The following is a 72,089-nucleotide window of genomic DNA, read 5'->3' on the forward strand; positions in this document are numbered from 1 at the left end:
GCTGTCCACTTAATTCAAGACAGAGTTCAGTCTGCATGACTCCAATCAATTCTAAATACACTAAGGAACAATTTGCCAGCAAATGAACCCATTTTATTTACCATGAAATATGATCTGAAACTGCTAGAATCTAATTAAGGTTGATAAGGACTGAACATTCAATATATTAACTATCATTTCTGTGCCTCCTTAATCTAGTCAGAAACCGTACAACCGAGTATATAAAACTCAGTATGCACATTGAAAAGCGTGACCAGGAACTTCTAATGAGGATAAAAATGTGTACAGTTTAATTGCATTTTGTCATCTTAAATTGACTCAGTGTGTCATACTATAGATTATGAGAATGTTGTTATGTAGGAAACCGTTCTTTGCCACTGATATCCATGAAGAATTAAAGACCAGTTAGTCTGCTTTCCTGGTGGTATTGAGTAAAATCCCAATGGTAGAGAGCTTTGGGAACCATAGGTTTAGGAGCTTAACCCTATGACCTCTGATTCAAAGCCAAGAGTGGAAAGCAAACTGGAAAGTTCATAGCACTGATCTGTCACCACACAACAAAAATAGCTCTCATTTTATGAATTCTTGGTATTTTAAATAATCAGTTCCTGAAGTAGCCTTGTGAAACAAATTTCTTGGACCAATGTAAGATAAACTCTGGAAAATACATGTGAATCAAGCAAGCTTCAGACAACCTCAGTTACTCATGGTATAATCATTTGACTAAACTTCCCCCATTCTTCCAGTTTTCACCCAACCTTCTGAAATGTCCCATTGTCTTCAGGAACATAGAACTGCAAGGGACTGGAAAAGACCAGTTCCATCCATTGGGTAGGGTCCCAAAGGTCACAGACCTGCTTCATCTCTCCTAATCTTTAATAAACCTGCCTTCCAAAACCTCATTGTCCTCTTGAAATTTACAAGGGAGCTCTTGGTGATCTAAGTTGGGGTAGTAATTGGTATGGTACAACTGACCCTGTGTCAGGAAACAGCAAAGAACAATCACCCAGTACTTCCTGCTTCTGATCACTATCCAGTAACTACTGCTGAAGAGAGTGTCTGCATGTGTGCCTGTATCTGTATGCATGTGTGCATGCCTGCACATGGGTGGTTCCATGGCATGTGTTAAATCAACAATAACTGAAGTAATGATTAGGAATGCCAAGTTAGGGTTTAAGAGACTGATTAAAGAGTTCCTTCCATGATGACAGTGAGTACACTTCAAAAAGAACTTAATTGGCTGTAAAGCACTTTGGGACGTTTTGAGGTGGTGAAAGGCACTATATAAATTCAAGTTTTTTTCACAAGTTTGAGCTTCTGGGAAAGAATGAATTGGAGAACACAAGCAGACCAGTTTTAATATATTGTAGAGTAGGATGAACCGGTAGGATCCACGATGTGAAATAATGTTCTGAAAACAATTTGCAGTTGCTGAAGTTTAGAGCTGGAAAGTAGAGGAATGGGGGCCAGGTGTGTAGACAGTTCAAGCAGAAAAACAGAAACAGCCTAGATAAATACACTAAGAACTGAGCAGAGTATGTGGGAGAGATCAGAGGTAAATTCCAGTGAAAAGTACAAAAGATAATCGGATGAAACAAACATTATAAAACTCAATCAAATCAAAATCGATCAAAGTACAGAGATTCAATGAGCTATTTGCTTGTACATGTGGATTGGAATTGGTAATCATGTGTGGGAAAACATTTCACCTCAATAGATTACTACGAATACATACATAACCTTTCATTTGATTCAAGCCCTGCAGAATAACATGGGTAACACAATAAAGAACTTGACCCTTACTCTGCCACAGAAACAGGAGCTCAATCGGAGTTAGTGTAACAAGTCCTATAACCACGACTGACATGAGTAGTGTACAAACCCATGGTGCAAATCTTCTGCGATCCTCTTGGGAATGCCACCATTTTTGATGCAGCTAACACGTGCATTGGGGACATTGCCTATGATATAATCCATGTGATCGATCAGAGGGGAAAAATACTGCATTCGATTAGGTTTGAGAAGGATTGGTAGAGAAGTGAATGTGGTTCTGGATTAGTAACTCAATGATTGTGAGATCATTTAAAGACCTTTAACAGATCACCTGTCAGCCTTCTCTTTTTTCAAGAGAAAAGATTATTCAACTTTTAAGGTTATTAAAGGGTTTAATAGGTTAGACATAGAGAATAGCTTCCACTTTCCACTGACCAGTGCACCAGCTTGGTTCAACTGGTACCACCATTGGCTTTGGATCATAATTTGTTTTATCCTTTCATAGAATGTGGGTGTCACTGGCAAGGCCAGCATTTGTTTCTCATCTCTAATTGCCCTTGAACTGATTGGCTTGCAAGACCATTTCAGAGGGCATTTAAGAGTCAACCACATTGCTGTGGGTTTGGAGTCACAGGTAGGCCAGACCAGGTAAGGACGGCAGATTTCCTTCCCTAAAGGGCATTAGTGAACCAGATGGGTTTTTGCAACAATGAGTGATAGTTGGCATGGTCATCATCACTAAGACTAGCCTGATTTTCCAGACTTTATTAATTGAATTCAGATTTCACCAGCTGCCATGGTGGGATTGGAACCTGTAGCCTTGGCCTCCTCTCATCCAGAGACATTACAGCTGTATGACCACCTCCACATTGGGTTGTGAGCTGGAGCTCCTAATCTTATAGTTCTCAAACTCTCTACAGTTGGGATTTTCCTTGCCTCATTTTTGTGACTACCAGGATGGACCCTGGTCTATTTTCATCCAGTAATTCTCATGTTCCTATCCAAAACTAGCGGACATGAATATAAGATGGCATGGTGGTGGGTTACAGATCACTCAGGGAGTTTGAGTTGCCATAACAACATGCACTTTTACTTGCATGTTGCAGACTGGAGCTATGGATAGTGATGGCAGAGGCTTTTACTTTCTTTCCATGCCACTGACCAGGAATCTCTCCCACTCTTACCGCTTGCCATTGACAAGTATTGGAAGGATTTGCAAGTTGATAATCAACCTGGTTGACCGTGTTACAAATGCACCTTCCTTGACCATCAAGTCCTGGGGTGGGACTCAAACCTGGAGCTTCTCCTCAAAGACAGGGACACTACTCACTGCACCACAAGACCTCTTATAATATAAGATAGTCACTAATAAATCCAATAGGGAACTCAGAAACCCAGAGTGGTAAGAATTGGAACTCACTATCACATGGAGTAGTTGAGTCGAATAGCAGAGATACATTTAAAGGGAAGCTGATAAACACGAGAGGAAGAAAGGAATAAAAGGTAACACTGCTAGCATTGATGAAGAGGGGTGGGAGGAGGAATGCACGGAGCATAAACACCAGCATAGACCAGTTAGGATGAATGGCCTCTTTCTGTGCTGTGGATCGTATGTACATGTATACATGATGTCTCATCATGGCAGATTGTGAAAGTAAATTTAATGGTTGGTTATCTTGAGCTAGCTGCAAGAAATAAAGGATCATGAAGTCTGCTGGGTGGTCGTAAAAACCAGCCAGAAGGGAACTCATTACCCATATCATTTTCTAGCCTATAGGTGACTCGAGTCGCAATCTTACCTGAGCAATTCAAATGTGACTCCAGTTCCACGTAATTTGGTTGATTGCTATTGCCCTCTGAACTGGCCCGGAAAGCCACTTTTGAACACAACTGCAACCAGAAGGCAGCTCATTACCATCTTCACAGGGTCAACTAGGGATGGGCAATAAATGCAGACTTACCAATGTTGCAGTCAATCTTGAGAACAAAAAAGTAATAGCTGCATATCGTGGATACTTTTCTGTAAAACTACTTGCCTTTAACAACAAAGACTTACATGATTACTTCTGCTAAAAAGCATTTGTAACTAAGTGATGTTTTGGTGTAATAACAGATATTTATGTAGCTTGTTGGAAGCCTAAAGCAAAAAGCCAATGAAACATATGTTGCCTTTGTGGTATAAGAAAATGATCACACTCCTTACCAAATGTCAATCGTTTGAGATGAATAAAATATTTCACTATTTGATGGCTGCTACTCTTACAGCGGTCCCTCCATTATTTAATATGATATTCATGTATTAATAACAACCCTACTTAAATATTTAATGGGTCAGGGGCCTGTAATGCCAACTTGAAAATAAGTAAGTTATAATGAGGGCAACATGTGGCTCCCCTGCTGCTTCTGACACCCATGGGCTAGGGAGGTGATAAATTGGCCAGTGTTCTCATTACAGGCTGAATACACAGGTGTGGGAATGATGGGTGCTGAGAGAAGCTTGGCTCAAAAGTCTTGCAACCAACCCTTTTCGTGGCTGTGCATTGTGCACCTAGACTTGGTACATGAAGAATGGGGTACTGAAGAGCATGCTGTAAAACTGGCCTAGGCTCACAGTCGGCGTGGCCTCCCTCTGTGCTAAATGATTCTCTGAGGATCTTCAGAGCAGAAGGCAGAAAGCCATTGAAAGAAAATTGAAAGTCCCTTGCCCCATCACTTTCCACTGCAGAAACCACCCCCCTCCCCCAGCTTAAAGAAACACAGTTCTTTGAAGACTGTGGAGTCCACGAGAGATTAGCCTAGCCAAAGAGCTCTAAATAAGTAAGAGGGAAGGGAGGGACAACAGAAAATAATTACTATTATATCACAAATAGCCATTTCAAATTTTCCCTTTCACTTGCAGCTGGGAACAATCAAGCTAAAATTCTTGAGTTTAACATCTGCAGGGAATCATTGAAAAGAATAGAGATCCCAAAAGATCTTATTACTGCCAAAACAAGCTATTATCAAAGCCTGATCTGCTGCTTTAACTGCTGAACATTGATGCTACTGCTCCTTCTATTCCCGCACTCTGCCATGACAACATTGAGGCTAAGGCTGTGGCAATTAGCTTTATTAAGCATTCTGTGTCAAATTAACGAGTCAGAGACAAAGAAAGAAAATAAGTCAGTGAGATAAAAGAATCAGACTGTGGTTGTACAAATCCCACTGCAGGAATTAGAACATTTACTGATCTGTAAGTTAACTGATTATAATTGCTGGTCTTTGCAAATTTAGTTCTGTGCAGCTGACATTTAATGGAAAATGGAGTGAAATTGTGGGAATTATTGTTTCATTATTGCCTTTCATTTTCTACAGTTACTGTGTCACTGGAAGCATTATTCTCAAGGCAATAAATTTAGATCTCCAAATCACATTGTCACTAAAGGTTGAATTCCTCTCTCAAGCCAAAGAACTGATTGCTATCAACTCTCAAGTGTGATTTAAGATTTTGTTTATAATGGCCCTGCATTGTTTGGAGGTAGATGTTTCAGACACAGCAATAAAAACCTGTTTCAGAGGGTTTAACAAAGGTGTTCAGAATCTTATGGCATCTCTGCTCCTTATTGCACATTTAACCACTGTCACTGGATACTGTTCAAGTTTACACGGTCAGGCTGCTGATGTTTGCAATTCACTTGACCATTGGAGATGTGTCTTCCCTCAGTGCTACCATACAAACTGGCTCAGATTGAGAGCTGGTAAGTGGAGTCTCTCACCCTCTCTCTCTCACACTGATGCACTAATGTTTAATATCATCACACTGCTCATAAACATGCATATATTAACACCCCACTACAGTAGGGTGACTGAAATACTGATTCACTTGAAGTTATTTATTTTCCAGGTATAAATCACACAATCACTTTCCTATCACCAAAATCACAAGTAACTTCACAACTTTCACCAACTTTCATGATGCCCATTTTGGAAATTCTGTAGTTAATGGTATATATAAAAAGAAACATTTTTAATTCTGTTTTTGGTAAATTTATTCCTCATTAGGTGTAAGTTTCCTCACTCAAATGTTCTTATGTTAGCCTCAAACTGTCCATTTTCAAACAAAGGTGCAACTAACATATTCTGCCTTCTGGGAGAGAATGAGTTGACTAGATGATTGTGTGGTGAATCCAATTCAATTTATCGAGGAAGCACAGGGAGGACTAAATATTTGGAGTTTAGATGGAACAAAAGAGAAAAGTTCAAATGAGGCATGGCAATACCAGAATTGATGAAATAGAAATGGACACAATATTAAATTATTGGATTGGCTGTTAAGGCTGATGTATTTTGTAAAGAATCATCTAACTATTTGGTTGAGAAAACCAAGAGCTATATGTAACTGAGAGTACCCACTGTGTAGCTAACATGGAAGGTGTGTGTTGTAGTTCATTCAGGGTGTTTAAGTTGCACAACATGCACTTTTACACACATGTTGTATTCTGGAGCTATAGTAATGGTAGAGGCTCCTACATTCTATCCATCACATGGCAGGGCAGGAATTTTTTCCCACTCTTACCCCCACAAGTTGGAAGGATTTGCAGGTTAATACTCAATCTGGTTGGCTGCATTATGAATGCACCTTCCTTAACCATCAAGTACCTAGAGCAGGACTTGAACTCAGAGCTCCTGGCTCAAAGGTAGGAACTCTATCCACTGTGCCACAAGAGCTTCACAACATGGAAGGAGTCACCATTGAATGTTGTTAAGTATTCAATCAACAGTTTTCTTGCTTAGTAGGGAACAGATGACTTGGCATTGGGACATCGGGAAACATGCTCTTCTAAAGCATCCAGCACACAAAGCTTAGCTATGGGTGAATTGAATAAGTTAAATGGCCTTTTTCCATTTGACTTCCACCACTGGAAACATGTCTATCCAGTGTCAGTACCAAAAGGTGAGATGTTAGATGTGAGAGTACAACTCCTACTACACAAGCCACCCTCATAACAAAAGTGTTGCACCATTGTGTCATTCTTTAACTAAACCATCCTTAATTCTCCCCAAGTGACACTGCCAGCTTAGGTCTGTGTTCCCCACAATAAGATGGGTGATGTTGTCAACATTCCTTTTGATTATAATATTTGAGTATGACCTGAAATATGTCCCAGAGGTGAAATGTCAGAAATCTAACACTGCTTATTGCTGCCCCTGGCTGAACAAAATGGGCCATGTTAATTTCTCCTCTGATAAACAAAAATTCATAATTGTAATAAACATACAGGGAAGTACAATGGGTAAAGAGTACTCAGCTCATTCTATTCATCCCAGGATGGCATACTGGATGCCATACAACAACAAAAATGTATTTATATAGCACCTTGAATAGAGTGAAACATGGCAAGGCACTTGACAGAGGCATAGTCAGTTAAATATTGGCATTGAACCAAAGGAGACATCTGAGCAGTTGACCAAAAGCTTGGTCAATGAGACAATTTTAAAGGGCTTCATAAATGGAAGGGGAACGGGCTGGTGGGGGTGGGTAGAGAGATAGAGAGGTGAAGGGGTTTGGAGAGGAAATCCAGAGCTTAGGACCTAGACTGCCAGTGACTGCCAATAATGGGGCTAAGGAAGTCAGGGATACAAAAGTGAATTACAGACATAATGAGGAGATTAAAAAGATAAGTCCCTCCCATATTTCCATAATAAGTAACTAGAAAAGGAGGATAAGAAACACAAATGGAGAAAATAAAGGAGAAAAAAATATGAAAGGAGGACTTTAGAAGTAACGGTCTGATAAACGAATGATGAAACCGATTTTGATTAAAAATGTGTATAAGCGCCTGAGATCCCCCATTTTGTTTACGTTCCTCTTGTTAACTGAGGAATTTTCAGCAGAAATGCTTCGATTGTCTTCACCCTTTTCCTTGTAATAACCCAACAATATTCATTTCAGTAATCAAAGGGTAAACTCAGTCCACCAATGACTTTTCTCACCTTCACAAGTTGGAACCACTGACTGAAATCCTTCCCTGAACATCTTATAATTGTAAAAAGTGTGAGGGGAAACACGAAGGGTGATATGTTTCACAAGGTACAGACAGGATTTCATCCACAGTACCACTAAAATTAAATTGACCTTTAAATAAAGCAAAGCTAATTTCTAAAAAAAAGTTAAATTACATAGCTGTTTTTCCAATAATGATACAAACAATGACAGTTTGGAGTGAACGATAGCATGTCCCCTACTTAAAGAGTGAAATGTCACTATTTTGTTTAAATCGTTCAGATTGCTAGTCTTATTTCAAGCTAAGAGGTTAATTTTGGAATGGTTTTCAGTCCGGGATTCAATTCATTTCAATGACAGTAATTTATGAAAGCATTGACACCCTAATTGTGATTAATCTCACCATGTATAGTTTAATGAATAAAGGAGAAACTGAAGGATCTCCATGTATTTCCACAACGCCCATTGTTTGACATGAATTGCCAAAATAAAGAGTCAAAGTTTCATTGACTGCACCCAGCACGAAGGTTCCTTTGGCAACCGCCACCACGTTTGGAGAGAAGTCGCGAAATCTGTTGGGATGCTGCCACGAAAGGGTGTGTAACATAGCCCTCGTACTTATTAGCAATGTATGTGGGCAAGTTCGTGACTATAAAAGGGGGAGGGAGCGCTGTTTCTTTATAGAGAAGATCAGTGAGAGAGCCCACTCCAAAGTCGAAGAGCACCGGTCGCTTCAGCACCATGGAGAGCTCCGGCATGTTCCTGCTTCTTTTGTGTGCAGCCCTCCTGCTCCTGCACTGTCAGGGCCAGTCAAGAGAAGCCATCTCAGCAGAAGACTACCCAAGTACAAAACACAGCGACTCCGCCGAAAAGGAACTGGTCAGTCACCTTTATCTCCATTTTCCCCCCATTGCATTAACTTGCCTCCAGCCCTCTCCTTCCCCCCCCCATCCTGTTTTCCCCAACTCTGTCTCTCTCCTGTGCTGCACCGACAATGCTTCTGATACCTTCACCTCCCCAATGTGCACTGTGCCGCAGTTATTTAACAGTTCAGCTGTTTTTCAACCATTTTCAAACTAACTTGGTCAATTTCCAAATCCAGTTCATTTTCCTTTTCCCTGTCTTATTTTCCCAAGCAAGTTATTTTGTTCACTACATTTCCAAACAGGTTACCCTTTCGAACCCAGTCTTTTTAATTCGCGGTTTCTCATCTCTCCAATTCCGTTTGCTTTTGGGACGTGATGCTCCAGCCTCTTTACTTAGCAGTTTTGGCTTGTCTGGGCTGTGAGTTTTAATCGATTGATAATCTGAAAGGAAGAGGAATGCCGAATAGCTCCGTGATTTTATTGGAATATGAGTTTTGGATTTCTCTGATAATAATCGACACATTAATTGATTGGAATAAGGACGCCGAGCCCAATGTTTCAACAGAGTCGAACTTGAACTATTGGGAACAAAGCTCTTTTGACTTACAAGAACACGCTTTGGCAAAATAAAGATGCCAAACATTTAATTAAAGCAGTTGTACAAATTTAGACTAGAGTTCAGACATCTCTGAATGGCCTCAGCGTCTTAATATTTCAGACACTTTGGAATAAACCAGATATGGAAATGTTGTCAGTTCCATTCTAGAGAACGGCAACATCTTCCTGAGGTACAATGGAAAACGCCAATAAAAATTCTTGCTTGTTTAAAATTATTGTAAACATCCCTATTATGTCTCTGGCATTTACCAGTTCTGATGCAAGGTAACAGACCCGAAACGTTAACTCTGTTTCTCTCTCCACAGATGCTGCCAGACCTGCTGAGTATTTCCAATATTTTCTGTTTGTATTTCAGATTTCCAGAATCCACAATATTTTACTTTTGCAAAATGTTTGAATTGGTAGACTGTAGATTTGAATATGAAAGATTGTGATTTGTGTAATTAATTTATATAATACTTTTATTATGATGTAAATTATATTTATTTATACTTTGAAAGTGGAATTCACAGAATGGTTGCAGCACAGAAGGAGGCCATTTGGCCCTTTGTCTGTGCTGGCTCCCCAAAGGGGCAAGTCACCTAGTGCCACTCCCTGCCTTCTCCACGTAACCCAGGACATTCTTCCTTTTTCAGATAATAATCCAATTCCCTAATAAATGCCTCAATTGAACCTGCCTCCACCACACTCTCAGGCAGCGTATTCCAGATCCTAACCACTCGCTGCGTGAAAATGTGTCTCCTCATGTCACCATTGCTTCTTTTGTCAATTAGCTTAAATCTTTAACTCTGTTTCTCTCTCTGTCAGATCTGAGTTTTTCCAGCCCTTTCTGTTTTCACACCTTATATTTGTGCCCTCTGGTTCTCAGTCCATTCACCAATAGGAACAGCCTTTCCCTATCTACTCTGTCCAGGCAATTTTTTTCTAATGGGGGATTGAAAGAATATAATTGTTAGTTTGCCATTACATATTTGGAAGAATATGCTTGGATCAATTAATAGCAGTTTTGTTACTATGACAGGAGTTTGTCTGGGATCGAGCGATACTCTAGGACATGAGCTAGTCTAACGTGTGATCATTCATCATATTATTGTTTGTGAAATCTTGGTGTGTGCTTTGATGTTAACCTACATAACAGCAGTAAATGGCCAGCTTAAATCTTTATAATATAATTCAATCTATGTGAAGTACTTAAGATCCATTCTGAAATGTAATAAGGTGTCAGGTAAAAGCAAGCCTTTCTCTGGGTCCCTGTGTCTAATTTTAGGATTAAAAGGATTTTTAAAAATCTACTGAGCATTGAAGTTTTATTGAGCACATAACCTAGGCTGACTCCTCCATGTAATACTGAGGGACTGCTGCACTGCTGGAGGTGATCTCCAGCTGAGACATTAAACCAGCACTCTATGTCCCTGTTCTGGTGGTTTTGATTGACATTAAATATTCCATGATGCTAGCTGAGAAAAGTAGGGAGTTCTCCTTGTACCCTGTCAAACATTCATGCCTCAGTTAACCACCAAAAACAAGAGTAACTGATTATACATTCCAATATTGTTTGTGAGATCTTGCTGTGCGCAAAATAGCTTCTGTGCGAACTTGCAAGATTGCACAGTGTAACTCAGTTTCTGGGTAATAGGATTTAAATGCTGTGGGTGCTTGAGGGACCATTATGAAAGATAATAAGGCATTGCAAGCTCTTTAATTGCAAAAATCTGCCAGGCTGCAAGAGAATTTATTTAAAAAATATTATTTTTCAACAGTTTGAAGCCATGGAAGATATACTAGGGAAAATCCAGAACACCAGGTTTTCTTCCTATGAGAAGAAAGCTGGACAAATCCCTACGGTGAGTTTCAGATCAAACCATTTTATTGGCTTTCTGTGGCAGAGATGAGAAAACATGAAAAGCTGAAATGAGAAATGACCATTCAGCCCATCAAGCCCATTCCTTCTGCAGTTCCCACCTCAATCGTTGACTACATCAAACAGATTTCTCCTAACTTCATGGCAATCTAATTAATGCATTAATACATCTCGCCCCCTTTGTGAACAGGTTAAACTTAGTTCCTTTTTAAAGGCATACAAAGTAGCTGCTTCATAATCACTTAATATTCCAACATTAATGAGTGAAATTATTTCATAGCTATGGGGAAAATTAATTGTTTGGTTTTCCAATTTGTTTTGTTATATTAAAATGTGCACCCAAAAGTTTAAATTTACACCAGCTTCCAGACACGGGCTATTAAAGTGTTAACTTGCCATCACTTCTCTCTATTATTAAAGATTTACAATCTAATATAGGGGGAGGGTTACCATAGTGATGCCTTTCTCCATACATGAGTTTAGACAGTGAATCCCGGCAGATTATTCTATTCTGGGGATATCGCAGCCAAGCACAACATCAGCACAAATGTACAAAACCCAAAGACCAGCTGGTCAGTTGAGCAGTCAATGCAATCAAGGCACAACTTCAGCATCATGTCTCCTACCCAACAGCTCAAATGCTTTCTCCTTGCAGAGGTGAAAAAACAAGATTCAATTTAGGAAATTAAAAGTTGCCATGAGGTACTAAAGGCTTATTTGTGCATACTCTACATTGACAACAGCTCAATTACATCTTCTATTTTTGTCTGCCAGTTGGAACTAAGCCCTCGAGGCCTTCTCAGGTGGATGCAAAAGATCCCGTACCAAGGGCGGGAGAATTCTTCCCACTGTCCTGGCCAATATCTTCCCCTCAACCAACATGACTAAAACAGATTATCTGATCGTTATCTCATTGCTGTTTGTGGGAGTTTGCTATATGTAAACGGGCTGCTGTATTTCTTACATTACAATAGTAACAACACTCCAAAAGTTACTCCATTGGTTGTAAAGCGCTTTGAGATTTAAAAGACACTATAAAACTGTCAGCCCAAGTGGATTGCTCTTTTAAGCGGCGTTCGAATATTTGAGTGTTGGAAACCTGGCTGGTAATTGGTTCTGTTTCTGTTCCTCAGTGTGACATCGGTGATAGATGTGCAGTCAAGCAAGGGCCCAGGATTGGTAAACTGTGTGACTGTGCCAGGGGCACCACCTGCAATTCCTTCCTCCTCAAATGCATCTGATGCTGAGTGGAAAGAAAAAGGCAACATCTGGAGGAGATCTGGAGGAGGGAAAATGTAATCAGTCCATGAGCCACCCCTGAGCAAAAGTCAGGTGGATCGGTGTTGAAATTTCAGCTGATAATTTTGCTAATTTGTGATCCATGAATTCCAAAAAAGAATTGTAACTTTCATTAAAACTGATTATTGTACTAGTCATTCATAATGTTCTCTCACTGAAGATGGTTGGTTGACACTATGTAAAATGTGAAATATGTTACTTGTCTCACTGAGGGAAACTCTTTTGCCATTGTTATCCAAATAAATTATTACCTGTAGTTATCTTACATTGTTTAACTTGATTATTGCCCAATGGTCAGATGCTGATCATACACCAGTTTTAGTCATTGCCATGGGAACCAGCAGTCAGGAGTTGTTCAAGAGAAGCGTGAAAGGGTAATGAATTAGAACTGGATAGTGCCCTGGTCAGATCTCACCTTGAATTTTGGGTTAAGGGAAACATTCAAGTTATGGAGACTGTGAAGATGATTTCTCTATAAATCGAAGATTAACGAGTGGTGTTCTCATGAACTGCACCTCCCATTCCCATTTGGGAAGGGAAGCCTTTATTCCCAGGCACCTAGACATTATTGAACTCAGGTCCGAGAGATGCTCAGCCAGTTTCCTGACACATAGCATCAACCAGGCCCATCAGAGAATGGGTGGCTTTCACCCTAATGTCTGGGGTCAATGATCCCAAGTTCTGCAGTGGAAAGAACAGTTGTATTACAGGGAGGGGGGCCATCACCCAGTTCCTATATGAAAGGGTAGAACTTCATCTCTTCTAGCCACTGCTGAACCAAGCTCATAAGTTGCAGGAGAATCCTCACCACAAGTACTATAGTTGTTCACGAAGAAGAGCAGCCAACACCTTTTCAGGTGAAACAGTCACATTTAAGCACAGTTTATCAGTAAGGGTAGACAACAGCTTCCCAAACTCCAAACAAAATAGTTAATGAAGAATGCAATGGGTTCTGGTTTAAAAATTAAACCTCACTCTTTCAAAATTCGCTCCTCAGCATTTCTCTTGTCATTGTGCTCATATACACCAGTAATTGGTGCTGATATACACTCAGGAACTCTTCACTTTCTGAATACACACTCAAACAGAAATTCACACAGGCATGGTTGTTTCTTATAGCCTTAATCCAGTAATCTGTTAGAGATTAAACATAGACAATGAAGGCCTGTTAGAAAAGAGCTCAGCTGCATGCAATTCAGTTGAAGAAACCATTTAAATTTGATTAACCTTTGCACTAAAGATGGATTGGAAATTTAACAGATTATGTGGAAGGTGAACCTCCTCACATTGAATTTCTCTGTCACAATCTTTATTATCTTTCTATTTAATGGATTGTATGATGAGTGCTGCTTCTCAAATGTTTCTCCCTTGTTCCTTCTAAGCTCCAAATACACATTTACATTCTTTCTGCATCCTCACTACATTGAAACAAAGATTTATTGAGCTGTCCTCTACTCCATCTCATTCTTTCAAATTCCTCACCTTCTCAGTTTGTGTTATATGTTCCACAGGCTCTTAAGCCCAATGCTTAACGTTGCTCAATGACTTCTCTTTGATTTTCTTAATGTATTCTCAAGGTCTGGGTTGATGCCCATCTCTGGTCACCATGACGAGGTGGTGCTGAGCCTTGTCCTCAAACCCCAGCAGTCTGTGTGGTGTTGGTGCTCCCACAATCTAGCACACCTAAGGAATTGGTGCAAGCCAGTTGGTCAATGCAATTGAAATCACACATAGAGAAAGATTAACCTACTTCTTCTGATGACAAGTGACTACCAAAAACTAACAACTTTTCTCTTTCCAATATTGATCGATCTGCTGTATATTTCTGGCATTAGCATTGCAATTTCTGTTTCTTTCCTGTTTTTTTCTTGTTTCATGTCTGTGCCTTACTTTGATATAAAGGCTTTCCTTCTAAGAAGTCCCTCCTTTCTTGTATCACTCAACGAAATTTCCTCAGCATGCTCTCTAAAATTTTGACATCCTTATATTGTGGTCCAGAATTGGACACAATACCTCAGTGGAGGCCTTATGAGTTATTTGTAAGGGTTTAGCATAACTTACTGCTTTTCTGAGGTCTTGCAGCACAGTGGGTAGCATCTCAACCTCTGGGCTAGAAGTTCTAGGTTCAAGTCTCACTCCAAGGAAGGTGCATTCATAACATGGCCAAACAGCTTGATTATCAGTCTGTAAATCCTTCCAATATGCCTGGTGGCAGGCGGTAAGAGCGAGAGAGTTTCCTGGTCAGCCATAATGCAGAAGGTAACGACAAACCACTGCAGTGCTTTGCCAAGCATAATGCAAACCAATGGAAGTCCATGGTCGCCAACACCCTCTTAGGGCATGGTACCTGGAGGAGGAGGGTCACTTTTGCACTCTTTTTATAATGCCAAGGTTCCTGTAGGATTTTTTTTCACAGCCTCATCAACCTGACCTGCGATCTGCAAAGATTTCAGTGTAAACACCTCCAGGTCTCATTGTACCTGCACGTAATCAATATTTACAATGGCTTCATAAAATATATGTGAATGCATGTTAGATGCTATAAAAATGAGAAATTTTGTAATACGGAGGGTAGGAAAGCAATAATCTTTCTCCAGATTGAAAAATGTTGCTGAATTTCATTTAAGGGTGAGCAAAGGAGATAATTTGCCGTGGAAGTGGCCAGTCCAGAGCAAGTGGTGAGCCAGACAGATTCACTGTTTCAGGAGGCAATGCCTCTGAAAACAGATGTTAAGCAGTCTTCATTGCAAAAATGGAAGGGTTAAAGCGGATAAGCTGGTGGTGTAATATGCCTTTAAAGGATTGCAGCATGACATCACTGGAAAGAAGTTTGCCATGTGACCCAGTTTTAGTTTCACTATTGTTTAGAGCAGAGTGATGTCATGCTGCAATTCCTTAAAGGCATATTACAATAATTGGTCGCACCTCACACTCAGAACTGCCACAGTCCAAACTCAAAGGTTTGATTGGCTGAGAAGAGAGAGGTCAAAGTAAAATAGCCAATTATACTGGGAATGGACAATCCCAAGGGAAAGGGAGTGGTGGGTGGGAAGCTAATCTATCCAATGATGTAACAAGGACAGTAGCTCTTTGAAAGTTGGAGGTTTCCAACCCCTTGACCCCACAGAAACTGTTAAAATGACAAGCCCCAACATAAACGCAGCAAGGGGCTAACAGGAGCCATATAAGAGGTATGATGACTGGCGGCCCATAGGGAAAGACGCCAGCAAAGAGTAGGAGTGAAGGGATGACATAACAAGAAGTAGAAGTTAGGTGATGCCAGATGAGCCTCTAAGAGTCTTTAGATTGTAGGAAGGATGGAAGAGTGAGGAAGGCGATGAGTTCTGGAGTCCCGTGAAAGAACGAATTAGAGTCGGAGATGATACAACACAGTGGAGATGCAGAAGGTAAGCGTGTGAGGGACAGGGAATTTGGATGTAGATGGAATGAAATGAAGGGACAAAGTAGCTAAGACTGTAACTGGCGTCCAGTCCCTCTAGTGAACTGACATGAATGAAGTTCACTTGTTTAAACTGGTCCAAAGTTAAGAAAGGAGCAAGATGTAAGTTGCAAGAAGGATACCAGACCAACTATTGACCTGAGGGTGTGAGAAAGAAATGTCTAATTTGCAGTACAAGAAAAAGGCCAAACAGCAGCTCCCAGTCTAAAGCACCAGGCATTAGTTCACACTAATCAAAATTGGAGTTTCTAAAATATTTGTTCCTGGGATGTGAGTGATGCTGGCATGGCCTGGTTTATTGCCCATTACAGGTTACTCTGAAAGGCAGTGGTGGGCCTTCCATGGAAATCCTTATGGTGGTGAGACACCCAAGATAGTGCCATGTAGGGATTCCAAGGTATACAGCCAGCAACAACGAAAGAATGGTTCTGAGAGTGAAAATCAAGGGTGGTGTATAATTTGGAGCTGAGTCTTTGAATGTTTTTAAGGCAGAGCTGGATAGATTCTTGGGAGGGAAGGGGGTGATGGGTTATCAGGGGTAGGTGGGATGCAGATTTGAGGTTACTATCAGATCAGCCATGGCAGAGCAGGCTCGAGGGACCAAATGGCCTACTCCTGCTCTTATTCATACGTTCGTACATTCATAAGTTTTGTAACATCTGCAAATTTTGAAATTGTACTCTGTACACCAAGGTCTAGGTCATTAATATATATTAGGAAGAGCAGTGGAGCTAACTCATACCACTGAGTAACTCCATTATAAACCTTCCTCGAGTCCGAACAACTGTTAGCCACTACTCTCTGTTCCCTGTCACTCAGTCAATTCCCTATCCATGTTGCTACTGTCCCTATTATTCCATGAGCTATAACTTTGCTCACAAGTCCGTTGTGTGGGACTTTATAACAAAAATGCCTTTTGGAAGTCCATGTACATCACATCAACAGCATTGCCCTCATCATTCCTCTCTGTTACCTCTTCAAAAATCTCCAGCATGTTAGTTAAACACAATTTTCCCTTAACAAATCCATACTGGCTCTCCTTGATTAGCCCACAGTTGCTCAAGTGAGTATCAATGTTTGGTTAGGTTTCGATAGGTTGGAGAAGTTGGGACTGTTTTCCTTGGAGGTTAGAAAGTTGAGAGGAGATTTGATAGAGGTATTCAAAATCACGAGGGGTCTGGACAGGGTGGTTTGGGGAAGACTGTTCCCATCACTGGGAGGATTTAAAACACAGTGGCTCAGAATAAGGTAATTGGCAAAAGAAGCAACGGCGACATGAGGAGAAACCTTTTCATTCAGCAAGGGTTTAGAAATCTGGAATGCACTGCCTAAGAGTGCGGCGGAGGCAGGATCAATCGAGGCATCGAATGGGGAAATGACTTATCTGAAAAGGAAGAATGTGCAGGGTTGTGGGGAGAAGGCTGGGGAGTGGCATTCGATGAACTGCTGCTTCAGAGAGACATCACAGAAACAATGGGCTGAATGGCCTCCTTCTGTGCTGTAACCATTCTATAATTCTACTTAATTACAGCCTGTAAGTTATTTAATCATTTAGCTGGCATTGTGTTGTTCAGAGTTTGGCTTGTTGAAATTGCTCTGTAAACAGTAATAATGCTTTTATTGCTGGAGATGCCAGGCCTCCATCTGTTTTGTGCTAATCCAGCCCACTGTGTATGTCTTTCAGTTGGAAACTTGCATTACAATGCTTTTATTAAACTAAGCATCTGTCTGTGAGATCACCATAGCACTGAGGGGGGGAGGCTAGAAAGAAAAACATAGCAGCAGGTCAGGCAACATCTGTGGAGAGAGAAACAGAGTTAATGTTTTCAGCTCTTTGACCATTTGTAAGAACTGGAAAAGTTAGAGCTATAATGGTCTTTAAACAAGTACAGGTGCAGGGAAAGGGAGGGGTGGGGTGTGTTGGGCGGAGGGGGGGAGGGGGGCTAGTGACGGTGATGTGGGGGTGCGGGGGGAGGGGAGGAAGGAACAAAAAGGAAGGTCTATGAAAGGGTGGTAGGTAGGAGAGATTAAATGAGGGCAAGGCAAATGAGGTGGGGGCGGGGAAAAGAAACAAAAGATGGATTTAGTTTAGTTATAAATCATAGATATTTTTAATTCTTTCATGGGACGTGGGTGTCACTGGCAAAGCCACCAATTGTTGCCCACCCTTAATTGCCCTTGAACTGAATGCCTTGCTAGGCCATTTCAGGGGGCAGTTAAGAATCAACCACATTGCTGTGGGTCCCGACTCACATGTAGGCCAGACCGGGTAAGGATGGCAGGTTTCCTTCCCTAAAGGGCATTAGTGAACCAGTTGGGTGTTTAAAACAATCAATGATTTGTTGTCATGGTCACCATTACTGAGACTAGGTTTCAATTCCCATGGTGGGATTTGAGCCCATGTCTTCTGGGCATTTGTCTGGGCTTCTGGATTACTAGTTCATGCACTATGCCACCCTCTCCCAGACAGCAGAGGCCATTTGGCCTATATTAACTCATTAGTAGAGCTATCCAATTAATTCCACATTCCTACTCTTTTCCCCATAGCCCTGCACTTTTTCTCCCTCAGGCATTTATCTAATTCTCAGTTGATTGCTGCTACTTCCATTGCTCTTTCAGACAGCACCTTGTAGATCACAGCAAATGGCATCCACAGAGCCATTAGCAGAACACACTGTCTAAAAACATTGGGAGCGGTGGTTATCATTTGAAGTTGTGGAACTCAGCCTTGAGTCCAGATGGTTGGAAAGTGCTGAATGGGAAGATGAGATGCTGTTCCTTGATCATCCGTTGAGTTTCATTGGAACAGGATAGGATTCAGATGCTGCCTGGCCTGCTGAGTATTTCCAGCATTTTCCATTTTTACTGTAGCCTTTGCAGTAGTAAGGTGGTTTTCCACAGGTCTATGGCCATGGGAGGAAGGAGAGGGAGAAACACGTGGTACAAATGTTGTAGTTTGCAGCCAAAATGTTACCCAAGGCCCAATTTTAACTATCTCAACCCTGGCAGCTTATGGTCTGGGAGATGTTAGCTTCCACCAACAACAACTAGCATTGATATAGTGTCTTTAACATGGTAACCTCTGAGATTCCTCCCTAAGGCCTCTGCTTCTCTATTTCTTTCCCCCTTTAAGATGCTCCTGCAAATGTACCCCTCACTTCCCCTAATATCTCTTCATGGTGCCACCTGTGTTAGTTCTTGGTGTGAAGCGCCTTGGGATGCCTAACTATGTTAAAGATGCTATATAAATGCAACTTGTTCTCGTAGTTTAACGCGTGACCTGTGCTGAACATGATTACTGGGAAGGGGCTCCTGCACCCTCTGCTCGTTTTGGTGTCGGCGAGAATAACAGAGGAATTTTATTAACTCCCAAACTTGAAAGGAGGACGCGAGTAGAATTAACTTAGGGTAAAGGCCAGGGATTGGGTTAAAAATTTCAATCCTATACAATGTGATTGGACAAGCGTGGGCCAGGTGTTTGGACGCATAGCAATCCTCTGTGTTGAATTTTCTTAAAAAGCTGCACTTGATAAAACACAACGCTGGGTTTCTCCCACAGACGATTGCGTCTGATTGTAGGTTTAGGGTGCAGTTCAAATTGGATGGCTGGGTGGGGGAGGCAGGGGTGGGGGCTGGTTTGTATCTAACTAAAATCACACATAACCGCTTCTGTAAACAGTTTTTTGTTATGTTACGGTCCTATTTGCAATAACGTTTAGAGCCATCCATGTATTTGATATTCTGTTTAACAATTTCGACGAAACAAAGGTTAAAACCCAAGAGCCCAGCATAGGCCTGGTATTGATGAGGGCAACGTAAAATGCTGTGGTGGAACAAGAATCTCACAAAAGGACCTTTGTGAGCTGAATATAACCTGGCCTTGAGGATATTGAAAACAAAAACAGAAACAGAATTACCTGGAAAAACTCAGCAGGTCTGGCAGCGTCGGCGGAGAAGAAAAGAGTCGACGTTTCGAGTCCTCATGACCCTTCAACAGAACTAAGTAAAATTAGGAAAGGGGTGAAATATAAGCTGGTTTAAAGGGGGTGGGGGGGGTTTGTTGGGACAAGCAGCCAGTGATAGGTGGAGATAACCAAAAGCTGTCACAGACAAAAGAACAAAGAGGTGTTGAAGTTTGTCTCGCGAGGAGCCTTCACACGACAGCCAATGCTCCACTTGGGGGCAGCATTTCCCGCTCGGCGTGCAAGTGCACGCCCAACGTGCTCGAGTGTGAAACAGCGCGTGACAGCATCCGGGCGAGCGTCCTGACATCATCGCGCTCTCGTGCGATATTTCAGTTGGCGGATGTGTGCGAGAGTCAGCAGCACACCTGCCAACAATGACGAGGCCTGTTAAGGCCATTAACGTATTAACCAACAGTGATTTTTTTTTGTCCCCGGTTGGTGGGCGGGCAAATCGGCCCAGGCGGCCTTTGCCTTTTTGAGGAAACCTCATCCACGGGCGGGATGATGTTTCCGATATTGATTTTTTTAAAAATTAAAATGTTTGCACAGAATTTTCATATGTTCACAGAATCACACAGTGCAGAAGAGGCCCTTCGGCCCATCGAGTCTGCACCGACACGTGAGAAACACCTGACCTACCTACCTAATCCCATTTACCAGCTCTTGGCCCCATAGCCTTGAATGTTATGACGTGCCAAGTGCTCATCCAGGTACTTTTTAAAGGATGTGAGGCTAACCCGCCCCCACCACCCTCCCAGGCAGCGCATTCCAGACCGTTAGCACCCTCTGGGTAAAAAATTTTTTCCTCACATCCCCCCTAAACCTCCTGACCCTCACCCTGAACTTAAGTCCTCTTCTGACTGACCCTTCAACTAAGGGGAACAGCTGCTCCCTATCCATCCTGTCCATGCCCCTCATAATCTTGTACACCTCGATCAGGTCACCCCTCAGTCTTCTCTGCTCCAACGAAAACAACCCAAGTCTTTCCAACCTCTCTTCATAACTTAAATGTTTCATCCCAGGCAACATCCTGGTGAATCTCCTCTGCACCCCCTCCAGTGCAATCAGTTCAGGTGACTGTTTCTGATGCGTGGCCATTTTATTCCGGATTTTAAAATCTGTTTTCATTGGATTTGAATTCTTCAGCTCCCCGAGGCATCTCTCTGCCTTCAGGGAGCTTTCTGTGAGCGCTCTCCCATGCCTGTGCTGACTTCAGTGCTCGCCCTCCTTCAGCAGCGCTGAGCATTTCAGCGCAGCCCGTTAATTGGTCAGCCAGCGCGAGATCGCGGTCGAGGACCAATCGCGGTCAGCGGTCCGTTCCCTGACCGCTCCTGGGCCCACCGATTGCGCCAGCCCGCCGGGCTGAAAATTCAGGCCTTGGTTTCTACCGTCCATCCCCTCCTTATATCCATCTCCAGTTACAATCAAAACTACATGCGCAAATCTCTAGAGTGAGTCTTGAACCTGGAATCTCACAATCGGACCAAGAATGTTATCCACTGAACTATCGAATAGGTAGTGAGTTACTGAATCACACAGAATCAGGTCTTCAGTCTGTGCTGGATTTGGGTGTCACAATGAGGGCAATTTCAACCAGGTTTCTGGCTACTTTATCATCCATGTTTCCCGCTGGTACTGACATCTAAACTGCCTGTAGCTTTTTAACACTCAGCAGTCCGAATTACAAATACGAAAAGCCATTTCTTGAGAGTCACCTGCAGCTTGTGACACCAGTTGCTAAATTCACAATTCACACAATGACCTAGTTCATCACTTTGACAGCTGCTGCTTCCATTGGAGTTAACTCAATTGAAACTGAGCTGGTTTACTGAACAAATATCGAACACAAACATTTCTGGCTAAGAAGAAATTGATTTTTACCACAAGCATTTGAATCTTAAAAGTATTTTTTTCAAGTAGTTGCAGTATTCAATCAGCGCTCCAGTCGTGAGTGAGAGGACAGGCGCAATTGACAGCGGCTCAGCTGGTCAGACACAAGAATTTTCTTTCTGGGATTTGGGTCTAAATGTATTCCAGACTAATGGAACATAACCTCCTCAACGGATACCAGATACCCGACACGCTCGAGTAGGAATTCCCAAAAATTGGGAATCTCTTGGGGCTGAATGGTATAGAACTCACCAATCCATGCAGTACAGCTGTGTTGCTCAACATATTCACCACTAGCCACATGTGGATAATTGGAAATCCAGGTGTGGATTTTGATCAGTAAATAAAACAAAATGAGTGCAGTGAAATCACGATGATCAAACTCAGATGACACGAAATTCCGGTAATGTCAAAGGCGCCAACCATTCCTGTCAGCGGAATCCCATAGAGCGATGCGCATGATAAGCCAAAATTCCGCACTGGTAACTCTGGATTAGCTGAACTTGTCATATGAGTGCGCTGACCAATCAGAGCAGAGTTACGCCCCCCAAGAGTGCAAAATCCTGGAGCGCTGGGCAAGTCATCACTTGACGTTGAGATCTCCCTGTGAAAGGATGGGCAAAGCCTGCAACTATGGCTACACCTGTGAGCAAGTTAAAAGCGTTGTCGATCTGAGAGAAGGTGAAGTTGATGCTGCAAGTGGCAAACCGTGGCATGGTCCATTTGGCATTTGGATCTATTGGTTTTGACATGGACCGCATTTGTAGGCATATTCGTGTGGGAATGGGTCCTCCTTGGCTATCACAAAGCTCTGCTTAAATTTGTGGGTGGATCTCCTGGGTTCCCACTCACCAGGAAGTTACTACATGTAGCGTCTTTTACAAACTCAGCGCATCCCACAGAACTTTAAACCCAATGAGCTACTTTTGAAACAAAAAACTACTGCAGATGCTGGAAATCCAAAACAAAAACAGAATTACCTGGAAAAACTCAGCAGGTCTGGCAGCATCGGCGGAGAAGAAAAGAGTTGACGTTTCGAGTGCTCATGAGGACTCGAAATGTCAACTCTTTTCTTCTCCGCCGATGCTGCCAGACCTGCTGAGTTTTTCCAGGAATTCTGTTTTTGAGCTACTTTTGAAGTTCTATAGCATTCAGTCCTAAGAGATTGTGAACACTGCAAGCATTCCAACACTGTTGTAACTAGAGGGTATGACAGCCAATTTGCACAAACATTTGTTTTAGTGAAGTTAGCCTCTTAGGTGTTATAAAGGATCACACGACACTATTTCAAACAAGAGCAAGGCCTGTTCTCCCTGGTCCAATCTTTATCCTCCAACCAATGGATACTGAGGGAAGCGAGAAAATTGCGGAGACACTGGCCATCATTTTCCAGTCTTCCTTAGACTCAGGGTGGTGCCAGAGGACTGGAGAATTGCAAAACGTTACACCCTCCTTCAAAAAAGGGTGCAAGGATAAGAGGTTACAGATATACGGAAGGGTGAGGCAACAGAGGGATTTGAAAACAAGGATGAATATTTCAATCAAGACTTTATCAAATAAGGCGATGCACGAAAGCAAGTTTGGGGTCAGGGGCTCGCAACTATCATGTCCCGCAAAATGCAAGAAACAGGCATTAATAGCCATTTGGTAGCACAGCGCTTGAGTATTGCTGAAAAAAGAGACATTTTTTGTTGAAGATTTTCGTCTTGCACTCATCAGGACAATTTGTAATAAAATACCAATGTTAGGGGAAACAACATATTTGTACTGTATGAGAAGAGAGTGCAGATTGGTTGGCAAGTGGACCCTGACTGGTAGAGGCGTTGCTAGGCACGGTTGATGGTGGCTGATGGTTCATGGCTATGCATTGTTTGAAATTTAAACCAGGCAGCTTGACTCTGATTGGTCAAGACGTTGCCCTGGGGAATAAACCAGCGAATGGCTGTCACTTATTTTGTTTAGCTGAAACAGGCGCAAAAGAGAATTGGATAAATTCTTGAAGAGGAAAATTTGCAGGGCAGTGGGGAGAGAGTGGGGCTAATTGGATAGCTCTTTCAAAGGGCCAGCCCGAGCAGGATGGGTTGAATGGCCTCCTTCTGTGCTATGTGATTCTATGAAAGCATGCAGTCAGCTGGATTTTACAAAGTTGTTCATGGAAGATAATATTAGGATGGTAAATATTTTTGTTGGCTTTCTGTAGACAAGAGCAGGTGGATCCCAGGTACAAAACTGTTGTTGAGCATTACCAGAAATAGCTGTAATAGCTAATGATACAACCATCAAGTGTAATCACCATGAAATGAGGCTGCTAAATGTTATAATAGTCACACATTAATTCATACTGTCTACCTTTAAACCTTTAACTATTTCTTGGGACAGCATCAAATTGAGATGTGTAGCAATTGATTGAGGTACTGGAGGAGGCTCACTAAACAGGGAAACTTATGCAGGAGGTGCTGCCTTCAGGGAGCGCAGGGGAAGAAAGGTAAGTGGAGAGGGAAAATCAAAATGGAAAAGTAAGCTCTGAAGAAGAGTCATACGGACTCAAAACGCTCCTCGGACTGCTGTTCCCGTCGCATCCCGAGATCCGCACTCAGTGCCGTGCGCCGCCATATGAACACACTCGACCTCTCCCTCCAGCAGCACCGACTCACCCCTATCTCAAAGCTGTCCTTGCCCCAAGTTTCATTTTATTCATCGCCTCATCGGAAAAGCTCTGATGAAGAGTCATACGGACTCAAAACGTTAACCCTGTCTTTCTCTCCGCAGACGCTGTCAGACCTGCTGCGTGGTTCCAGTATTTTCGGTTTTCGTTTCAGATTTCCAGCATCCGCAGTATTTTGCCTTTATGGAAAAGAAGGATGCCTCTTTAACGTAATATTTAATATTGTCTCAAATGAGGATTTTTTTTTTTGCCTGCGGTGGTAGAATTAAAATGAGCTGCTGTGACTGATCTCCTGGGTATGTCCAGGGTTTGGACAAGCAAAAAAAAATACAATCCTTTAAAGTTTTACAAGCGGAGCGAGGGGAGTGGTTTTCAATGAATTCTTCTGGCCTCCTGATGAAGAGTCATATTTGACTCGAAACTTTAACATTGTTTCTCTCTCCGTGCCAGATGCATCACAGAATGTTGTATGGAAGAATGGTTACAGCGCAGAAGGAGGCCATTCAGCCCGTCGTGTCTGTGCCAGCTCTCTGCAAGAGAAATTCCCCTACCCTCATTCCCCAGCCTTTTCCCCCCGTAGCCCTGCAGGTTTTTCTTCTTCAGATAACGACCCAACTCTCTTCCGAAAGCCTCGATTGAATCTGCCTCCGCCGCGCTCTCTGGCAGTGCATTCCAGATTCTAACAACTCGCTCAGTAAAGGAGCTTTTCCTCGTGTCACTGTTATCACCTTCAATCAGTCAGCGGAAGACTGTGGGTGCTGGAAACCTGGAATAAAAAAGAAAGTGCTGGAAGTACGCAGCAGCTCAGGCAGCGTCCGCGGAGAAAGAAACAGAGTCAATGACCTTGCATCAGAACACGAGTGTTTCCAGAACCTTCTGTTTTTATTTCAGATTTCCAGCATCCACAGTATTATGCTTTTCATTTATTGAAGGGGTGCTACGTAGTTGGAGGTGCTGTCTTTCAGATGAGATGTGAAACCAAGGCCTGAGTATTGCCGTCAGCCTGCGGGGGTGGGCCCGACACACCGACGCGCAAAATGACGCGCGATAACATTGAGCGTGGGTCCCGACGTCGTCGCGCATCATTTAGACATTTCGTTCGACGAGCGCACACTGAACGGTCAACGGCCTATTAAGGCCATTAAAAAACCAATTAAAGTAGCTATCAACACCGCCTGTCCAACCTTAAAGTTGGCGGCAGGTGAAGAGCCCAAGCGGCCTTCACGCTTTTCAGGAAACCTCATCCACGGGCGGGATGGGGTTTCCTGAAGGTTTTATAAAACTATTAATTAATTTTTGAGCAATTTACAAACATGTCCCAGCTCATGTCACATGAGGGGACATGCTTAAATAATTTTTTACTTTATGATATAAAAACTTTTATTATGTACTTAATCTCTCTGAGGCAGCTCCGTGCCTCAGGGAGATTCCTGCGATCTTTCGGCACAGGCCCCGACTCTCCCTCCTCCCCCAGCCGTGCATCATGCTGGGCGGGCCTTAATTGGTCCGCCCACATTAAATGGCGGCGCACAGTTGATCGCGGGCGGCGATTGGCTCCACGCCCGCCCCCACTCGTTCCCGCCCAGCCCGTCCGACATTGGTAAGTTTCTGGTCCAAGGCCCAGTCTGCCCCCTCAGGTAGCCATGAAAGATCCCATGGCAATTTCTGAAGAGAAGGAGAGGGGTTCTTCCTGGTGGCTTGGACAAAATATATCTCTCAACCAACATCACTGAGACAACAGACTATCTGGTCATTGGGAGCTTGCTGTGTGTAAATTGGTTGCTGCATTCTCAACAATACAACAGCGACTACAATTCCAAGTACTTCATTGGCTGCAAAGTATGTTGGAAGATCCTGAGATGCTTAAATCCCTCTATAAATGCAAATTCTTTCTTCTTTCACTGCACTTTGAAGAAATTTTCATGTGCAGAAGCTTGAAATGGTGCCTGGACCTCAAGAAATATTTGTTGCTTGCAATTGAAATATTCTACAATAACAAGGCCATTATTTAACTAAAGATATCGACTTGTCGGGCGTGGCATTGTTGCACCCGCTACCTTATAGTTGATTCAAAATCTGAAGTGAAAAAATGATGTCAAATGGACAAGCAAGATAGAAACAATTTTTCTGTTTACTTTAGCAAACAGCATCAAATGTCAGGAAATTTGGTATCAGTTGGATCCAATCTGAGTATATTTTAGCATGGCTATCAGGTGCAATTGTGTCAGGGTTTACTGGGCAGCAATGATCCGCACACTCCCATATGCGTTGGAGATTTGGACATCCTACAGCAGGCACTCAAAGCACTGGAGAAGGGCGGCCAGCAGTGTCTTCGCAAGATCCTCCAAATCCAGTGGAAAGAAAAGCTGTTCAACAGCAGCACCCTCTGCCAAGACAAGATGCCCAGCATCAAGGTGCCAATCGCTCTAATGCAGTTCCGCTGGGCGGGACATGTTGTCCATATGCCTGAGACCAGGCTCCTAAAGCAACTGTTCTACTTGGAAACCGGCCACAGTAGGACACTCCCAGGCGGACAACGGAAATGCTTTAGGGATGTCCTCAAAGCATCCCTGAAGATGTCAAACATCCCTGTCGACTCACGGGAGATCCTGGCTTGTGGCCGACCAAAATGGAGAAGGCTCATTCGAGAAGGCGCCGAACACGTCGAGAGACTTCATTGGGAATGTGCAAAGGCAAAGTAAAGACGTTGGAGGGGGACACACAAGCCTCCAAACAGCCTATCAACCCCAATCCTTCCAGCACCACCTGCCCAGCATGTGGCAGAGTCTGCAGATCATTCACTGGACTGACCAGCCATCTCAATAACTGGAGTGGAAGCAAGTCATCCTCGATCCTACTTAAAAAGAGAATGAAGAGCTAAAGGAGGCAATTCCTTGTCAACACCGCGGCAAGTTAATAGACTTTTTTTTATTAATGGCACAAATCATAATTTGGACAAGTTGATTGTTCAACTTTGTACCCTTAACTGTTCAGTTAAAAAAAAGTTACCCATTAATTGACAAGTGCATGAATTAGATCTGTAGCTAAGGAGGGTGAAAGATAACCAACCAGATTTCCCATTCCTCTGGTGGCTCCCTTAGTCCAAAGAATACTTGTACTAATGTTAGGTGAGGGCGTGGTCAGGCTTAGGTGCGATGCTTTCTGTGGCCAAATAGTCTGCTGACTCGGTGAGTGGGGGGGAGGGAATTCATTTTAACCTAACTTGGCTCAGACAGGCTGTAGAGGAAAATCCCGAGGCCATGGTTTTAAGAATAAGAGCATCAAAACTTGGCATCAATTCTGCAGTAGCAGCTTACTTCAAGATTCAACTTTCTCCCATGAATATAAGAAACCTTTAAAAAAAGACATTCATTCAGCAAGTGTGGGATTTATTTGTACAATTAATTTCCTCTGACACTTTTCAGAGGATTAAGCCACAGGATCAATATATTGCACAATGTCTGTAAGGAATCAAACTATATTTTTGGCTCATTGCCTCTGCCTGTTGTTCATAAATGTTCCTGAGATTCTGGGTGTAATTAATCCCTAAATTTGGATGGCAAAGAAACTTTTAGGCTATTGTGTTTTTACACTAACGCAGTGAACGAGGATCCATCAGTGGAACTTTCTAGAACTGCAATTTAGACTGCAGGTGTCAGTTTCCCGCAGATTGAAACATGCCATGGGCAGAATAATGCATACCAGAAAGGGGTCTCTCTCCCGTCTCTGCCGACGTATTACGAGCATAGAAGCCTAAGTAGGCCATTCGGCCCCTCCGAGCCTGCTCTGCCATTCAATAAAGCCAAGGCTGATATGCCTGTGTTTCGACTTCTACATTCCCATCTACCACCTTTGATTCCCTTGTCCAGCAAGAAGCTATCTACCTCCACCTTAAAAATACCCAATGATCCCGCCTCCACTGCCTTCTGAGGCAGGGATTTCTAAAGTCACATAATCCTCTAAGAGAAAATATTTCTCCTCATCTCTGTCCCAAAAGGGTGACTCCTAATTTTAAAGCAGTTCCCCCTCGTTCTGGACTCATCCACAGGAGCAAACATCCTTTCCACATCTACCTTGTCAAGACCGTTCAGGATCTTATATACTTCAATCAAGTCACCCTCTGTCTTCTAAACACCAGTGGAAACAAGCCCAGCCTGCCCAACCTATCCTCATAAGAAAGCCCGCTCATTCCAGGTATCAATCTAGTAAACCTCCTCTGAACCACCTCCAATGCATTAAACATCCTTCTTTAAATAAGGAGACCAAAACTGCACACACTACTCAAGGTGTGGTCTCATCAATGCCTTGTATAATGGAGGCATAATATTCTTATTTTTATGTTCAATTCCTCTCGTCGTAAAGGATAGCATTCCATTAGCTTTCTTAATTACTTGCTGTACCTGCATACTAACTTTTTGTGACTCATGCACTAGAACACCTAGATCCCTCTGCACCTTGGAATTCTGCAGCCATTCTGCGTTTAAGTAAAACTCTGCTTTTTTAATTCTTCCTGCCAAAGAGAACGACTTCTCATTTTCCCACATTATTGCTCCATCTGCCAGATTTTTGCCCACACTCTCCACCTATCGATATCTGTCTGCAACTTCCTTATGTCTTTTTCACAACATACTTTCCAACCTATCTTTGTGTCATCTGCAAATTTAGCTACCATGTCTTTGCCCCTCATTCAAGCCATTGATATAAATTGTTAAGAAGTTAAGGCCCCAGCACAGACCCCTGCAGGACTCCACTTGTCACATCCTGACAATCAGAAAAAGACCCATTTATGCATACTCTCTGTCTACTGCCAGCCAGCCAATCTTCTACCCACACTAATATGTTACCCCTACACCATGGACTTTTATTTGTTTTTTTTATTCATTAGTGGGAATCACTGGCTAGGCCAGCAATTATTGCCCATCCCTGTTCAGAGGGCTTTTAAGAGTCAACCACATTGCTGTGGGTCTGGAGTCACATGTAGGCCAGAACCAGCAGACATTAATGAACCAGATGGATTTTTACAACAATCAGCAATGGTTTTGTGGTCATCATCAGACTTTTAATTCCAGATTTTTATTGAATTCAAATTTCACCATCTGCCGTGGTGGGATTCCAACCCATGTCCCCAGAAATTACCCTTGATCTTCTGGAAAACTAGCCCAGTGACAATACCACGATGCCACATGTGGCACTTTACAAATGCCTTCTGGAAATCCAAGTGCAGCACGTCTACAGGCTCCCCTTTATCCTCAGCACATGTTACTCCTTCAAACAGCTCCAATAAATTAGTTAAATATGATTCCCCTTTCACAAAAACCATGCTGACTCTTCCCGATTATCTTGAGTTTCTCTAAGTGCCCAGTTATAACCTTCTTAATGATCAATTCTAACACCTTCCCCACGACAGACGTCAGGTTAACTGGCCTATAGTTTCCTGTTTTCTGTCTCCTTCCCTTCTTGAATAGAGAGGTTACATTTGCCACTTTCCAGTCTGATGGAACCTGATGGAATCTAGCAAATTTTGGAAAATTAACACCCACACATTTACTACCTCATTAGCCATCTCTTTTTAAGACCCTAGGATGAAGTCCATCTGGACCCAGAGACTTGTCAGCCCACAGCTCCATCAATTTGCTCAGTACTGCTTCCCTGGTGATTGTATTTTCACCAAGTTCCCCTCTCTCTTCCACCTCCTGACTTATAGCTATTACTGGAATGTTTTTGTATCCTCTATAGTGAAGACAGGGCAAAATATTTTTTCACTTCATCCACCATTTCCTTATTATCTACTATTAACTCTCCACTGTCCCTCTCCAGAGGACCAACACTCACTTTACTTACTCTTTTCCTTTTTAAATACCTGTAGAAATTCTTGCTATCTATTTATACATTTCCAGCTAGCTTCCTCTCATACTGTTTTTTTGCCTTCTGATTAACCTTTCATTCTCTGCTGTTCTTTATATTCTGACCAATCATCTGACCTGCCACTCATCTTTGTGCAGTTATATGCTTTTTCCTTAAGTTTGATGCTTTCCTTAACTTCTTTAGTTAACCATGGATGGTGGGTCCTCCCCTAAGAAATGTTCTTTATTGTAGGAATATACTTACTCTGAGTATTCTGAAATATCCCCTTAAATGTCTGTCATTGCTTCTCTATTGACCTATCCCCTAGCCTAGTATCCCAGTTCACTTCAGCTAGCTCAGCTTTCATGCCTGTATAGTTGCCCTTAGTTAAGTTTAAGATACTTAGTCTTAGACCCACTCTTCTCCCTCTCAAACTGGATATAAAATTCAATCATATTGTGCTCCCTGCAGTAAGTGTAAGCAGCTAGAGGAATTGCAGATCAGGGGTTATTGATCTGGAAGCCGAACTGCAGGTCCTGCTCATCACAAGGGAGGGGGAGAAATACCTGGACACTTAGTTCCAGGAGATGGTCACATCTGTTAGAATAGGGTCATCTGTTTTAGTTAGCAGTGAGGGGCAGGAGGATGTGACTGTGAGTGAGGCAGGTAAAGGGGCTGAGCAAACAGGAGTGGAGGAGCCTCAGACTTTGCAATTGTCAAACAGCTACAAGGTACTTGCTACCTATGTGAACAAAAGTGAGGTCTGCAGGGTGGATGAGGAGACTGGCCTTGGAATCGTGGTACAGGAAGCCGGTTAAGTGGAGGGGAAAAAGGAATGTAGTGGTGGTAGGACAGTATAGTGAGGGGGATTGACACTGTCCTCTGCAGCAACAGGCAAGAGTCCAGACGACTATGTTACCTGTCCGGTGCCAGGGTTCAGGACATCTGCTCGAGGCTGGGGAGGAACTTGCAATGGGAGGGGGAGGATCCAGCTGTCGTGGTCCATGTAGGTACCAACGACAAAGGCGGGACAAGGAAAGCGGCTATGCATAGTCAGCATGAGGAGCTAGGTACCAAATTAAGAAGCAGAACCTCAAAGGTAATAATCTCTGGATTACTACCTGAGCCACGTGCAAATTGGCATCGGACAAATAAGATTAAGGAAATGAAATCGTGGCTCAAAGGCTGGTGTAGGAGAAGTGGGTTCCAGTTTGTGGGGCACTGGCAGCAGTATTGGGGAAAGTGGGGGCTGTACCGTTGGGATGGTCTGTAACTGAAATGTGCTGGGGCTGGTGTTCTTGTGAGCTGCCTAACTAGGGAAGTAGAGAGGGTTTTAAACTAAACAAGGGAGGGGCGGGGTGGGGTAAGGGATCATTCTTGGGTAGAGGTAGCAATTCCAGGTGTAGAGTCAAGACAGGAGAGAAATGAGGGCCAGGGAAAGGCACGAAGGGACAGAGAGGAAGAACCTAAGGTTCCCAACGTGATCGTGAACAATCAGAATAAATCAGCAGGTGGGTGGGTCTAGAGATCAGGAGCCTTCCCACCTTATTCAAATATAATTAAATTGGATATTTATGCTTGTTAATGTCCCAATCGACTGAAATAATACATGGTGAGAGCATTAAATCACATGGAGAATGTGATTCATGCCAGGTGGGGATCTCGTTTTTTTAACTGATAGCTCGTAAGGGCGGATTTAAAGTCACGAGCTGTGTCCTTAGTTTGAGCTCAGCAGTTCAGGGCGCTGTGACTGCAGGCAGTGCCTTGATGCTGAATATATGTTTCTAGGGGATTCGTTTGCTCTTTAGAGGCATCAGTTTCCTGATGAGAGGTGAATTTAGACCCTCAACCGCACCTCAACCTTCTTGGTAGGAAAAACATGGGAATAGTTGTCTCCATGGGAGATACATGCTCCAGTGAGGAGGTGAGGAGGTGAGGAGGAGGAGGAGGAGGAGGAGGAGACTGAGAGGGGGAGGAGAAAGGGCAGATGGAGAGGTTCAGGCTGCACTGGCAGTGCCTGAGGGTGGCAGATCTGTGCCAGACCAAGAAGACGATGCATGCATAATAACGCATCAATGGAGGCTCAGGAGGACTAATGCTGCCACTCGAGTATAAAGGCAGGGAATGAGTCACCTTCAGGTGTCAGAGACAGAGTCCCAGAGGAGACCCAGGCTCTCCAGAGCCACAGTGACTTCTTTTTTTTTTGTGACATGCTGGCTGGGCAGATCGCTTCCTACTGCATTGGTGGTCACCCAATGCCATTGCCCGTAAAGGTGACTGTTGCACGAATGTCTTTGCCATTGGATCCTTCCGGGCTGCATGTGGAGGCATTATGCAGCCTTCAGCACATCACTCTGTTAAGGTCTTCACAGATCCAACATTCAGAAGGGCAGGTCAGTACATTGCATTCTCAATGGACAGCCAGAGTCAATTGGAAAAAGCCAGAGGCTTTGTGGCGATCACAGGTTTCCCCAGGGCCCAGGGAGCGATTGGCTGTACTCATGTCACCAGAAAGGCCCCAGCTGGGCAGCCCTGGACATTTATTAAGGGCTATTGCTCCTTGAATATCCAGTTGGTCTGAGACAACAATTGACGGATTATGCAGGTATGCATGAGGCGCCCAGGCAGCAGCCACGACTTGTACATTCTGCAGAACTCCCAGACATGTTCAACATGTGATGCCCTGGATGGTTGGCTTCTAGGTGACAAGGGTTAGCCTTTATAGAGATGGCTCATGACTCCAGTGAGGGTCCCGAGAACAGATGCAGAGAGGAGCTACAACGACAACCACAGAACCAACAGGACCATTGTGGAGCAGACAGTTGAGTTGCTGAAGATGAGATTCAGATGCTTGGACAGATCAGGAGGAGCATTGCAGTACACTCCATCACAAGTGTCACTCATGATTGTTGTGTGCTGCACTCTCCATAACCTCACCATTCAGAGAGGGGATGTCTTTGAGGAAGAGGGGACGTCAAATAGTGGTCAATACTCTGATGATGAGGTTGAAGAGGAGGTGAGAGAGTGCTCCAATGGAGAGGTGAAAGGCCCTGCATGTGAGTGGATGGATAGTCATGACACAAGGGTTGCCTTGATAAGGCAGAGGTTGCAATAGGCCAGGAGATGCATGAACTACATGTGTCTCAATGCCATTCCATATGGAATGTGAGATCACTGGGAACCTCCTGTCAGCACGCTCAACATTTTGAGTTCTAAGGATTTGAGGCATCTTGACTCGTGTCCAATACTGACAAGTCAATGATACTTTCCTAATAAAAATTCAGCAGTATTTATACATTGAATGAACCTCTGCATGAAGGATAGTAAATATAAGATTTATTTATTTATTTTTAATATTCATTCATGGGATTATCAGCATCGCTGGCTAGCCCAGCATTTATTGCCCGTCCCTAATTGCCCTTGAGAAGGTGGTGGTGAGCTGCCTTCTTGAACCACTACAGTCCATGTGGTGTAGGTACACCCACAGTGCTGTTAGGGAGGGAGTTCCAGGATTTTGACCTAGTGACAGTGAAGGAATGATGATATATTTCCAAGTCAGGATGGTGAGTGACTTGGAGGGGAACTTCCAGGCGGTGGTGTTCCCATCTATCTGCTGCCCTTGTCCATCTTGATGGTAGTGGTCGTGGGTTTGGAAGGTGCAGACAACTTGCCTATGGCACATCTAATTATCACATATACAAGGCGCACCCATGTGACCTGCTTGGTGACCATTGTGGAGTTTTCTTAAAGCGTTTCCTGGTGCCCTGGCGCAGTGCTCCTCCCTCGCTTGCTGCTGCACTGGAGAGAGGCTGTGGGTACTTCCCTTGCCCTGGATGATTTTGGCAGGGATCGACTGTGAGGCTGAGGCTGTGAGGGCCCCACCACATGAGAAGACTCCTGTAAGTCACAGGAACAGCTTCTGTAGCCACGGCAATCGAGGAGGGCTGCGTCAATAGTGGGTGGGTGGAGGAGAAGCCGCCTCCATTAGAAGTGCCCAGATGGTGGCAGCATCCCCCACAACGACGGCCAAGTGGCCCTCCCTGTCTTCCTGTGAGGTCCCAGGAGCTGGTGGAGTGTCCAGACACCCAGTCCCCCTGCCGCCCAGGCTATGGGCCCCTGAGCTCATAATTATGTCTGCAATATGGTGGATTTGCTCCCTCCAGGACAGTCTTCAGTCTGTCCTTGGAGGGAGCTTGGCACTCTGAAGAGTGGGTGATCGCAGTGCACATAGCCTGGATGGGCACTTCCACAGTCCGGGTCAGAGAACTCAACCCCTCTGGTACACCCGCCAAATCTCCAAGCAACTTGTGCTAGAAATCCAACACCTGGCACCTTACGGACGACTCCAGAGCTTCATCTAAATCACCGCAAAGGCTCCTCTGACTGCCTGAGGCCTGCTCCACCACACTCTCCGGCTGCCGCACGTGCAGATGTGAAATACCCTCATCGGATTGTGCCTGCCCTTGTCCTGACCCACTAATCCCTGCCAAGGTGCCAGTATCTGCAGTGGTGCTTGATGCAAGGAGAGGATAGGACGCTGCACCCTCCAAGGGCTCTTCTTCATCCTCGGATGCAGCTGTTGGTCCCACACACCTGGTGGGTTCGGCAGAAGAAGGCTCACCTGCGTAGGACATACAGAAAAAAGGGCGTTACTTGGCATTCGAGAGTCTTCAATGGGTTTTCAAGGTCACAATGTTCAACACCATTAGCAACATGTGGATTATGAGATATGACAACTTGCAACCATTAAACCACACTTGCAGCAAACTCAATGTTTCCACTAGGAAGTCTCCCTGTCTTTGACCACATAAACCACACATGTACTATTCATGTGAGCATGCCAGGCATCAGTTTCCCCCACCCCCCACCCCCACCTTAGCCTGCTCCCCCTATGTGTCCCAGGTCTGGTTTCAGTCCCTTGCAATCTCCCCAGCCTCAGTCCTCCCTCCGATGTCACCTCTGCCGATGGAGCGGGTCCATTCCAATGAGGGCAGCAACAGAACCTCCTCCTCCTGTGGCGTGAGGACTGCCAGACCGGACACTCCACCTCCAGTCCTGTTTCTTTCTCTCGCTTCTCCTGAAATTCCGTGTAACATTGCAATGATTATCACTCGTAGGTAACTTAATGTTATCCTGCCGCCAAGGTAAGAGACAAATGCATGATCTGCACAATGCTTAGAAGATAAGATGTGTACCTCCCTTAAGTTTAAGTCCATATCCTCCAGCCGGAATCACAGCGACTCCTCCACAGAGGCACTGGGGTCGCCAGCAGTGATATTGCTGCCAAATGCTGCCTTGGACCTCGACATCTTCCCAAGGCCCCAGCATTTTCGAACCTTCCCTCTAGCCTCCTGGCACAAGAATGACTTACTCACCCTTGCCGAACTCAAGAGGTCGTTCAGCCTCTTCCTGCGTTGCCCTCAGGTTCGAGACACGACCCCCACACCGCTGACCCCTGCAAGCCACCTCCTTCCAGGCTGAACAGAGTACAGGGGCGGGTCTCACAGTTGTTCCATGAGATAAATTCAATAGCCAGTCTGCGTGCAGCAAGATCACAGAAACAGCAATGAGGTAAATCAGCAGTTAGTCTGGTTTTGCTGGTGTTGTTTGATGGGTAAATGTTGGCTAGGGTGCCAGCCCTTCTTCAAAGTGAACGCTGAAGACTTTCGCATCTAGCTCAATAGGCAGATTGTCTCACCCAAAAGACAGCACCTCTGACAAAGCAGCATTCCCTGAGTGTCAACTGAGATTTTATGTGCTAAAGTGGGACTTGAATCCACACCCCCCTGGCTGCAAGGATGGAAGAACTACCAACAGAGTCAAGCTAACACTTGGTCAAAGAGTTAGCCATGACCTTATTAAATGGTGGAGCAGGCTTGAGGGGCTGAATGGCCTACTCCTGCTCCTCGTTCATAAACAGCATCTTAAACAAGGAGGGGCGAAGAGGTTTGGGGAGATAATCCCACTGCACTGAAGTGTCAATCGAGATTATGTGCTTCAGCCCCTGAAGCGAGTCTCGAACCCATGCCTTTCCTGACCCACAACTCTTCATATTGCATTTAGCAGCTTTATACGCTTGTGGGCTGTTTTCATTACTCTGGAGATTTGATGAGTTATCTGCCTGGCCCATAAAGTGGTTTGAAAATCAATGCGTCATTTCATTACAAAACAGCTTGGAAGGTTCCTCAATCTGATTTACAACTGCCTAGTCCCATTTCAAGTCACTGTTTACACAGTCCTAGTACAATCAATGGGCTATACAATTAGTTATAGAATCGCAAGTGGAGTGACCATTTTTTATACTTTTGAGATATATCCATTAGAGTTCCAGTGAGCAGCAATATCTTAATACAGCAACGTGTTAACTTGACTCAATCAATAGCATTGCTGCCTCTCAGTCAGAAGGCTGTGAGTTCATAGTTGCCACTCTAGAGCTTGAGTCCTTACTGTGGAGAAAGAAAAACAGCTCTGACGAAAGGTCATTGACTGTGAAGGGGTCATGTGGAAACTTTTTGAGGAGTCGGGTGGAAATTTTTTGAGGTGTCAGGTGCCTCGCCTGCTGGTTTGAGATCCGGCAAGATATCGGCACTGCCTCTTTTCGATGAGGCGCTGAGTGCCTTTGAACGAGGGCCCCCTCCTGGGAGGTGATGTATTTAAGGGGAATCAGGATAAACGCATGAAGGAGGAACAGAAGGGTATGCTGATAAGGGTGAGATAAAGATTTTTAAAAAAATAATCAAGATGTGGGATTTTACTGTCCCGCTGAAGTCAATGGAGTTTTGAATGGCTTGCAGCATTTTACAGCCCTGTAAAATTCAACCTGTAACTGCCTGGTCAGGCCAGTGTTTATTACCTGTCCCTAATTGCCCATGAACTGAGTGGCTTTGCCATTTCAGGGAGCAGTTAAGTGTCAACAATGCTGCTATGGGTCTGGTGTTATTTATAGGCCCAGGCAGCAGATTCCCTTCCCTAAAGGGTATTAGTGAACCAGATGGGTTTTTACAACAATTGATGATGGTTTCATGGTCACCATTACTGAGACCAAGACTAGTTTTCAATTCCAGATTTTATTAATTGAATTTAAATTCCACCATCTGACGTGGTGGGATTTGAACCCATGTCCTCAAAACAGTAGCCTGGGCCTCTGGATTGCTAGTCGAGTGACATTATCACTACGCCACCTTCTCCCCTGATTTAGGGAGGGTGTGTGAGATTTTGACCCAGCGACAGGGAAGGAACGACACTATGGTTCCAAGTCAGGATGGTGAGTGACTTGGAGGGGAACTTGAAGGTGGTGGTGTTCCCATGTGCGGGAGGAGACTAATATGGAGCATAGACACAGGCATGGACCAGTTGGGCTGGATGGCCTGTTTGCTGCTAGATCTTTTATGCAATAATGAGTGCATACTGGCACTTTGGTGTAGTACTCAGAGTGTGCTGTATTGTCAGAGGTGCTGCACTTTGGCTGAATTTTAACCAAGGGCTCAGGTCTGCCCCAGCTCTGAAGGATGTTAAAGATCCCACAACACTATTTGCAGAATAACAGAGGAATTCTGGTCTTCACCCTCAACTGAAAGAAAGTAAGTGGCCACTTTTCTGGGATATTGTGTGACCACAATGACTGATGCAGTTGCCTCCAAAGACAACACTGCACTCCAAACAGGCCCATTTATCTGTGAAATGCACAGAAATTTGTGCTAAGCTACAGGGCTGGTTTATGAACTCACTCCCCAACTATCATTGCACGCTGGGAGCAAGTGTTGGGAACTTGGAGACAAAGAGTCTGGGAGTCTGATTAAATCCTTCAGACACATTGGAAAATCTGCCTTCATAACTTCTATTTTTATCATTTCCTTCATTCCTTCCTCCCTATAAAAATATGAGCCTTGATTTCCTTCATAGCTGATGTACTGTACCAATTATTTGAATGCTTTTCTAGTATTAACTTCACAATGGTCAAAAACTGGGAAAGGTTATTTCTGCTAACCTGCAGTATGCTGGAGACTGAATCCACAAAACGTGACCTGCCTGTTTACCCCAAGGCATAGCCACCTATTTTTTTTATTTTTTACATAGAGCTACACAGAATATACAATGCAGAAACAGACCATATGTCCAAGCCAGTTTTTATGCTGTATGCAGCCTCCTACTAACCCTTATATCTTCTAAGCCTTTCAGCAAAATATATCGCTGTTCCTTCACTGTCGCTGGGTCAAAATCCTGGAACTTCCTCCCTAACAGCGCAGTGGGTGTACCTACACCACATGGGCTGCAGCGGTTCAAGAAGGCAGCTCACCACCACCTTCTCAAGGGCAACTAGGGATGGGCAATAAATGCTGGCCCAGCCAGCGAAGCCCACATCTCGAAAATGAATTTAAGAAAACCCCTCTATTCCTTTCCTCTTCTTTGTGTTTCTAGATTCCCTGTAAGTGCATTCCTGTTGAATTTTAAAATTATTCTTTAAATTCCATTTGTTCCTCGGTCAGTAGTATAGGATGCAAACCGTTATATGTAATAGGCGGACAAGTTTGGAGACTGGTTCGAGTGAGCGGGGTTAATGTCTCGCTAACTGTTATACCTGCCTCTCATTGTCACTGTGTGTATCTCTGTGGGGTGCCTAGACTCTGGAGGGATCATTGACATCTTGATGGGATCTCTTGCTGTAGGAGCTGATTTGTAAGCTGTGGTTTAGTGGGTAGCAGGCATTATGCTGAGTCTGAAAGTCTCATTCCTCAGAGACCTGATCCAGGCTGATACAGTACTCTGGGAGTGCTGCACTGTTGGATGTGCTGTCTTTTGGATGAGGCATTAAACTGAGTCCCCCTCTACCGTACTGCATTGTAGCAGCAGCTCAGGTGACCTTCTCAAGTGCTGAGGTGAGAGTGGGGGCCACGACTGTATTACTCTGAGGCAAGAGCACTACCCACTGAGCCAAGCTGACACTTGCTCTAATGGCGTACAGTATTTCTTCTTTCACTGAAGATCAGCAATTGTGCGTTGCCGTGAAAAAACTTAGAAAAAGACCAAATAAATGATTTATGCATCATCGACATTAAAAAAGAGCAAATCTTCCCAAACAGTTCACGTTTGCTTTATCCCTTTGAGGGAAGTCCTTTGATCCTTCTGCCCTTTGATTTAGCTGGTTTTTAATCAGACACTTACGTCAAACCTTTTCAAACAGATTTTTAATTTTTTTCTGTGAAGACAAGTCTTCCTAATGAGAAGAAAATTCTTCAATCTGACAAGATTTCCAAAAACATTCAGGAGAGAATACTGAAACTTTTATCCTCGTATTGTCTCACGACTGGTCTTGTCTCTGGTTTATTGACGTTCCTCAGTCTCTGTTCCTCTGAACCTGCCTCTCTTGTTCCCCTGACACATCATCCTCCTCTCCACCACCTTCAATGTTCACTCCCTCCACCGCCAACGCACAGTGACAGCAGTGGGTACCATCTACAAGATGCACTGCAGCAACTCACCAAGGCTCCTTCGATAGCATCTTCCAAACCAATGTCGTCTACCACCTAGAAGGACAAGGGCAGCAGATGCATGGGAACACCACCACCTGCAAGTTGCCCTCCAAGCCACTCGCCATTCTGACCTGGAAATATATCGTCGTTCCTCACTGTTGCTGGGTATGAAATCTGGAACGCTCTTTCTAACAACACTGTGGGCAGGATTCTCCCCCTATTGGGGGTGAAATTGAAGGGCGGGCGTGCTTCCGATCGGCGCCCCCAATCGGGGGCGCGGTGCTATTTTACGTGGGCGGGCCAAATAAGGCGCTATGCGCTTCCTGTGTGGGCGGGGGAGGAATCCCAAAATGGAGAGTGCACTCATCTCCCTGAGGCTAAGTGCAGCCTCAGGGAGATTGGCTCTAAATGTCAAAAAGCTAAAGATAGAAAAATAAAATTTCCCTAACATATCCCCTCATGTGCCACTGTCACATGAGTTGGGACATGTCCATAATTTTTACAAAAACTTCATTAAAATTATAAAAAACCTACATGAAACCTCATCCTGCCCGTGGATGAGGTTTCATGCTTTTTCTAATTCGTGCTGGGGCTCCTGGCCTGCCCACCAACCTTAAGGTTGGATGGGCAGGTCCTTTAATTACTTAATTGACTCTGTCAATGGCCTCAATTGGCCATTGACCGGTCGGCGGGCGCGGAGCTGATTTTGCTGCACCGCCGCCTACCTGAAAATTTAAATGGGGTGCGGTGACGTCAGGAGTTCCGCCTGATGTCACCGTGCGTCATTTTACACGTCGGTGAGCGGGCCCCACCCCCGCTCGCCAACGCATAAAATCCTGCCCTGTGGGTGTACCTACACGACATGGACTGTAGTGGTTCAAGAAGGCAGCTTAGGGATGGGCAACAAATGCTGGCCTCACAAGCGACCTCCACATTCCAATTATTAAATAATGTTCTCAATGTGTTTGAATGAAGACTCTGCCTCTTCCTCCACTTCATCCTTCCCTAGGACTTCAAGCTATTGAATTTCTCAACTCACTCAATTGTCCCCTCCTCTCATAAACTATAGATCCTAAACTCAAGATTGAGGAAGTCACCTAATCATTACTGCTTGTTTGCAACTCATCTTGTCTCTTAGTTTTTCCACCCTGGCTGGTGTTCTTAACTCTGGGCCTTTGGGTTTCCCTTGAGCTCCTCAATTAAGAAGAATTTGTCTTGAAGTTAAGCAATCCAAAGTTATATCTCACATGTTGTGAGGGTTCTTGAAAGGGTGCAGAGGAGATTTTCCCAGAATGAATGGTTCCAGGGATGAGGGATTTTAGCTTGTCAAGACTCACCGGGGATAGTGCTCTGCAATATCAAGCCCCACTGCTCCCTGAGCTGTGACAAATGTGAAAAGTTTGATCAACCCGCCTAATTGTTTAATTTAGGTTAACAGAATATGAGCACCAGATTCGTAGACGTAATAAGTAAATAACTGCTTATTGACCAAACTGTCATTAACCAGTGGCAAAAGAAAGAAATATGAACTGCTAATTTCTAACTCTACCCCCTTCTCAAATCCCTATACACACACGTACAAGACACACAAAAACATGGGTTTTAAGGATGGGATAAAACAGTTCAATAACACCAATCCAGAGTACAGGTTTCGATGGGTTGATTTTGATTGGTCTCCCCAATTCCTTTCAGTTCTTTGTTGATGACACGAGGTGATCTTCCAGCACTTTCAGTCTGTAGTTCGCTGGTTGACTACTTGCCTTTCGATGTCTCTAACGGTGATTTTCCACTTTTCCTCTTGACAGGAGTTTTCAGAGAGAGAGATATGAATCTGGAGATATGAATCTGGAATCTGACACACACAGGAGCAAGCGGTTTTAGGTCTTTTTCCTTTCAGGCTAGGAGCTATTCTGCTGCATTGCTCTCACACAAACCGTGGTCAGGAGCCAATTAAAATGTTGTTGCCAGGCAGTTCCCCATTAGACCAGACTCCTCCTCGGCACTATCCTGTCTTTCATTGCACACTCTGTTCCAGGACAGCAACATTGTATATATCTCTCACACTGTTCCAGTGGACATGTCCTTCAAACTGCTGCCATTATAATTTTAGCCCACAGTCCAACAGAAATAAAAAGATATGTTCTTTACAAACTACAAGGTTAGGTTGGAGAAATTGGGGTTGTTCTCCTTGCAGCAAAGAAGATTGAGGGGAGATTTGATGGAGGTGTATAAGATGATGACAGGTTTAGATAAGGTAGACAAAGAAAAACTGTTGAAGGACTTGGGAACACAAACTTAAGGCTTTGGGCAAGAGATGCAGGGGGAATGTGAGGAAGAACTTTTTTTCACTGCGAGTGGTGATGACCTGGAACTCGCTGCCCATGAGGGTGGTGGTAGCGGATATGATGAATGGGTTCAAAAGAAAATGGATGGGCACTTGAGGGAAATATACTTGTAGGAGATAGAGCAGGAGGGATGGGACTGACTAGAATGCTCTACAGAGAGCCAACATGGAGTCGTTGGGCCAAATGGCCTCCTTCTGTGGTGTATTGGCTATATAATTCTATGTTAACACATGAAAAGAAAGAAGGAGGAAAGGACATCATGCTCATCAATTATCACCTTAGCCATTCAATAGTGATACCTTGAGACCACCCTTCCCAGGTAATGCATGTCATGGGGGAGGAAGGCTGACACAATCTCTGACTGAGGCTTTACATAGGTGCTGACTAGTCTCTAATCCTTATGTGTGACCCTGGATAGCTTATTCAAACATTGGATGAACACCGATAAGCCTGTCTGAGTCCTCGCATACCTTAGCAATTGAAAACAGAATTGAGCTTTTCCACCAGGGATGTTCTGAGGACCAGATAATTTGCTTTTTAGTGACGTTGGACAGGGTGGAGTATATATTGTCCCCAGGACCCTGAGGGAACTCCCCTATTCCTCATTAAAATAGGGCTTTTGATCTTTTTCGACCACCTGAGAGGGCAGTTGTGCTGATTTGGTTGAGGTCCTAGCTACTCATTCAGGTGGACCTTTAGAAATCTCATGGTGACATAAGCAGAATACTGCAGATGCTGGAAATCTAAATTAAAATCAGAAAATGCTGGAAATATTCAACAAGTCAGGCAGCAACTGTAGAGATAGAAACAGAGTTAACAGGTGGAATCTTGGTGAGGCATCAGGAGTCTAGCCTGCCGGCTGGAGAGCTGGAGAGAGAGCTGCACGGCATCTTTTTGGGAATGCTCACTGAGTCACATGCCAATCAGGCAGTGGCGAGGCCACCAACAGACCTTTCCCTTGAATCAAGACCCTGGGCATGGAAAGTCTCCCGCCCAAGAGCTGCCAGCCAATCAGAAGCCAGCAGCACTTGTGCTCAGCAGCGCCACTGGGGCGGTTGTGGCTGCTGCCGGAAGGACAGGCACCAGGGTCCCAGGATCACAGGGCAACCCAGGCCACGGGTAATTAATGAGGGGGGGGTGGGGTGGGGTGTGGTTTCACGGGGGTGAGGGTTGACGGGAGTAGGGTGCAGGGGTGTCGACAGCAAGGGCAGTGAGGTGGCTCTCAGAGGGCACCACCTCCCCCCACCAAACCCTTCCTGATGTCCAGATGCCGCTCAGTGCCTTTGATCGCGAGATCCCCTCCTCTCCCAGAGGTGACAAATGGGCCACACGGTTTTACCTGTCGTGCATGCCACCTGGTGACAGGCCCTCCTGCAGCTGGGTTAATACCAGCGGTGTTGGGATGAGGCCCTTAAGGGGTCCTTAATTAGCCAGTTAAGGGCCCCGATAGGTGGTGGGGATGTGAAAGGTGACTATTGGCTTTCCCACACAGAACTTAATTCAGGCCTGGGTGGGAAGGCAGCAGGGGTCCAGTACGGCATCAACCCATCTAATTACATGCCCTTCCCCCCCCACTTAATCTCGCCAGCAGTGAGAGCAGCAGACTCTGCCCAACTTTTCAGGTCAGTGACCTTTCACCAGAAATGGAAAATGTGAGGGAGGAAGAAATGATAAACAAATGCAGACATCTTCCCTTTTGCTCTTCCCTCTCCTTCCCCTTTTACTGCCTCGTTTGAAAGCATTGGTCAAACCACGAGCAAGGTTTGTTATGTCTCTTATGTACAGTTAAGTTAAGTAAGTGAGTACTTACTTATAACTGTCATTCTGTACATTCACGCGCTGTCCGTGAAATTAAACACTTAATGATTCACATCTGGCCCTATCCTACGAAAGTGCTTTCATTGCCGCCTGCAGTAAGGTACAAAATCTGGTTCAGGTCACAAGGTGGCACTATCGTTCTGCTCCTTGGCTATGGTCAGATATTAGACGGTACAGGCGCACTCCTGAGCACAGGACATGGGGACCACTTACTTTCAGGAGTGAGCATCACCACTGAGTCCAGCGAATATTTGCAATGCTCCCTCAGTCTTATTTCCCTCCTGTGACCTAAAATCCAAGCTTAGCGTGGCTGAACCGCTATTCTTCAACCAATCTCATCTTTGCCGCCACTTTATTCAACCTTGGCACCGCTCAGCTCCAATTCCCTCACCTGAGTTTCTCAGTGACACTTATTTTAAAGCAGCACAGGGTTTATCTGTGGAATTACTCTTTTCTGTAACAGAGATAAGAAATGGTCATAATTATCCTTGTTTTAACAATTGAACTGAATGGTAAGAATGTGGGGGAGTGTTGGAGGAAACAAAATGTCAAACCACCCACAGCTGCTCATTTTTAGATATTTCAGTGCAAAAAGATTTCATGTTAAAGCCAATTTTTAATTTCAGTTATGTTGAAATGTCTTGACATTATAGGGATAAGGTTATTGCTGACACCTTAATCCCTTCATGACTGTCATATTAGTGTTTATTTCAGTGCATGAGATGGTAAAATCAGTTAACCCAGGGAGGTACATATTTCCCTTCTTGTGAATCACTCCAAGAGTGAACAATTATGATTTCAAGAATTTACTGATGTTTTTTTAAAAAATATTTGATGGTGTCTGTGGTTGAAACCCCGGTCTTTGACTTCAAATTCAGCCCAGATTGTCAGGGTGAGAACCTGCTCTCTCTCTCTCTCTCTTCTCTCTCTTGATGACAAGGGACCCAAGTGAAATGAAATATAATAATCGCACACTAGCTCCCATGGGGTGTGGATGGAGAACAGATGGGCAAGTATTTAATTTAGACAGCACAGGAACTGTCGAATAATGTCAGACTGGGGCAGGGGTGAATGATATTCTGCCTTTGGCACTCTGGCTGCATCGGTGTGGCACACTTGAGGCAACTTTAGTTTCCACCAAATTGTGCTATGGCAGACTTAGGAGTGCTTCATTGGATAGTGTAGAGTAACCGTTACGCTCCACCTAACTATATTCCACTTAACCTGGGAGCACTTGACACAGGCAATGAAACAGAAAATGCTCCTACTGTCATCAAGCATTTGAAAGCTGAGTCATGTCTTGGGGTTGTATGTAGATGCCCAGGATTTGAAAGTGTTGAGCTCCTTATGTCCCTCAGTCTTCCCTTCTCCTGACAATCTACACATCTTGAAACCCAACTTGGTGTCACCTAAGCCATTACGCCTTCTCCTGAGCTCTTTTTGACCTTGCTGTTGTCCTCACTATGTGCCTGGACCCAGGACATGTCTAGCATGCTAATTGCCTGTTAATAGTTTCGTCACTTCATAGTGTGCCGTCACCTAGAGAAATCAGAGCCTTGATCACTAAGCGACGGTATCAGATGTGACTCAGTGGGTAGCACTGTCAGATCTGAGGTACAGCATCGTGGGTTCAAGTTCCATTCTAGAGTTTTGAGCAAATAATGTGACATTTCAGTATGGTTCAGAGGGAGTGTTGCACTGTTGGAAAGGCATTCCTTTGGATGAAATGTTAAACCTCCTGTCCCTGGAAAAGATCCTATGGCACTACTTTGAAGAAGAATAGGGCAGTTTTCACAGGGGCTTGGCTAACAATGATCCCTCAATCACCATCATATGGGAGGCGGTGGCATAGTGGTATTGTCACTGGGACCCAAGGTAGTTGTGTGAGGACTGGGGTTTGAATCCAACCATGGCAAATGGTTAAATTTTTTAAAATTCTAGAATTAAAAGTTTAATGATGACCACAATTGCCAATTGTCATAAAAACCCATCTGGTCCACTAATGCCCTTTAGGGAAGGAAACCTAGTGTGGCCTACATGTGAATCTGATTAAAGCCTTTTTCGAGACCCACAGCAATGTGGTTGACTCTTAAATGCCCTCTAAACAAGGGCAGTTAGGGATGGGAGTAAATACTGGCCTAGCCAGCGATGTCCACATCCCAAGGACGAATATAAATAAAAGGCCAGGTACAGTTTTGGTCATCTTATTTGAAAAAAGATCTTATTGCTTTAGAAGCAGTTCACTCGACTTGAAGGTTCACTCAACTTGTTCCTGGGATGAAGGGCTTATTTTACGAAAAAAGGTTGAACAGGTTGGGCCTGTACGAACATACAAATTAGGAGTAGGAGTAGGCCACTCGGCCCCTCGAACCTGCTCCAAATTGGAGTTGAGAAGAATGAGAGGTGATCTTATTGAAATATATAAGATCCTGAGGGGATTTGATAGGGTAAATACCAGGAGGATGTTTTCACCTGTGGAGGAGACGAGAACCAAGGGGCACAGTTTAAGAATAAGGAGAAGACGGAGATGAGGAGAAACTTTTTCTCTCAAAGGGTCATTAGTGTGTGGAATTCCCTTCCCCAGAAAGCAGTGGAGGCTGGGTCATTGAATTTATTCAAGGCCGAGTTAGACAGATTTTTGATTAGCAAGGGAGTCCAGGGTTATGGGGATCAGGCACCAAAGTGGAGTTGAGGCCACAACCAAATCAGCCATGATTTTATTGAATGGCAGAGCAGGCTCGAGGGGCTGAATGGTCTACTCCTGCTCCTAAGCCCTATGTTCCTAGATCATCTGGCCATTTTTGTGTTGCTAATTGTGGGACCTTACTGTCACATTTCCTACACTACAACAGTCAGTACACTTCTAAAATAATTCATTGGCTGTTCTGAGGTTGTGAAAGATGCTATATAAATGCACGTGGTTTCTAAGCTAAGAATATGAGGTTTCCTACTTTAAATGGTGATGTTCACTGATGCAATTCATGCTTGACATCTGAAAATCTGTTAATAGACAGAAGCTTAAAGTCACTTCTGATCATTTCTGGGTCAGTGCTGTTCTCTTTTCCCCTTCATAAGTTGATAAAATTACTTACAAATAAACTGTTCCTCAAGCAATTTAACCACAGAATCTGATTAAAGCCTTTTCCTTTAGGGGAAACTTGTTTTTTTTTACCCCTGTACATGTCTCATGGCATAAACCTAAATTGGACAGAATTTGTTATGTTTAAAATAGACAACTTAACGACTGACTGAACAAGTGATGTTAACTGCCAACACCCTACAGGGTGACATGACCATAGGGTGATTTTAACCCAATTCGTTGGGCAGGCCACCCACAGGAATGGGTGGGTTGCAAGATTTGCTTCCGGCCTAACATTAGGTCTCGACTGACGTTAATGACCATCTTCAGCTGCTTCATCAATGAACTTCCCTCCATCATAAGGTCAGAAGTGGGGATGTTCGCTGATGATTGCACAACGTTCAGCACCATCCTCAGGTACTGAAGCAAGTCGGTGCCCAAATGCAGCAAGACCCGGGGCGGTACTTTTAGTTCAGCGGGCGTGCGCGATCGGTGGGCCCGGGAAACGAACCACCAACCGCGATCGGCCCCCCCAACCACGCCAACCAACAGCCAGCCAGCCAGCGTGAAGCGCGCCCCGAAATGCTCAGCGCTGTTGGGGTGGGGGGCGGGAGGCGAATGCTGCCATGATGAATTACGGAAGGAAAGCTCCCCCTGAAGGCAGAGAGGTGCCTCGGGGAGCTGAAGAACTTAAAAAGCAAATCGGTAAAGATTTTAAAACCCAGAACAAAATGTTCACGCATCAAAATCAGTCACCTGAACGTAGAGATGATGAAAATTCTGTCCAAACATTTTTTTTTTAATAATTAGTAACAGAAACCTCATCCCGCCCTTGGATGAGGTTTCATCGAAAATGCAAAGTCCCACCCGGCCGATTCGCCCGTCCGCCAACCGTAAGGTTGGACAGATCACGAAAAATCAGAGACACTTGGAACTTTAATGGGCTTAATTGCCCTCTTATTTGTCGGTGGGCGCACTTCTGACATTCGCCGCGCCTGCCAACTGAACTATCGCGCGAGCGTGGGATGACATCGGGACACTCGTCTGACGTCCTCACGTGCTATTTCACGCTTGAGCGGGTCAGGCATGTGCCTGCGCGCCGAGCTAAAAATTCTTGCCCCTGGACAATATCCAGGCTTGGGCTGATAAGTGGCAAGAAAACATTTGCGCCACACACATTCCAGGCAATGACCATCTCCAACAAGAGAGAATCCAACCATCTCCCCTTGATGTTCAGTGGCATTACCATCACTGAATCCCCCACTATCAACATCCCATTGACCAGAATTTGATTGGACCAGCAAATAAATACTGTGGCTATAAGAGCAGGTCAGAGACTGGGAATTCTGCGGCAAGTAATTCACCTTCTGACTCCCTAAAGCCTGTCCACCATCTACAAGGCACAAGTCAGGAGTGTGATGGAATACTCTCCACTTGCCTGGATGAGTGCAGCTCCAACAACACTGAAGAAGCTTGACACCATCCAGGACAAAGCAGCCCACTTGATTGGCACCCCATCCACCACCTTAAACATTCATTCCCTCCACCACCGACGCACAGTGGCAGCAGTGTGTACCATCTACAAGCTGCATTTCAGCAACTCACCAAGACTCCTTCATCAGCACCTTCCAAACCTGTGTCATCTACCATTAGAAGGACAAGGGCAGCAGACACATGGGAACACCACCATCTGGAAGTTCCCCTCCAAGTCACTCACCATCTTAACTTGGAAATATATCGTTGTTCCTTCACTGTCGCTGGGTCAAAATCCTGGAACTCCCTTCCTAACAGCGCTGTGGGTGTACCTACACCGCATGGACTGCAGCGGTTCAAGAGGGCGGCTCACCACCACCTTCTCAAGGACAATTAGGAATGGGCAACTAATGCTGAACTAATCAGCGATGCCCACATCCCATGGAAGAATAAAAGAACTAGGAAGTGACATCAGGTGGGATGATACCATCAGATTCCTTTTCTCTTCATTCTTTCATGGGATGTGCACATCGCCGGCTAGGCCAGTATTTGTTGCCCATCCCTAATTGCCCTTGAGAGGGTGTGAGTCACCTTCTTGAACCGCTGCAGTCCCTTTGGTGTAGATACACCCACAGTGCTGTTAGGGAGGGAGTGACACGATCTTGACCCAGGGACAATGAAGGAATGGCGATATATTTCCAAGTTAGGATGGTGAGTGGCTTGGAGGGGAACTTCCAGGGGGTGGTGTTCCCATGTGTCTGCTGCCCTTGTCCTTCTGGACGGTAGTGGTTGAGGGTTTGGAAGGTGCTGGCTAAGGAGCCTTGGTGAATTGCTGCAGTGTATCTTGTAGATGGCACACACACTGCTGCTACTGTGCGTCAGTGGTGGAGGAAGTGAATGTTTAAGATCATGTTGGAAATCATGTTTAACTAATTTTTTAGAGTTTTTTGAGGAAGCAACAAGCAAGGTGGATAAAGGGGAACCTGCCGGTGTTTACTTGGATTTCCAAAAGGCGTTTGGCAAGTGCCACATGTCATGAGGAGATATTAATGTGTACAATGTTATTGGAAATAACTTTTAAAATAGAATTCTAGTGGGGGTCTGTGTATAGGTGTGTGTCTGTGTGTGTCTTAATTGGATTAAAACCAGCTATTCTGGGTGCTTCGATGTTTAGTAGTTTTGAGATGTTAATTAGGTGAACAGTAAGGTAAAGTGTTCATTTGCATTTGTTGAATAAACCATTCAAGACTGCGGGTAAAATCTCGTGCCAAGCTGGAAGAAGCCAAACAATGTGTTTATATTTTCAGCTTACTAATAAAATTGATGCTATGAAAGGGTTTTTATTGTTAGAAGAACTTCAAAAGACCAAGTGATACAATGGAAAATTTACATTCAAAGGAAAAGCTAGGTATATAAAGAAAGGAGTTTTGTGTGTGTAAGGTAGAGGCGTTTAAGACCTAATCAGCCTGAACACTTCCAACCAACTTGCAAAGGAGCCTCATTTGGAATTTGTAAGGTCAAATGTGCTTTGCCTGGTGTCTATTTAAAGTCTATGGGTTATTGTTGCCTTAATGGAGATTTACCTGGGGGTGATTAATCTGGGGATTTGTTAAAAAGCTATTATATTAGTAATTTATAACCATGTGTATGTGCTTAATTTGTTGTTAAATTAATAAATGTCTAATTTAGTTTTATATAAAAACCACGAGAACTCGGTGGTCTTATTTCTACTGAATTCAAAGTCAGCATCTCGGAATATACAAATTGCAAAAATGGGTTATGACAGTTGTTTCAAGATTCCCTCTGGGATTTGAACAGCTCAGCCTTTACCATCAGCTGTGTCATAATACACATCACACAAGATAAGAGCACGTGGTATAGGGGGGTTGGGGGGGTGGGGGGAGGGGGGTGGGGATGGGAGGTGGGGGTGGAAATAGAAGCATGGATAAAGGATTGGTTGGCTAACAGGAAGCAAAGCGTAGGGATAGATGGTTCTTTATCAGGTGGGCAAGCTGTAACTATTGGAGTGTTGCAGGGATCACTGCTGAGGCCTCAACTATTTACAATCTATATCAATGACTTGCATGAAGGGTCTGAATGTATGGTAGTTAAATTGGCCGATGTCCACAAGATAGGTAGGAAAGTAAATTGGCAAGAGGAGGTAAAGAGTCTGATAAGGGATATAGACAGGTTGAGTGAGGGGGCAAACATTTGGCAGATGGAATATAATTTGGGAAAATGTGAACTTGTTCACTTTGGCAGGAAGAATGGAAAAGCAGTATACTATTTAAATGGAGAGAGATTGCAGAACTCAGTGGTACAGAGTGAACTCTGTGTCCTGGTACACGAAACTCATAAAGTTAATTTGCAGGTACGGTAAGTGATTAGGAAGGCAAATGGAATGTTGGCATTTATTGCAAGGGAAATGGAATATAAAAGTAGGGAAGATCTACTGCAGCTGTGCCAGGAATTGGGGAGACCACATCTGGAATATTCTGTACAGTTTTGGTTTATTCATTTGAAAAAAGGATATAATTGCGTTAGAAGCAGTTCAGAGAAGGTCCATTCAGCTCATTCCTGGGATGAGGAAAGGTTGAACAGGTTGGGCCTATACCTATTGGAGTTTAGAAGCAGGAGAGGTGATCTTACTGAAACATGTAAGATCCTGAGGGGACTTGACAGGGTGGGCGCCAGGAGGAAGTTTCCACTCATGGGGGAGACTAGAACTGGGGGCCACAGTTTAAGAATAAGGGGGCTCCCTTTTAAGACTGAGATGAGGAGAATTTTTTCTCTCAGAGAGTCGTTAGTCTGTGGAACTCTCTTCTCCAGAAAGCAGTGGAGGTGGATCATTGAATTTATTCAAGGCAGAATTAGACAGATTTTGATAGACATGATCTGGAGACTGTTGCCCCTGTGCTCTAGATTACCCAGCCAGGGCAAACAATCTCTCTGTATCTGCCCTTTCAGGCCCCTTCAGAATCTTGTATGTTTCAATGAGATCACCTCTCATTCTTCTAAACTCCAGAGAGTTTGGGCCCGATTTACTCAGCCTCTCATCATAGGACCTCATCCCAGGAACCAATCTAGTGCCCTGTACATATGTAACATGTACACCTGTAACATTCAAGGCAGCATCACAGCCAGTCATCTTGCTTCTCACTGAAAGCCAAGTTTCCTTTTTGGACACTTGCCCCCTTCTGGCATCCAGTTTTCTGATCTAGATTCACGCCATCATCTCCTAGTCCATCCCACCTCTTCCCTGGAATAATTCCCTGTTGGATTCCTTACCTCTGTGAGTTACCTTCCACCTATGATCATTAAATAAACCAAGCACAGAGTCATCCGACCATCATTCCTTCATCAATCTTCCTCACACACTTTTTTCCATTCACACTTGCCTACTACTCTGTTGTGTCTTGCTCAATTCTTTCAGATGGTTTCATAATTACAACAGTCAATGTGATTAAATCAATATGCACCAATGGATGTTGCTAAAACTGCATCTGAAAGGTTGAGCACACTGGGGGCACCATTTTAGCTTTAAAAGGGAGAAGGGAGAAGATTGAACAACAGCAGTCCACATTTATATAGCATCTTTACCATAGAAAAACATCCCAAGGTGCTTCAGAGAGGAGTGTAAATCTGACAAAAATTAACACCAAGCCACATAAGGAGACATTAGGACAGGTGACCAAAAGCTTGGTTAAAGAAGTGAGTTTTAAGGACATTAAAAGGAGGGAAGAGGGATACAGAGGTAGAGGGGTTGAGGGAGGAAATTCCTAGCGCTTAGGCCTGAGGAAGCTGAAGGCATGGCCACCAATTGATAATGGGCAAGAAGCCAGAATCGAACAAGCCTATCTCTTGTAGAAATGGCATGTGACATATATGCCATTGTCTGCTTTTTGTAGCTCAGTGGATAGCAAGCTTGCTGCTGAGTCAGAAGGTCCTGAGTTCAAGACCCACTCCAGAGACTTCAGCACAAAAATCCAGGCCGACACTCCCAGTGCCGTACTGAGGGAGTGCTGCACTGTGCACAGCACTGCACTATTGGTGGTGCCATCTTTCAGATGAAATGTTAAATCTGAGGCCCCATCTGCCCTCTCAGATGGACATAAAAGATCCCATGGTCACTATTTTGAAGAAGAACAGGGGTGTTATCTCCGGTGCCCTGACCAATATTTAGCCTGCGATCAACATCACAAAAATGGATTACCTGGTCATTAGCAGATTGCTGTTTGTGGGAGCTTGCTGTGCACAGGTTGGCTACCACGTTTCCTACATTTCTTCAGTGGCTACACTTCGAAGCCACTTCTTTGGCTGTAAAGTGCTTTGGGACGTCCTGTGGTTGTGAAAGGCGCTACAGAAATACAAGTCTTTCTCTTACACTTTGTGGTCCATGTTGTGCTTCCTGAGTGAGAGTCAAAGCACTTGCGTGAGGATTTTGCTCGCTGCTGATTGCTGAGGCAATCGATGTAATGTCTCTTTCTTGCCTCATCAGGACTAGGGCCTGTGTGATGTGAATGATCATCAAACGGCCAAAAGCAGAGCTGTCAGAATTTCTAATTACATTCAGGCCCGAGGGATGAACAGCCCTTTCATTTTCATGCATAATTTGTTGGAATTTTTTTTTTTACATTCAGTACAACTACATTCATTCAAATCCCTTTCACTGCCTCACTAATAGATTTTGTTCATCCACATTAAACACTGTCAGCACAAACATGCATTTTCTTTAGAGGATAGTTTATAAAGAACGACGAGATAGAGAGGGGATCGTCTCGAGAAAAGGCATCTCTGGAACCTTTCAACATTATATAAGATACTTAAACAGGCTGGAGCAAATAAACTGAGGACATACTGTTCTATCCAGAGATAAAGGGTAGAACTGGATCCAATATTTACACTTGTTTCTAAGCTTTATTTACAGAGATACATATGACAAGCATGCACTCCAAACCCAACCACCACAGTTTCAGTCTGTGTCTATTTCTTGGAGTTCATGTGAATCCCTATTTAATGCCCATCACCTGGACACAATTAATCACATCTAATGTACAATTAACAAATACATTCAGATATCATGTACTCCTGGTTATTTGAAGTAATTTATTTCAAATTACTGAAAAATGTAATGTTTCCCTGGACATAAAAAAATCAACTTTGAATTATAAGGGGTAGATCAAAGCAGAGGGAGTAGAGAGTAGAGGATCAGGATGTCAAGGGCACAGGGTCAGGGAGTGAAGGGCACAAGGTCAGGGTGTGAAGGGCACAAGATCAGGGTGTGAAGGTCACAATGTCAGGGTGTGAAGGGCACAAGATCAGGGTGTGAAGGTCACAATGTCAGGGTGTGAAGGGCACAAGGTCAGGGTGTGGAGGGCACAAGGTGAGAATGAGAAGGGCACAATGTCAGGCTGTGGAGGGCACAGTGTCAGGGTGTGGAGGGCACAATGTCAGGGTGTGGAGGGCACAGTGTCAGGGTGTGGAGGGCACAGTGTGAGGGTGTGGATGGCACAGTGTCAGGGTGTGGAGGGCACAGTGTCAGGGTGTGGAGGGCACAGTGTGAGGGTGTGGAGGGCACAAAGTCAGGGTGTGGAGGGCACAGTGTGAGGGTGTGGAGGGCACAGTGTCAGGGTGTGGAGGGCACAAGGTCAGGGTGTGGAGGGCACAGTGTCAGGGTGTGGGGGGCACAAGGTCAGGGTGTGAAGGGCAAACTGCCAGGAAAAATATCTGTACACACCATGCGACCAACAGGTGAGATATGCTGTCATGAAGAACAAGTGAGGCCTGGACACTGGATTCATTTAGGAACCAGCTGGATGGTGTAGGGGCAGCAGGGTATGGTCAGTATTCTGTAAGGATGAGAAGAAATTGAACAAAGCGGTCCCTCTGTATTCCTCCTTCCATGGGAAGTTTAAAACACACTTTATAAAACTGCACATTTTCAGGCCTTGTCTTTACTCACTCTCAGATTTCTCAGCCAGATCCCACCATCAGCACCACCCTACATTAAAATACATTGTGGCCCTAACTGTATCATAGAGAGGAATTGGCTCACAAGTTTAAACTACACAAGGGTAGGAATAGACTGGATTTGTGTCTTACTTCCTCTCCCAGATTGTACTGAACTCTGGAATATGTTGCCAGATGTCTGCAGCAACTCACCAAGGCTCCTTAGACAACATCTTCCAAATCTGTGACCTCTACCATCTAGAAGGACAAGGGCAGCAGACACATGGGAACACCACCGCCTGCAAGTTCCCCTCTAAGCCACATAACATCCTGACTTGGAAATATATCGGCCATTCCTTCACTGTCGCTGGGTCAAAATCCTGGAACTCCCTTCCTAACAGCTCTGTAGGTGTGCCTACACCACACGGACTGCAGCGGGTTCAAGAAGGCAGCTCACCACCACCTTCTCAAGGGCAATTAGGGATGGGCAATATATGCTGGCCCGGCCAGCGATGCCCACATCCCATGAACGAATAAGAAAAATGGTGTGGTGGACGCTAAATCTCTACATTGTCTTCAAGAGGGAGTTGGATCGGTTTTTGAGCGGTGCGAGGAACGCATCATATAGCAGGCGTCTTTTTAGATAACACTTGGCCTGTTCGATTCCCCGGTCTGGTTTTGATCACCTGAGGGGGTTGGACAGGAATTCTACGGAGTATTATTTTTCACCTTACTGGGCCCCGGGGATTTTCCTCTGTCTTTTTGCTTCTTGCAGGAGTTTGTGAGGCTGCAGGAATTGGGCAAGGGGCAGAGGTCATGATGCTCCGTCCACCATGATGGTCTTTCCTGGCGTCAGTTTCATATGTCCGTATAGGGCCCCACGTTCGCATTTTTATGGGGCCTTCACCACTGACTTAGCCTGAAATCCTCAGTAACATGGCCGACTTCGCCCCTGTCTCATCTCCTCTGCTGCTGAAAGCCTCCTTCATGCCTTTGTTAGCTCTAGGCTCAGCTATTCCATTGCACTCCTCCGTAAACCAAACGTTTGCTGCCCAGTCCTAACTCGCAGCGCGTCTGGTTCTCCTGTCAATCTTGTACCCGCTGGCCTGCGCCATGATTGTAAAATTTCCATCCTTGTTTAAAATCCCTCCACGGCCTGGCCTCTCTTTATCTGCGCTCCTCTGATTCTGGCCTCTTACACGTCCCCAATTTTAACCATGCCATCGCCGGTGGCCGTGCCTTCAGTTACCCGGGCCCCAAGCTCTGGAATTCCCTCCCTGAATCTCTCCAACTCTCTACTTCGCTTTCCTCCTTTAAGACATTCCTTAAAACCGACCTCTTCACCAAGAGTTCGGGTCATCTGACCTTAAATCTCCTCATGCCTCTCGGTGTCATGCTTTGTTTTATAATGCGCCTGTGAAGCACCTTGGGATGTTTCATTACGTTAAAGGTGCTACATAAATAAAAGTTGTTGTTGATGAAATCTGAGAATTAATATGGTGCCTAGCTAGCAGAAACAGGGAGGTGATTACTGTGCCTGCATTTTAAATCCTCACCCAGCACATTCTCGTTGGTAATGGAGCAATGGCGGGAGGCGTGGATTAAAGCCAAGGCCGGAATTCCTGGCACAGATAACTCAAACAGCCAACCACATCCTGCAGTCATTCAGCTATAATCTTTTCACCTTGAGCTGAAAGATTTACTTCACCAATATAACGCTCACCAGGGTTTATGATCAATTTTGCACTAATTCTGACAGACTGAAGCAACTTTTAAGCTGGAGTGGATCACTCTGTAAGGATAAAGGTAAACCATTCCTGTTATTTATTGGGCGGTTGTAAACCATAATCAATATCCTGAGCCAAGAGGATTTTGGTGATGTTCTTTCAGTAAATTAAACTCTATTTGCAGAGTTTGGAACTCTGAAAGTGCTGGAACATCTTGAAGCTTTCCAACAGCACACAAATCCTGACCTGATCCTGAAAGCTCTGGGAGGAGGAGATGCCCACCTTCCCCGACCATCTGTGACTTACAATCAGTCTGACCGGCGTTCATAGAGATTGTTTAAGAAAATAGTAAATGCTGGAAATCAGGAATCAAAGCCAACTGGTTGAGTGGGAAGCACTGAAATGCTAAACCAACACGAGTGAGTTGTTTGCAAAGTGTAGTCACTGTTGTAATGTAGGAAATGCAGCAGCCAATTTATGCACAGTAAGCTCCCACAATTATAATCTGTTGCAGTGATGTTGGTTAAGGGCTAAATATTGGCTAGGACAACAGCAAGAACTCTTAACATTGAATTATCAGTCAACCTCCTCCCTCCTCCGGTTCACAATAGCACACTTTGACTGAGAATGGTACACTTGTTGCTGGAGTTTATTCACTACAGCACAGTGACCAGCCCAACTGAACAGAGAATGGTTTTCCATTATGTTAAAGGTGCTATATAAATATAAGTTGTTGTTGATGAAATCTGTCTCTATCTATCAAACCCTTTGATGACCTGTTGAAGACCAAACTCCTTTATCAATCAGACCTCGCCTAAAGGTACATGTCACAAAAATCCTTAAGGCATACCCATTCCTTTGAAGACAGTTTATTCCTATAAACAGCTGTAGTAGTTCACTCCAGAGCTACTTGCCTCAAACATGACTTCCTGACCAAACTGCTCTCAAACTCTTTGAAGATTCAGCTTTATTAACCATTGTTTTCCACACTATAGTTAATGGATCATTCTGCCAACTACAAATTATACCTTTATCACTCTTGGCTGATATAATTATTCTTATTCCCTTGTCCATGCCTTTCTGGTATATAACACTCAGACACTAAAAGCACAAGACAAACTAGACTTTCCATTCATGACACTTCAAAGTCATTCTGTTTATCTTGGAAAACCTGTTGCTACGGGATACAAGGAAGGTTGATTATTAATTTCCCCCAAGAAGTCCAACTTCTTACAACTTTCCAGAATGTCCAACAAACCGCCCCGACCTCCTTCCATTTTAAAGGAGAAGGAGAGGTTTAGGGAGGGAATTCCAGAGCTCAGGGTCCAGGCAGCTGAATTCACGGCCGCCATTGGTGGAGAGATGGAAATGCGAGGATGCTCAGGAGGCCAGAATTGGAGGGGCGCCGGTGGTTGAAGAACTGGAGGAGGTTACAGAGGTGGGGAGGGGTGAGGCCATGGAGAGGTTTGAAAACAAGGATGAAAACTTTAAAACCGAGGCCCTGCCGGACCCGGAGTTAACGTCGGCAACTCTGGCTGCACAGAAATCCTGGGAGACGGCAGAAGCGATGACATGGAAACCCTGTGAGCATGGCGCGAGCGGGCGATCCCATCCAGGGTGGGCAATGCGCAAAGCCCCAGAGACTAGCGGGAGGGGATGGATATCGTCAACACACGTAAATAAGCAAAAGCGCTTTGCATTACTATCCTTGTTTAGAATTGGCGCTGCTGTGCCCGAATGCCCGCTGGCACCACCATCAGGCAGCGGCCCCTGTGAAGCAGCTGCTGCTGAACCCTCGCACATCCGCCCCCCCAACTCCCATCCCGGCTCAAACCTCAGTCTCTCAGCACCCTCAGGAGAGACAGGGAGAGAACTGACGGGGGGTGAAGGTTAAGTAAAGCTAAGGCAGCAGCTCCTGAAGCCTAGGACTGTGGTGTACATAATACCCAGAGTGTACTTCATTGAATCATAGAATGCAGGAGTCCATTCAGCCCATCAGACCTGTGCCAGCTGATTGAAAGATCTATCCAATTAATTGTGCTCCTTCCCCGTAGCCCTGCAGTTTTTTCCATTTTAAGTCAAGCTGGAAGTTACTCTTGAATCTGCCCCTTTCAAACAGCGCATTCTAGTTCACAACAACTCGCTCAGTCAAACAATTTCTCCTGCTCTCCCCCTTTTAGGAGCATCCCAACAAGACAAGGTTTCTGCATTTAATATCCTCAACAACATTTCCCAATGAGATGGTGAAAGAATTTGCCAGAGAGTCAGGATCTTGCTAAATGAGTTTATAAAATTTGTCTGGTCTGTTTCTAAAGGTCACCTCATAAAGGTATGGGGAAATTACAAATCACCCACATCTAATCTTGAGGGGCATTTTAAATTAAAGATGGGACTGATTTATCAGCGCAATAAGGTGGTTGATGTGCCACTTCTTCCATATGAGCCTGGGGCATGAAATCATTAATAGATTGGACAGAGACTTTGAGGGGAGATCAATATAATTAACACCTAGTTACAGGAGGCTGCTGCCAAAGCCCAAATTGGATCTGATGAAACTCACACAGACACAATTCAACCCAAGTTACCTATACCGGGCACCCTGTGGCACCTCAGAGTGACATTGCTGATTATTATCAAATTAGAGAAAGCTTTGTGCCTTGGGTTGACACTCGATGAGCTGACACTAGCCAAATTAATTTCACGTGGGCTACCTGCAGTCTATCAATAAAAGATGTCCGGACACTTTGAGCCTTCATAAATTACTCCAGACTGGGCAGCTTGTTTAATTAGTTCTGCCACAACAGATTGAGGATACAGGCATGTACGGTAAAATAAAATGGAAACAGTTCCAATTTTGTACAACCCAATTCTCCGCTCTCTCCAGAAGGCACTGAGTCTCACTGAGGTGCGAGTTCCACAGCCCCTGGCTAACCTATGGAACCTCACCTACCTGAGTGCTCTTCATGATTGAGCCTGGACCGGGAATGCTACCCAGGCTATTCGACTGTAGGGGGTGGCCCATTTGTAACTTTTTGTTCTACTTTTTCTTGGAGCTACTAACATATATTTTCCTTGCTCATCGCTGTTGGTGCCAAGCACACTTTCTCAGCCTGGGCACTCAGGGTCAAAGGACTCCCATTTTGGGCACAGCACAGTTAGGCACAGGGCAAAAGCTCCCTCTACTCTGCCCAACAAAATGCTCCCAGCACAGGTAACATGTCCTTTACTCTGCTCCAACTAAGTGTGGCAGTTGCAACCATAGATCAGGAACTCGGTCCTGTACTACTGTGACATTTATACCATTACCAACACTAACCCTGTGGCTGACAGAATGATATTGCTAAATACCATTAGAGAAATTAGAGAATGTTTTGTGCCTTGGATTGACACTCGATTAGCTGACACTAGCCAAACTGATTTCACGTGGGCTACCTACAGTCTATCAATGAAAGATGGTCAGACACTTTGAGCCTTCATAGATTACTCCAGTTATCAGACTGAACTTTAATAGAGACTTGAGCGCGTAATCCAGGCTGACACTCCCAGCGCAGCAATGAGGGAGTGCTGCATTGTCAAAAGTGCTGCCTTTTACTCTCTTGGTCTGATGTAAAAGACCCTATGGCCACTATTTTGGAAAATAGAGCAGGGGCCTTCTCCCCGGTGTCCCAGCAAATGGGCGGGATTTTTCCGACCCCCACCTCCCCCCGCCGACGGGATCTTCTGGTCCCGCCACAAGTCAATGGACTTCTGGCTGGGGCACCGCCTCGCCCACAGCGGGTCCCGCCCGCCATGGGGCCGGAAAATCTCGGCCAATATTTCTCCCTCAAAGAAAACCATTAAAACAGAGGATCTGGTCATTAGCACATTGCTGACTGTGGGATCTTGCTGTGCACAAATTGGCTGCAGGATTTCCTACATTACAATAGTGTCTAACTCTTCGCAAGTTCTCAACTGGCTGCAAAGTGCTTCGGGATACCCTGAAGTTGTAAAAGGCACTGTTTAATTTGTTCTTTCTTTCTCAATGGAGAACCCAATATTGACCTGAAATTCACGCTCCCCATTGGCGCCTTTTTTAGGCGGGATCGGGGGGTGGGGGAGTGGGGTGAAATAACATGAATGCACTTCCCGTGGGGTTCCCGCCCACCCCAACCTCTCAGAGATTTGACGCTGGGGCGGGCGAGGCCTTGGACAGGCCCTTGCCCCAGTTGAGGCCCTTAAGTGGCCAATTATTGACCACTTAAGGGCTGTTTCCCACCCAGCCTCAATTTTTAGGGTATAGGGGAAGCCTGAAAATGACCGGGTTTAGGCAGGGGAGTGGAGTGGGTTGTGGGGGGCCTCCATCAGAAGCCCCCTCCTAACTTCAGGCGCCCCCCTCACTTAAGGTCCAGTGGCCGTTGGAACTCCCTCCTCACTCTTGGCCTCTCCCCCGACACCCCAATCACCTACTATCCATCTCCTCTAGGCCTTCCCCAGCCTCCCCACCCTGAGACCCTGAAAATTCCTCTTTCCATCCACTCCTGGGATTTAGGGTCTGGCGTCTTCATGAACTCCCACATCTGTCCACTGGAGCTTCTGTCGCTGCAGGGGCTAGAGAGCTGTTGGCCAATCTGATTAGCCGAATGAGGGGCGGAAGTCCTGCCTGCAGCCAATGAAAGCTCATTCGAGTGTGAAATGCCTGTGGGGCAGGCAGAGTCGGTGGGGATGTATTCCCCGCCAACTCTTTGGATGGCGAGACAGGGAACTCCGCCATCCGAAATATCCTTACCATTGTTACAAAACTTGGATAAATTGTCATGTGTGACATTTATAACAAACTGACAATGTGTTTGTATGAACGTCCCTTACCTGTAACACTTATGAAGGTGTTAGTGCTGAATGGGTTACCAATATTTCGCAGCAGAATTTTAACCAGTTACTTCACATATAGTCAGCAAAACTGCATTAGAATCCCTTTTAGATTTTCACATTTCAACAACTCGTTGTGTGCAGGTGAAACCATTCAAGTCTTCTTCCAAGTAACTGTACTTGATTTGTGCAACTTGGGCAAAAATGTGACCTTTCCCAGCACAATAACGGTGTCATTTTCAAGTTTCTGGTGTTTGAGAATGTCTTAACTAACTCAGAGCTACGCTAAGCCATCTGTCCATCACTGATGTGTGTAACTGTGACTAATAACGCTGTCCTCACACACTAAAGAGCAATTCCTCGCTGTCAAAAATGTTTAATTGCAATGAACATCTCTAGAATTACACTCGTTGGCTCTTAAGTTCTCTCTGAAGTGACTCAGCAAGCCACTCAATTGTGCCAATTCACTACAAGGCAGTGGTTCAAGAAGGCAGCTCATCACCTTCTCAAGGGCATTGAGGGATGGGCAATAAATGCTGGCATTGCCTGCACTCCGAGAAGGAATAATTCAACAAAGAAGTAGCTTTTATGCAGAAGAAAATGGTGCGGTGGAATCACATCCCAGCAAAAGTCAACACCTTCTGGAGAGGAAGGCAGGAAATAGAGAGAAGAGATTAAAATGCAATAACATATATTTACTTGCTCTCATGGCAGAGTTTAAGTGATTTTACTCAATATGTTCCACTCCTCTTAACAACAACATTGCACGAATGAAATCTTAGACAACCGGGATATGAGTTCTCAATCAGTGTCAATAGAGACAGGGTTGTGACGTAGCCTGTAGCAAATAATTACATTACACATCAAAAGAAGATGAAAAGGTGTTTGCTCTTCCGATTGGTGTTTGATTATCTGAACAAAAAAAGAATTATATGGAGACCCCTAAGTCATTAATTTCAGTGAGTTGGCATTCCACTGCTTAGCTTATTGTCAGAAAAGAGATTAATGAAGTCCATGAGCAGCAACAGCAGTAAATCCATGCTCCTGTGTTCAGCAGTAACGTTTGCCCTGTGGGAGCACCTGTACGAGGGTTTGGTTTACAGGCTCTTGCATCTCTCTAGACAATGATACTATCGATTTAATCTGCTGAGGCCAAGAGGTGACCTGATAGAGGTCTTTAAAATGACAGAAGGTTTTGATAGAGATAGGTGGTGTAGTGGTGTTGTCATTGGACTAGTAATCCAGAGACCCAGGGTAATACTCTGGGGACCCGGGTTCAAGTCCCATCATGGCAGTTGGTGGAATTTGAATTCAAGAAAAATTTGGAATGATGACTATGAAACTGTTGTCGATTGTAAAAACCCATCTGGTTCACTAATGCCCCTTTAGGGAAGGAAATCTTCCTTACCTGGTCTGCCCTACGTGTGACTCCAGACCCATCAGCAATGTGATTGACTCTTAAATGCCCTCTGAAATGGTCTAGCAAGACATTCAGTTCTCAAGGGCAATTAGGGATGGGCAATAAATGCTGGCCTAGCCAGTGCATGAATTTAAAAAAAACACAGAATGTTTCCACTTGTATAACATGCCATTCAGCCCATTGTGACTGTGCTGACTAGGTCTGTATTCACTGGAGTTTAGAAGAATGAGAGGAGATCTCATTGAAACATAAAATTCTGACAGGGATGGACAGACTGGATGCAGGATGATATTTCCTCTGGCTGGGCGGGCATCTAGAACAAGGGGTCACAGTCTCAGGATATGGGGTAGACCATTTAGGACTGAGATGAGGAGAAACTTCTTCACTCAGAGGATGGTGAACCTATGGGATTCTCTACCTCAGAAAGTTGTGGAGGTCAGGTCACTGAATATATTTAAGGAGGAAATAGATAAGTTTCTGTGCTTTAAAAGCATCAAGGGATATGGGGAACGCTTGAATATGGCGTTGAGATAGAGGATCAGCCATCAGCCATGATCATATTGAATGGCGGAGCAGGCTCGAAGGGCCGAATGACCTACTCCTGCTCCTATTTTCCATGTTTCAATGTTTCTATGCTAGCTCTTTAGTGGGGCTATCCAATTGGTCCCACTCCCCTGTTCTCTATAAACCCCTAGGTTATACCAACCACATTGGCACCCACATGCCCACTATGAATGGTATACTCGATTAGAAGTGCAGCCTCTGTTATGTAGACATACATGATAACCATTTTACACCAACAATATCCTACTGGCAGCAATGGTATGAATGAAAGGTTAATCTGTTGACTGAGGAAGGGATGTTGGCCTGGGGACACAAGGGACCTGTCTGCTCTGCTGCACATAGTAGCACAGGATCTTTCATTGTCACCTGAACAAAGGCGCAACATTTTCAGATGGGTGGCACCTCCAACAATGCAGCATTCTCTCAGCACGGCTCTGAAATGTTGACCGAGATTACACACACACATACACATTCCTGGTATGGAAGTCAAGTGTCAGCCTTGGATTTTGCAAACTTGTGGCTCATCTGTCAATCCTCATTAAATCCACGAGTAGTGCCAGAGGATTGGAGGGTTGTTAATGTTATAACATTATTCAAGAAAGCAGAGAGGGCTGTACCAGAAAACTGGGCAGTCAGCCGAACATTGGTCGTGGGGAAATTATTGGAAAGCATTATCAGGGACAAAATAAACTTTGAGTCGTAAGGGCGTGGGTTAATTAAGGAGAGCCAAAATTTATTTGTTAAAGGCAAATCATGTCTGACTATCTTGATTGAACTCTTTAATGAGGTAACAGAAAAGTGGATGAGGTTGCTGTAGCAGATGTATCTATGAACTTTCTGAAGACATTCGACATACAGTCACTCAAGAGGCTTGTTAAGGACTGAGATGAGGAGACATGACTTCACTCAGAAGGGTTGTGAATCTTTGGAAATCCCCGAGAGTTGTGGATGCTCCATTGTTGAATACATTTAAGGCTGGGATAGACAGATTTTTGGTCTCTCAGGGAATCGAGGGATAAGGGGAACAGGTGGGAAAATAGAATTGAAGCCCAAGATCGGTCATGATCATACTGAATGGTGGAACAGACTCGATGGGCTTGATGAACTTCGTGGAATCCAGGGGAAAGTGTTGATGTGGTTGTGAAATTGGCTGAGTGATAGGAAGCACAGGGTGGTGGTGAATGGGTGTTTGTCAGACTGGGAGCTGGTTTTCGAGGTGTTGCCAGTGGGTCAGTTTTGGATCCATTACTCTTTAACTTTTATAAATGACCGAGGCTCAGGTGTAGGGAGCAGTCTGCAAATGGTAAAAATCTTGACAAGTAATAAATAGTTACGAGGACAATTAAAGACTTCAGGCTGACATAGACAGGGGCCTGAGTTTAACCCTTGGCGGGCAGGCTTGATCATGGGCCTGGGAGCGGTTGGGAAACAGGGCCCCGGCCGTGATCGGCCCACAACCACGGCTTCACGCTGGCTGGCCAATTAAGGCCTGCCCTGCGTGAAACACATCTTCCCAATGGCCGGGAAGGGCCGGGCGAGAGCGGGGGCAGGGGGCCTGTAGGGCATCAGGTCCAATGGTGACCCAGCGGGAGGTTTAAAAACAGCTCCCTGAAGGCCGCCAGGGGAGAATCGTTTGCAGCGGCCTGGAGACTGGGGCAATGGCCTCAACAGCGGCTGGAGACGTCAGGCGGGAGGACAGGCTGGGTGGGCACTCGGACCCCCCCCCCCATTTTTCAGGCGAGCGCCTCGCGGTCCTCGTGGAGGAGGTGGGTGTCAGGCGGGACAACCCTCGTTCCCAGGGATGGCAGGAGGAGGCCACCAGACCAAGAAAGCCTGGGAGGGGGTGGCAGCCGAGGTCAGCAGCCACGACGTGGTGAGCCGCACACGGGTTCATTGCCGCAAGAGGTTCAACAGCCTGCTGGACTTGGCAAGGGTGAGTACCGTGTTGGCATGGATCAGTGTGGAGAATTGTTAAGGGCTGGCTGCCCCCTTGTGGACCTCAGGGGTGTTAGAGTCTGAGTGCCAACTGTCAGTGACGCCGGAGCTGGCCAAGGGGGTGAGCCCTAGCTGCTTGGACTGAGGGCCTTGCGGCTTGAGGGCCACAACTCAGATGTGCCCTGTGAGGTGCTCCTCAGGCAGGGCTGGCCAGGCTGCAATGGCGCTGCGGGTAGAGAGTGGACTAATCAGTGTTCTGTCCTTTCTGGAGAAGAGGAGCTATAACAACATAGAGAGGTCAAGGACAGGCGGAGACTCCCCCCAAACCTCTTAATATTGATGAGGTTTGAAATGGACGCTGGAGAGCCACCACCCACCTCATTCAGCCGGTCGTGGAGAGACAGGGGTCTCTGATGGAGGGAAGAGCGCAGTGCACAGAGGTGAGTGTCTGACTGTGCAAACATTCTACTGTCGTCTCCTCATTGATGGGAGCCTCAAAACTGGATTCCCCATTGATCATTGAAAGATGATGGTACCATGATTCAGATCTCCATTGTGTCACCAGGGTGCCTGGCATGCATAGTGACAGTGTGATGATTTACACCAATGACACGTCATTGTTCTCCCTGAGATTTGCCAGCACGCACTCGATTGCAGGACACCGAAGAGCCACCTCTGACGCCAGAGGACTGCCGGGCTTCAGATGGGCCTGGGTCACACCCGCTCTCTGAACCAGGCACCAGCGCAGATACCAGCACCTCGGAGGGCGTTAGATCAGCAGCTAGAATGTTGGTGCACATTGGTGAGGGCACTTCACACTCACTTGAGGAACAGGCGGAGGCAGAGAGTGCCCAGGGTGCTGGCAGTCAGAGGACTGCTGGAGACCAGGACGATGTTGAGTCGAAGGCTGATGATGAGCCTCTGGAGTCATCCATTAGGTGGCAGATGCTGGATGTGCGGAAGGATCTGGCGGAGATCCATGAGGGTCTGCGTGCCATGGTCTCCGTTGTGGAAGAGTCCATGCAGAGCGTAAGCACAGTGTTGACCCTCATGGCCGAGTGCACTGCCTCCTCAATTGATAGTGTGGCCACTCTCGTGAAGAGGCAGCTCCAGGGCAGAATCAGGGGCTCCTGGGGATGCGCTCGGACCTGCAAGCCCTCACACAGGCACTGACCTGACCTGGTCAGTGTCCGTGTGGGAGATGAGTGAGGTACCCAGTATCCCAGCTAGGTGCCCGTCCATCAATGGCGAGCAGGGAGGTCCAGTGCGACCTCACATTGGTGCATGACCTGCTTGTTGTCTCTGAGGGCACCTCTCAGGGCGCTTTGGATGACAGCAGCAGCTCCTCCACCCCTTTGCCAGTGATCGTGGCATCTGATGAAACTGTGATGACTGGGAAGATGCCAGCCGTGGCACTGGCCGCTCTCTCCCAGGTGGGGCTGGGGATGACCACCAAGGTCATCAAGGCCAACAAGACACCAGAGCCAGCAGTCTCCAATGCTGGTGCCAGCGAGGGGGGAGCACCAAGACACAGCACTCGCAAACATAAGTGAGCACAAGGAGGACTGTTCACGAGTGATCTTCTGTTGTGTAATGTTTTGTTTATATGTTTACTGGTCTGGGCATTAGTACCAGATATGGTAATGTTCATTTATTTTGAGTGTCAAAATTATACAAATTTTGCTTTTGTTGTAATGGCCTATGCTTCACCTTTTTTATTTATTTGGTGCAGGGTACGCCAGTAGTCTGGGCGTGAGTGGCTCTAAACTTCATTGCACAGGCACTGAATGCACTTTGAGTTCAAATGAAAAGGTCATTTCAGACATCCCGGGATGGAGGCGACAGCCCTGGCCTGAGGTGGTAGCAGATCTTTGGCAGCCTAGCTGAAGGGGCATTGGATCAAGACGTCCCTGGTGTCCCTGCCTCCCTGAAGGATACAGAGGTCTGCCTCCACACCCTCAGCGTTCTCCTCACTGTGCTCCTCTTCTGACTCACTGCTGGACTCACCATCTGTGGCCTGTGGAGCTGCCTCAAGATCCTCTTCCTCCAGTGGGTCCCCCCTTGCCAGTGCCAGATTGTGGAGAGTGCAGCATGCAACAACTATCAATGACACCCACTCTGGGGAGTATTGTAGTGCACCCTGAACGGTCCAGGCATCGGAAGCGCATCTTCAGAAGGCCTATGGTCCTCTCTATCACCACCCTTGTGGAGGCATGGCTCCTATTATAACGCTGCTCTGCCTCTGTTCTTGGGTGGTGGAGAGGCGTCATGAGCCACCTTTTCAACAGATAGTCCTTGTCACCCAGCAGCCATCCATCCAATCGGGCTGGAGCACTGAAGAGCCTCAGCACCTGGGAGTGTCTCAGGATGTAAGCGTCATGGGAACTGCCTGGGTACCTTGCACAGACTTGTAGAATCAGCATCCTGTGGTCACACACTATCTGCACGTTTATCAAGTGAAATCCCTTCCTGTTGACAAAGGTACCCGGCTGACCCGCTGGCGCCTTGTTGGCCACATGTGTGCAGTTGATTGCATCCTGGACACGGGGGAACCCAGCAATCGCTGCAAAGCCTCTGGGTCATTCAACCTGGCTGGCCTCGTCCGTACAGAAATGAATGAAAGTCAATACCCGCCTGAAAGAGCTTCTGTCAACAGCTTGATGTAACTCTGGACAGCTGATTGGGAGATGCCACCCAGATGCCCCAGTGACCCCTGGAAAGTGCCGGAGGCATAGAAGTTGAAAGCCACTGTGACCTTCAGAGCCACTGGCATGGGGTGTCTACCTACACAGTCGGAGCTGAACTCAGGCCCAGTCATCTGACAAATGGAGGTCACAGGAGAGGTGGGGCCTCCCTTTGCATTGCATGTCCGACATATTGAGGTAGCTGCAATCCCGACAGCCGGATAGTGGCGTCTTCTGCGGCCCCTTACACCTTGGACTACCTGCTGGCCCTGCACCCCTTGTGCCTGCGCCTCTCCTCCCACAGCTCGCTCCCGTGGACACCTGGTCTCCTCTCCCTTCTGCCCACCTCTTCCTCCTCAGAGGAGTTGCCTCCACAACCCCTATCACCAGGGAAACAGGTCTGATACCTGGAAGGGTCCACACGGTCAAAATTCTCTGAGGACCTTGGAGACACCAATGAGTCCTGAAATGAAGCCTAGAAATGCTAAGAATGAAGCTCAGAGCAGAGATTAGGCTGTCAAGTTCAAATAAGCAACCGGCAGCAAACTATCTCCTAAACTCCTCATCACTCACACTGGCAGTGCTGCTGAACCTTTTTGTCCCACCCTTGGATGAGGTTTTGCAAAAAGTAGGCTGCCCGCCTGCCTGATTACCCGTGCGACGAGCGCAAAATCGCTCGGGCTATGTAAAATCTGGATCAATTGGCTTTTTAACTGCCTTAAGTGGCCTTTTAATTGATGATGGACATGGCTTCGACAGCTGCGTGTACCAGCCGACATGAAGATTGCATGCGTGCGGGTCGATGTTGGGACACTCGCCCGATGTCATCATGTGCAATTTCACGCCCGATCCAGTTGGGCGCACTTCCGCCCGCAAAGCATAAAATTCTGCCCAGGATGGTGAAACAGAATCACATAGAATGACGGAATTGTTTTTTTTCATGGGATGTGGGCGTCGCTGGCTGGGCCAGCATTTATTGCACATCCCTAGTTTCACTTGAGAAGGTGGTGGTAAGCTGCTGCAGTCCATGTGGTGTCGGTACACCCACAGTGCTGTTAGGGAGGGAGTTCCAGGATTTTGACCCAGCGACACTGCAGGAACGGCGATATATTTCTGTTGCCCTTGTCCTTCTAGATGGTAGCGGTTGTGGGTTTGGAAGATGCTGTCGAAGTTGGTGAATTCCTGCAATACATCTTGTAGATGGTACACACACTGCTGCTACTGTGCGTCGGAGGTGGAAGGGGTGAATGTTTGCGGATGGGGTGCCAGTCAAGTGGGCTGCTTTGTCCTGGGCGGTGTCAAGCTTCTTGAGTGTTGTTGGAGTTGCACTCATCCAGGCAGGTGGGAGTATTCCATCACACTCCTGACTTGTGCCTTGTAGATGGTGGACAGGCTTTGGGGAGTCAGGAGGTGGGGTACACGTCGCAGGATTCCTAGTCCCTGACCTGCTCTTGTAGCCACAGTATTATTATGGCTAGTCCAGTTCAGTTTCTGGTCAATGGTAACCCCCAGGATGTTGATAGTGGACTATTCAGTGATGGTAATGCCATTGAACATCAAGGGGTGAAGGTTGGATTCTCTCTTATTGGAGATGGTCATTGCCTGGCACTTGTGTGGCACGAATATTACTTGCCACTTGTCAGCCCAAGCCTGGATATTGTCCAGGTCTTGTTGGATTTGGACATGGACTGTTTCAGTATCTGAGGAGTCACGAATGGTGCTGAACATTGTGCAATCATCAGCGAACATCCCCACTTCTGACCTTATGATGGAAGGAAGGTCATTGATGAAGCAGCTGAAGATGGCTGGGCCGAGGACACTATCCTGAGGAACTCCTGCAGTGATGTCATGGAGCTGAGATGACTGGCCTCCAACAACCACAACTATCTTCCTTTGTGCTAGGTATAACTCCAACCAGTGGAGAATTTTTCCCCTGATTCCCATTGGCTCCAGTTTTGTTCAAGCCCCTTGATGCCACCCTCGGTCAAATGTTGCCTTGATGTCAAGGGCAGTCACTCTCACTTCACCCCGGGAGTTCAGCTCTTTTGTCCATGTTTGAACCAAGGCTGTAATGAGGTCAGGAGCTGAGTGGCCCTGGCGGAACCCAAACTGGGCATCAGTGAGCAGGTTATTGCAAAGCAAGTGCCACTTGATAGCACTGTTGATGATCCCTTCCATTACTTTACTAATGATCAAGAGTAGACTGATGGAGCAGTAACTGGCCGGGTTGGATTTGTCCTGCTTTTTGTGTACAGGGCATACCTGGGCAGTTTTCCACATAACCGGGTAGATGCCTGTGTTGTAGATGTACTGGAACAGCTTGGCTAGGGGCACAGCAAGTTCTAGAGCACAAGTCTTAAGTACTATTGCCGGAATATTGTCAGGGCCCATAGTCTTTGCAGTACCCAGTGTCTTCAGCCATTTCTTGATATCACATGGAGTGAATCAAATTGGCTGAAGACTGGCATCTGTGATGCTGGGGACCTCCAGAGGAGGCTGAGATGGATCATCCACTCGGCACTTCTGGCTGAAGATTGTAGCAAATGCTTCAGCCTTATCTTTTGCGCTGATGTGCTGGGTTCCTCCATCATTAAGGATGGGGATATTTGTGGAGCCTCCTCCTTCAGTGAGTTGTTTAATTGTCCAACACCATTCACGACTGGATGTGACAGGACTACAGAGCTTAGATCTGATCCATTGGTTGTGGGACGACTTAACTCTGTCTATCACTTGCTGCTTATGCTGTTTGGAATGCAGTAGTCTTGTGTTACAGCTTCACCAGGTTGACACTTTATTTTTAGATATGCCTGGTGCTACTCCTGACACACCCTCCTGCACTCTTCATTGAACCAGGGTTGATCCCCTGGCTTGATGGTAATGGTAGAGTGGGTGGATATGACAGGCCAGAAGGTTATGGTGCAGAAGGAGGCCATTCAGCCCACTGCATCTGCACCAGCTCTCCGAATGAGCAAATCACCTAATACCATTCCCCTGCATTCTCCCCGTAACCCTGCACATCCTTCCTTTTCAGGTGACGGTCTTTTGAATGCTTCATTTGAACATGCTTCCTGAAGTGTTCAAGATTGTTCACAATATCCTAGGTGAGGCGTAACCAGTGATTTATAAAGTTCTAGCAAGAGCTCTTTGCTTTTAGATTATATCCCACAATTCATAAACCCAAGTAACCTATATGCTTTTCAAACCACCTTATCAACTTGTCCTTTAAAGAACACCAGGGTGCTCTGCTAATCTATACTTTTCAAAACTGTGCCAACCATTATATACTCTCCTTCCATGTTAGTCCTCTCAAAGTGCATCCTTCCACACTTCTCTGCACTGAACCCCATCCGTAACCTTTCAAACTCTGGACAGAGTGAATAAGCAGAAACCCGTGAAAGGATCGAGAATGAGAGGACACGGATTTAAAGTAATTAGTAAAAGAAGCAAAAGTGAAATGAGGAGCAGTTTTTTTGGCGCAGTGAGTGGTTAGGGTTTGGAATGCTTTGCCTGAGACTGCGGTGGAAGCAGGTTCAAGTGAAGCATTCAAAAGACTGTCACCTGGAAAGGAAGGTTCAGGGGAGTTATATCAGGATCTTACCAGGAATAAAAACAAAAAGCTAAAAGCTACTGCGGATGCTGGAAATCCAAAACAAAAACAGAATTACCTGGGAAAACTCAGCAGGTCTGGCAGCATCGGTGGAGAAGAAATCAGTTGATGTTTCGAGTCCTCACGACCCTTCGGCAGAACTGAAGTCTAGTTAGGAGAGGGGTGAAATATAAGCTGGTCTAAGGTTGGGGGCGGGGGGAGAGAGAAGTTGAGGGTGGGGTGGTTGTGGGGATAAGCAAGCAGTGATAGGAGAAGATAATCAAAAGATGTCACAGACAAAAGGATCAAAGAGGTGTTGAAGGTGGTGATATTATCTAAGAAAAGTGCTAATTAAGAATGGAAGGCAGGATACTCAAGGTACAGCTCTAGTGGGTCTAAGAAAAGTGCTAATTAAGAATGGAAGGCAGGAGAGTATCCTGCCTTCCATTCTTAATTAGCACTTTTCTTAGACCCACTAGAGCTGTACCTTGAGTATCCTGCCTTCCATTCTTAATTAGCACTTTTCTTAGACCCACTAGAGCTGTACCTTGAGTATCCTGCCTTCCATTCTTAATTAGCACTTTTCTTAGACCCACTAGAGCTGTACCTTGAGTATCCTGCCCTCCATTCTTAATTAGCACTTTTCTTAAATAATATCACCACCTTCAACACCTCTTTGATCCTTTTGTCTGTGACATCTTTTGATTATCTTCTCCTATCACTGCTTGCTTATCCCCACAACCACCCCACCCTCAACTTCTCTCTCCCCCCGCCCCCCACCTTAGACCAGCTTATATTTCACCCCTCTCCTAACTAGACTTCAGTTCTGCCGAAGGGTCGTGAGGACTCGAAACGTCAACTGATTTCTTACCAGGAATGATGGACTTCAGCTTCAAGGAGAAATTGGAAAAGTTGGGACTGTTCTTGCTGGAACAGAGAAGCTTAAGAGGTGACCAAATAGATATTTTCA

The 72,089-nt window shown here is 45.2% G+C and overlaps 1 protein-coding gene across 1 annotated transcript; it reads left to right on the plus strand.

The window, feature by feature from the left end:
• Positions 1–8,497: 8,497 nt before the first annotated feature.
• On the plus strand, positions 8,498–12,363 carry LOC144669935 (cocaine- and amphetamine-regulated transcript protein-like). The gene is made up of 3 exons (XM_078532218.1): positions 8,498–8,635; positions 11,001–11,084; positions 12,235–12,363. The coding sequence occupies exons 1-3, from the start codon at positions 8,498–8,500 to the stop codon at positions 12,340–12,342; spliced, it is 330 nt and encodes a 109-aa protein (XP_078388344.1). The 3' UTR covers positions 12,343–12,363.
• The last annotated feature ends 59,726 nt before the right edge of the window (positions 12,364–72,089 follow it).

The sequence above is a fragment of the Cetorhinus maximus genome, chromosome 30, assembly GCF_964194155.1.
Source record: "Cetorhinus maximus chromosome 30, sCetMax3.hap1.1, whole genome shotgun sequence".
Lineage (NCBI taxonomy): Eukaryota > Metazoa > Chordata > Chondrichthyes > Lamniformes > Cetorhinidae > Cetorhinus > Cetorhinus maximus.

Coding starts and splice junctions, on each gene's coding strand:
- LOC144669935 (XM_078532218.1), top strand. CDS start 8,498: ATGGAGAGCTCCGGCATGTTCCTGCTTCTTTTGTGTGCAGCCCTCCTG. Junction 8,636..11,000: donor ACTCCGCCGAAAAGGAACTG/GTCAGTCACCTT, acceptor ATTTTTCAACAG/TTTGAAGCCATGGAAGATAT. Junction 11,085..12,234: donor AAGCTGGACAAATCCCTACG/GTGAGTTTCAGA, acceptor TCTGTTCCTCAG/TGTGACATCGGTGATAGATG.